General features: G+C 38.8%; 3 protein-coding genes across 4 annotated transcripts; 1 reads left to right on the top strand and 2 right to left on the bottom strand.

The window, feature by feature from the left end:
* Positions 1–9,578: 9,578 nt before the first annotated feature.
* LOC126595814 (uncharacterized) lies at positions 9,579–11,216 on the top strand. The gene is given in 3 exon segments (XM_050262116.1): positions 9,579–9,925; positions 9,927–10,025; positions 10,360–11,216. Coding segments are annotated over 3 exon segments (876 nt in total). The 5' UTR covers positions 9,579–9,784; the 3' UTR covers positions 10,996–11,216.
* A 22,850-nt stretch (positions 11,217–34,066) lies between these two features.
* On the bottom strand, positions 34,067–35,960 carry LOC126595565 (peroxidase 16-like). The gene is made up of 4 exons (XM_050261843.1): positions 35,712–35,960; positions 35,432–35,629; positions 35,039–35,204; positions 34,067–34,806 (listed from the first exon to the last, which is right to left on the bottom strand). The coding sequence occupies exons 1-4, from the start codon at positions 35,919–35,921 to the stop codon at positions 34,400–34,402; spliced, it is 981 nt and encodes a 326-aa protein (XP_050117800.1). The 5' UTR covers positions 35,922–35,960; the 3' UTR covers positions 34,067–34,399.
* A 5,861-nt stretch (positions 35,961–41,821) lies between these two features.
* LOC126596005 (phosphoribulokinase, chloroplastic-like) lies at positions 41,822–55,879 on the bottom strand. Of its 2 annotated transcripts, XM_050262429.1 has the most exons (5): positions 55,737–55,879; positions 55,558–55,642; positions 54,783–55,055; positions 54,027–54,079; positions 41,822–41,972 (listed from the first exon to the last, which is right to left on the bottom strand). In XM_050262429.1, exons 2-4 carry the CDS (start codon positions 55,623–55,625, stop codon positions 54,067–54,069), a joined length of 354 nt encoding a protein of 117 aa, XP_050118386.1. In that variant the 5' UTR covers positions 55,626–55,642; positions 55,737–55,879; the 3' UTR covers positions 41,822–41,972; positions 54,027–54,066. The 2 variants fall into 2 exon arrangements, with proteins under 2 accessions (XP_050118386.1, XP_050118385.1); XM_050262428.1 differs by lacking the exons at positions 41,822–41,972; positions 54,027–54,079 and adding an exon at positions 54,258–54,448.
* Between the last annotated feature and the right edge of the window lie 16,210 nt (positions 55,880–72,089).

Here is a 72,089-nt window from a genome sequence, read left to right as displayed (position 1 = left end):
TTTTTGCAATTAACTTTGTTATAACAACCCATAAATCGACGAAATATGTAGACTGTCACACCTTTGTGCGAAGAGGATTTATACATGAAAGTTCATGCGAAAGGAATTGGATTCTCAATATAGACATATTATATTAAATTGATTAGTAAATCTCTAAAGCTACCAAAACAAACAAATGAAATCACAAATATTTGATAGCTTGGAATTCAGGAAATGGCAGTATCCTCTCCAAGAAAAATGGAAAATACAATATCTCCTCTCTCTCTGGTCTTAGATATTTATTCGTATTTTAAGTGGCGATGAGATTATTTGTCATGTGGATGGTTCACGTGGCCAACCCAAAACCGCCCATGCAATGCATGAAGCCGTCCAAGTTGGATGGTTTTAAATTAATAGATTATTTTATGGTTTAAGTATTTCATAAATTATGCAGTTATTTTATTGATTGTGTCGCAAGCTTTGTAGGACTACGGACCAAGCAGAAAATCAAATTCTCAGTCAGCTCATTGTTCTCCATTTCAATTGCCAGCTTACAGTTCAAACATTAGATACAATGGTGGTACATTAAGCATTAAACTAAATAAGCATTTAAAAATACATAAATCTTCTTTAGTGGGGGCTTACTTTACACCATCCAATAAAGCATGAGATATTCTCCATCAAAGTTTTTATATTCTTAACAAAAGTTTTGTTGTTTACTTTGTAGGTAACACTATGTTATCAAAGTGTATAACAACAATGCATGTGGTCTAATATCCTAATAGATAGGGTATTGAGTTTCCACTCATACGTCATAAATTCGAAACTCCCTCTTATCATGAAATATTGAAATAATTTCCAACTCTTCCCTTTAATAATAATAAACTTATAAAAAATGAAAAAAAAGTGTATAACAACAATGTTATATAACATTTTAATTGAATTATCTTCAGTTTGGATTTTAATTGAAAGTTAAATAATATACCATTAAGTCTTTCTATGACCAATATTGCCCCATAAAAGTGGCATTTCCCGGTTTTTTTTATTTATTTTTATCAAATTTCCTGGTTATTTTATGGAAAAAAAAATGGAAACGAATCTTCCATTTCACATGCTTAAAAGAAAAAAAAGACATGAAGCCACTTAGTACTAAGGTCGTGGTATTTCTTTTCACTGGTAATTGAGATGTCTTAAGTTTAATTCTCGCTAAAGGTGAATTTGAACCACATTATTACTAGCTCATTGTGAGGCTTAACTCACTCCCCCACCCCCTTAATGTACATAATATCATTTTTATTAAAAGACGAAAATTTATTCACATGAATTTCTTTTTGTGTACCAAACATGGCCTTCGGGTTTTTTATAGTCTTTTTTTTATTTTTTTATTTTCATTTTTTATTTTTAAATAAATCATATTATCTATATTAAGAAGGTGAAAAATGGGCTAAGCTTCACACTAAACTAGTCGTAATAAATGATTCGAATTCGCTTAGTGTAATTTCAGTCCCAACTAAAAAAATGTTTTTATTCCCACCCTTCCATTATTTTCTCACCCAACCCTCTATATCTACCCCTCACGAATTTTTTTAATTTTTTTTAGCAATACCCCTCACTAAATTTTATAAAAGATCAATATCTCTTCCTACCCATCATTTATCCCTAAACTATCCTAACCTGTATCTGAGTCTCACGCAATTTGAAGTGACAGTTAAAATCTCGATTGGACCAAAATTGGTAACTCACTATACCGAGATACGATTGATAACTTTTTAACCATATATATAGAGATCAAAATCAAGCAACTTTATGGTCACAAAGATGACCTAGAATTGTAGACTTGAGTTTAGCTAAGTTGGCAGGTGTGTTATCCCTTTTGCACTTGAATTTGAATTCTCTTCGTTGGTAGTTTAGATAAATATAATGTAGAATATCACTTGTATAATTCGGCCTCTGTTGTATGCCAATTTTCACAATCACATTCCTAACTTAATTAGGACTGCAATACTTCCCCTCGAGTGTGTAAATAATCAAACAAAATGTCATATTAGGTCTTCAACGATAAAGTAAGCTCAGTTGATGAATTCGTCAGCACAATAGGCAAATGCGAGTTTAAATTAATGAAACTATGCAAACTCACAAAATCTTGCCATGACAAAACCCGATATGGGAGAAAAACTCATAGACTAAGGAGAAACGTGAGAAGTATGCATAATGTCAAAACTAAACATCATACAAGATGAAAGTAGGAAATCTCATCAGGGTATGACTAGCTTAGGATGGATGCCTTATTAAAACCTAGTTAGGTAGCAAAAACCTAGTAGGACAAATTCTCCTAATCGTAGGGAAAAAGCGTACAATAAGATAGAGTGAGTATACTTCTAGATACTCCCCCTAAGTTTGACAAAACTTCCGAAAATGAGAAGTATAAGCAATTCAAATCATATAATTTACGCTTTTTGATTCCTTGGATGAGCTTATGAAAAGTAGACTTTGGCAATGACTTGTGAAGAGATCGGCCAGGTTGTCCTGGGAACAGCGTTGCTTGACTTCAATATTCTGATGCTTTTATTGCTAATATGAAAAGAATAATTTTAGCGCAATGTGCTTGATGTTGTCTTCTTTGATATATCCCTTCTTAATCTGGTCGATACATGTTGCGTTGTATTCATAAATTCTTGTAGGGGTGTCAACAACGGAAGAGAGAGCACAAGTACTTCAAATATGTTCCATTACTACTCTCAGCCAGAAGCATTCACAAGACAATAGCTAGTCCAGGGATGTTATTGGTTTTGTTCTGATACTATTGTTCCATTAGGGCGTAGAGAATATCAAATTGTGTTTTAGGAGAGCTTGATTGGTAGAAAACAAAATTGAGCCTTTGAAAATGTAGAAGAACCTCCTTCACGAACCTTTAGGTCCTTAGCGTCATGCAAGAATGTGCTAATAACGTGTTCTAGGCTCATTTATCTAAAGAATTATAGAGCGGGAGAGAGAATGGTGCGGCAGCAAAGAGAGAGAGATAGAGTTTGTGCTATTGAAAAACCCCAAATTCAATTGCAGATCATTTGTGCTCTAAGTTTGATTTATTTTTGTTCTCTCTTACTGTTTTAGCATTTTATTTGTCCCATATTTCTTCTTCTTCGTATTTGAGATTTCTCTCTCTACTATAACTTTGCTTATCTATCTCTATAATTTTTTCATATTTATGAAAATGATCCCTGCTACCAAAAGATACCAGTTTGCATGACCCCTCTATTTGTTGTTTCATTAACATCGACTGAGATTTAAGGGTCGAGGGATCTACAATTGAGGCATGTGGAGGTGCTGCGGCTGACTTTGGGGAGGGTAAGGTGAGGGACCTACAATTGGGGGTTGTGGGTTGGGTGGGTTGTTTGGTGGTTTGAGGTTGAGAGATTCGAGGTGAGAGAGAAAGAGAAGAGTTGAGGGGACGAGGGGAAGGAGGAGATTTTGGCCGTTGGATTTGTATCAATTGATGAGATCATTCAGTCCGGAGGATCCCCACAAAAGTGATCCAAAGAGGATCTAAATCCCTATTTATAATAGCTTAAAGCTCATATGACATTCATAGAAAGAGAAAGAGAGATAAGGATAGAAGAGTCAAATTCTAACTATTTATAATGACTTAAAACCTATGTGGTCACAATCCTACATCTCTCCCACTATTCTCCTTTCACTTCTATATCCTTCCATTTTTTTTAAGGAAAATTAATGAAAATGACTTTATAACTTTGAATTTTAATCAAAATTATCTAATAACTTTATTTAATCACAAGGACAAAAGAAAAAAAAAGGAAAAAAAAAAAATCCGACCAAAAGCATGTGCTAGGTGCACACCAACCCGTGTTCAGTTTCAGAAATAGTCAGTGTTTAGTTTAAGAAATAGTGATATTACCAATGTTCAGTTTAAGAAATTGTAGTACATGTGTTTAGTTTAAGAAACCGTCAATGTTTATTTTAAGAAATAATAACAGTACTAGTGTTCAGTTTAAGAAATAGTGATTTATCGGTGTTCAGTTTTCAGAAATAGTCCCTATTCAGTTTAAGAAATAAGGATAGTACCCGTGTTCAGTTTTTGGAAATAGTCGGTGTTTAGTTTCAAAAATAGTTAGTGTTCAGTTTAAGAAATAGTGAGGGAGAGGAGTAAAAGTGTGTGATTGACGCGCAGGGTCCTGCACATCAGTTTTTTATTATAATAAATTTTTGTCATTTTCATTAAAATTTAAGTTATTTTCATTCAAATTTAAGCCATTTTTATTAAATAAAGTTATAGGATAATTTTTTGTTAAAATTAAAAGAAACATGGTCCAAACACTTTTCATTAAAACTCTCATTTTTTTATTATCTCACACATAAACACTAAAATATAAAAAAAAATGAAATAGTTATAGAAAAACCCTAGTTATCCAAACTAGCAAACTGCATATGTAGAAGGGATAGTGCTATTCACACACCCCATTTTACTTATCACGCACACTTACTAATTTTTGTCAATTGATCTTCTTCAATTCACACAATTTGACGGCTGAAAATTAAGAGAAGTGTGTGAGAGGTAAAAATAGGTGTTTGGATAGCATCACCCATGTAAAAGTACGCATTCGTGTGGAATTAGCGCATGTTCAAGCGCACTCATGAAACTATGAAATTGCGTCCAATAAGGGGAGTACAACCAATACAGACGATGACCGAAGCTCATGATACCATAAGAATCAGATAATGAGAAGCCACACAAGTACAAGACAAGAGAAGGGATGAATTTTCTATATTTGCACATCAAAGGTACAAATATAAGTTACATTTTTAAGCAAGAGTCATTAAATTCTCTTAGGTTAAATGATCTAACAAATTTTATTTTTTTGAAAAGGTACAATATTCATTAATAAGAAATGGATACGTACATCAATGAGGATAGGGTGCTAACATAGGGCATCGATAAAAACCTTGACGGGGTTTTCAACCCGATCTAGGGGAAAAAGAGTATCCTGCACCAACATAAATAATTAGGAATTACTATCCTCAAAGAGAAGATCAAGAATTACATCAGGGGGTTCCTCAAACTAAGTCACAGCGTTTCCATAACTCAAGCTCATACGCGCTAGCCTGTGTGCCACCTTGTTCGTCTCCCTTCCACTTTGGCAATGAATGGACAATTGAATACATGTCATTTAGAATGTTTCCAAAATGTGAGGTGTCATCACTTCCTTCAATTTTTAGTTCTGCCATCACAAGCAAAGCCTCACCTTCAAGAACCAAAGCTGGGAATTGCCACTCCTTGACAAACATAGCCGCGTCCCTTGCTGCCATCATCTCAGCCAGCTGCGGGGAACAAATAGCAGTGTGTTGTGTCGCCTTTGTTGCTATAAACTCCCCCTTCTCATTTCGAATCACCACCCCAACACCACTTACCTCATGTTGTTCATCCCAGGCCGCATCAAAGTTACATTTTACCCAGCCCAATTCCAGTTTCTTCTATTTCTTTGGTTTGTTGCTGCTGCATGTTTGATTCTTCCCATGCCAACACTGGAATTCCTGTAACCAACTTTGTCCTCTGGATACCAACTCCAACGGTTCAAGAGCCTTTCCTTGCCATAAAAACGAGTTATGTTCCTTCAAAATGCTCCAAATAATCACAAGTAACAAATCAAAGCTTTCTCTTGATAAATCACTAGCCAGTCTTGTGAACCAATCCACCAAATGTCCCCTGGTGTCTATTCTACTCCATAGACCCAACGGGGCTTATTAACCAAATCGAAGTCATTCTAGGACAATCCCTCATCAAATGCACCAAGCTTTCTTCTTCACCGTTACAGAACATACATGCAGCATCCGTAGTGATTTTCTTTATTTTTAGATTGTCCCGTGTTGGTAACACATTCATACAACATCGCCACACGCAAATCTTTACTTTCTCAGGTACCCGAGCTCTCCACAAACCCTTCCACAAAAATTTCACCTCATGTGTAATCGAAGAACTGCTATTCTCTTGTCCATTGACTTCTCCACCAATCCAAGCTAAAAAATAGGCACTTTTCGTTGTAACCTTCCCATTCGACTTTGTGGACAAGATTAAAACATCCAGTGTCTGAGAGATACTAAGTGGTAACTTAAATCTACACTAGAAAAAGTCTTAGAGAAGAGAAGGCAAAGGCAAAGGCATGCCCACTTCCAAATCCAAATCCACGTTCACATATTTTTTCTCATATATATCAACGTCATATGTAGTTGAAGCTACCGTGGGATTTTTATTTAATCGCTTGGAACAGCTATGTTTTTGGCCCTTTTATGTTTTTGATGAAAGTGATGTGTGCCAAGTTTCCCCTTCCCTCATCTCTAATCTCTATGGTTTATAATTGTTTTGCATCAATCTTTTGGAGAAGTAAAATTCCAAACATTTAAACTACACTATCTATTGGTTACTTCTTAAGGATTGAATTAGACTTGATTATTTCAAATTTCGGTTTTTTTTTTTTAAATTTTTTTTTAAGTTTTTAATTTTTTTAATTTTTAATTTTTTAAATATTGATAAGCTCACAACAAGCAGATAATTGTTGATTTTCACACTATCATTTTATCTTATGCCTCGATCGACCATATTATTTTTTGGGATAATACTTTCATTCTCCCTTTTAAGGAATGAACTAATTTCCCACATGCAAATAATGTATATTCACCGTACAAATTTCATAATCAGAACAGTTCAATTTCTTAATCTTCATTTAAAGATCACCCCTATAAAAATCATTTGAATCAGAAATCATTTAGTCATGGAAATGTATATAACAAATAACCGGTGTATGTATCAAGTAATATATTCTTGATGAACCATTCATTTATTTTATACGCTTGAATGATTAAACGATTTTTTATTCAAATGTTTTTTTTGTAAGAGTGATCTTCATATAATGAAATTCAATGGTTCCGATCGTTGAATTTATATGTTCAAGACACGTTATTTGCATATGAAGAGATATGTGCACCCCGTTATAGGACGATGCAAGTTTTTATTTTTGTGAAATACATAGAAGATTAAAGTAAAAATGGTTGAAAATCGTTGCCCCTAAGAACAGATGCCAATGATTAATTACTGAATCTGCATGTTTAGTTTACACATAAGCAACAAACGTTATGGATTTGGTTTCTTAATCTTTCATGTTTATAATTGAAAATTACCCTTTAGACAAGGCATGGATAAGGCTTTCTGGATTTGATTAAGACACATATTAGATTCTTTTCTCTATCATTTCCTAAATACTTCGGGAACCCATATTGATAAATTTGGAACTATGGTAGGTGGTTTAATCTAGTTTATGACCCCATATACTATGCATTAATTCAGATGCAACCTTAACCCAAGATCGAATCATGGCTAGCTGTCAAAAAACTCAAAACCTGAATAATTAATAGAATTGGTCTCCAAATTATTAAAAAAAAAATTAAAAACTTTCCTTCCTCTTTTTATGGAAAAATATTTATGTGGTATCTTATTCAGATATTGTTACTAGCCTCGAAAAACTTTCAGATGTTAAGCAATAAGTCAACAATGTATATCAAATTTACCGATATAAAATAACTCTCAGAGAAGATGATTTACTTGCTTATGCAAGGGGATTTAAAATACAATTATGGAACTCCAACATCTGCATTTTGTACTATCATAAAAACTCGAATAACAACCTGGATTAGATATTGTTTCATGGTACGGAGATATAATCAAATATGGATCGTTTTATTTGTATACTGGGGAAAATATAAGATTTATAATAAGATTGGTGTTGTTCTGGGAAAGAAGCACCAGGTTTCCATCAATATTATTTCATACAAATCTTTGATGTTTTGTAAGACTTTGTCTGGAATATCTTGTCCAGCCCACCTCGGCGCATGTATTAGGATTGTCATTTGGTTTCCATCATATATGACGCTTCTGTGGACCCCACAAATTTGATCTTCTCCATGTTACAAATCAAATATATATAAAATTAAAATACAGCATCAAACAATACTATGTATGAATAATATTTAACAAAATTTTAATTATCTCGTTCTCTCTCTCTCTCTCTCTCTCTCTCTCAGTATATATGAATATTGTGCACACCAAGACATAGGTATATTTTACCATTTTTTTGCCATGCCTCCTAACTTCACAGCCTGTCAATCCTGAATTATTAACATGACCGAGAACATGATTAAGAATTGTTTAATTAGTGAGAGGAGTAAGGGAGGATGGGGTTTGTTGCTTTGTTGTTTCTCTAATTAAATTCAGTGGGGAGCTTGGAAAAATTAATGTTGGCCTGCCTTGCCCTCCCAAAGAGATTTGCTGGTGTAGAGGTGTCCAAGAATCTTCTCCCAATTAATACCCGTAGGAGGAGGAGGCTCAAATTATTTGCTAGCTGCACTGCTTAGATTGCTCCGTCCACTCCACTCCGATTAGTACGGAAGATCAAATGACTGATGATATTGATGGATGCTTATCTTAATTCTCTACTTATTGGGTTGTTTTGGTTCACCAATGTCATAGTATTATTGGTATGAAGAAGCAAACCTTTCAATGAGCCTCACACTAGACAATCTCCACTTATGCTGCTCTTTCTATTTCAGGTGATACTAAAAATATACCTCAACTGTATGTAACAAAAGTTTCCATGATTCAGTAAGCCTAGATGTTGATGTTCTTGCTTTTCTTTTCCTTCCTGTTCTCATATATTTTGAGCCATTTTTGGAAGTTCTGGTCGTCTGGGAAATCATAATTCTTGAATATTAATAGTTGGTTTCTGTGTATGGATAGAGATATATCTATATATGCCAAAACAGTTAAAGGTGAAAGAGATCCTTTTTTTTTTTTTTTTTTTTTTTCATAGATAATCAACCGTGCTTAATTGTGAATTGCAGCAGATCCTTTTTATTTTCTATTTCATGCAATGTAGATTCAGCATATGTATATAAAGTCTTCAGCTTCAATAGAAACAGGAAGAGGTGGGCACTTGTGGAGAGCAATTTGATAAAAATGAAGGCTACTGTGATTACACCAGCAGCAATATTGTACTAACAAAGGAAAAATAGAGTAGACCACCCACATTCCATATCTGGTCTCACTATTTGCCCACATCCCATTTTTCCTTTTTCCTCCTTTTTGTGTCTGGTAACTTTCGGATTACGCACTTTCGGAGCTGCCGTGACACAATTCTGGGCCATTCTTTTTTGTTCATCCTTCATCCAACACCTTAAAAAAAGTCCCTTTATTTGACATATTCGGTCATGTAGTGAACAAGAGTCCTATTCCGAAATGCTGCTTGAATTTGTACACCGAAAAGGGAACAAATAAAATCTTGGAGCACGAATGTAGTATATAAAAGCCAACTGTCAGTGAATTTTGAGAGATAGATTTCCACTACCCTGATGGGTTAGATTTGTTCACTTGCATTTGGGATTCAAGATAATTCAAAAATGGTCACACCAATTCAATTATTCCTTGGTGTTTAGACGCGGTAGGATAAGTAGTAGACCTGGTGTCCAACTAGACTGTGTTTCCACCTTCATTTAGTGGGTTTATATATCATACCTACTCCACTCAAATCAGTAAAAGTTCTTTTTTTCTAAATTTTAATTTTCTTCTGTTCATTGCTTTGTAAATGATATCTTGTACACAAAGTTTAATCTTATAACAATTGTTTGGAAAAAAGAGTTACTGTGGCAGATCTCATAATACAATAATAACAGTTCGGTGTGTTTCCTCAAATTATATGTTTCCCTGTAGTTACCAACATTTTTTAACTGTTATATTACTCCAGGAATGGGAATGAAAATTGAGTATGCCATCAATATTTTAGGAAGGTCACAAAATAGCTGCAGCTTAACCGTGCATCAGGTGGATGACTGGGACTATTTTCAGAAAACTGGGCTGAAGGAGAAGTATCAGAAGGCTAGAGTTGAGGGGCACACTTCGGAACTCGATGGACAGGACGCTGGACAAGCACAACATGGATACCATAAAAAGTACGATGCAGATGCATGAAGATACGTTTAAACACCAGGTATGATCAACTTTAATGCATGTATCAGCTCGAATTGTATGCTGATCATGTTCCACAAAGCATGAGTTCTTTTGGTTTTCATGGAAATGCAAATATTAAGCTTTGGGAAGTTGATTTTATAGCCATTCAGTCACCGACATCTAAATTTCTCATCCAACCATACCTTTCTGGATAAGCAAACCAGTCAAATTACTCCAAGACACAATTTGATTACACCTTTTTTGCTTATTAGATCCTAAGTCTTATACTTGTCAGATCAGATTGTTTTTGTCTCATAGATTTAGTATTTTTGAAACTGATGACAGCAGTCCTAACCAAAAACCAAATATTGCAGATTCGAGAGCTACACCGTCTGTACAGTGTACAAAAGATGCTAATGGATGAACTGAAGAAAAAGATTAAACAAAATAGACTTTGCGGCCCAATAACCAGTAGTGCAGATCACATTAACCAATCTCAGTGGATTAACTGGCAGCATTCAATAACTCAAACTTCTTCTGGATATAATTTCCATTTTCAGAGATTGAGGGATGATCCGAACTCTAGAGAGCGTAGTGGAAGTTGCTCGGGAGACACTCTGAGAATGTCAAGGGGATTTGACCTTGAAAGGCCTGCCGAGGAAGACATCTCAACCAGATTCAGTACAATTGACCAAGAACAAGCAGGGCCAAGCTCTCACATGTCCCTCAAAAGTAAGAGTGTAACTGGCTGTGATGAAGATAGTGAAGTGGAGCTTTCATTAAGCATCGGAAGTAGCAAGAACAGGAAGAGATCGAAATCTTACCAGCCTCAGTCGGGATGTTCAGAACTGATCCATAAAGCAAAAGAACTCGATTCGCCTGCCTCATTCAAATCAGATAGAGGAGGAGATAGCAGTGATCCCACAACTCCCATGAGCAGCTCTAGTGCGACATGTGACCAAGAAAGAAAGCAGCCACATTGGCTTTTCCATGGTTTAAAGCTCAAGTAGGACTAATAGTTCAACTTTCGTGCGTGTTTCTTCAAAAATCTTCACTCTGTTCATTATTGAAATTCTAATTAAGTTGTCACTTTAATAAATAGACAATCGAGATACTGTTCTCATCACGCATTACATTGGTGTATATAGGAAATTTTCAAACGTTGGTTGCTCCATATTTGAGTGCACTGGTTCATTATCTTCTTAGGCAATTGATTGAAATTTAAAAAGTACGTGATGATTATGACTAACTCATGCAAGAACTATTGGAAATTTATTGTACTTACTTTCGAAGGAGATGCATCACAGATAAGCCAACAAGAAAATTATAAATTACAATGGTAAGACAAATAAAGAGTATGTTAAACTCAAATTTGTCGCCAGGTGTTTGTCGATTGCTAATGCATATAATTTGTTGTTGATCTTAATTCCTTATGCATCGTAATATTCATAACCTCCACATCCATCAAAAGATCAAGACAGGGAAGAAACTATATAAAAGCATAGCAGTACCGTATGGACTTGGAATTTTATCTCTCAAATCATGCTCTTATTTTAATTCCTTGTCTTAAACAGGCTCCTTGGCCCCATTAACCATTCTGCTAATGAGAAGCACAGGAGCGTAGTTGCCTATACTATTTCTTTGGAACCATTCGATACTAGTATTCTAAACCAGGCCATCAATAACATGAAACATGTGTAGCACATGTTTTGGTTGTTATTTTCTTCATTTATAAAAATAAATAGAGGGCATGCTTGGCCAAAGTTAGCAGATGGTTGCAGGTTCATAATTCCTCTGTGAGAAACTCTTTTGAAACAAATATATTGTACACCATCCGTCCATTAGATAGTGAGAATATCTCATGTTGATCACTGATTGTGTCCATTTTTTCCTGATATGGCTGCATTTTTAGGAAGCATAGAAATTTCACTCTATCATTTCCATCACCAATCACCAAAAAAACACTACCACAAAAATGAAATTCTTCGATATATGGTATGACTGAATTGCAATAAGTTCACAGAGTCTCAATCTTTCGCACTGCAATCCTAATCGGTCTTTCGGTCTTCAGCTTCAAGCCAGTCAGTCACCATTTAATTATTAGGGTGCCGCAGGCCTAGGTGTTTTTGCATTGTTGTGCTTCCTCCCATCCGTCTTGTCACCCAACAAAAAGAACAAGAAGATTAATGTTTGTTAGTAAATGCCAATGCAAGCTAGCAAGTGTGCTTCCAACTACATAATTCCAATCTAGTCATTTTCCCAAAATATTGAAATCTGCACAACCTCGTATACTTTTCTAACAATTCCAAAAATATGTTATTTCCTTGGTCACATCTCTCTCTCAGGCCTCTTCTATCAATACATTGGGCACAGTTAATATTTGGATGAGCAGTTAAATGAAACATGCTTGAAATACTTATTCAATCTCTTTGGGCTTACCACTTGCTGCAAAGATGCAAAGTGCATGCTAATACAAAGCCCATGAGCAACAATATATCAATATGTTTGTATTCGAGCTGAACTCTACATCAGATAAGAGAAAACCAGGATTAGAAGTTGGGAAGGGTGCTAATACTGCTGTTTGAATTACTTAATTGTTCTTGCTCACATTAATAATAGTAAACAGGTTCATTACTAGTCTATGAAAAGATTTGTTTTAGAATGGGTGGGTGGGGGCAGCAAAAGAGAATACAAAGCAGGTATTTGTCCCAGCTACTTTCTAAACCATGAAAGACCAGATCGAACCCATTGTTTGTTGGAAAGTTTTATGAATATACTAGTTACTCGTTGAACAAACCGGTCAATTCAATTAGAGTCCTGAGGTTTTCAGATTTTATGCTGACCAGTCAACCAGAAGTGACAGATGAACGACAATGTGTATTAAGCTCAAAAATTCAAAGTGTTTCGAACCTAAACAAGGTGACTTATGAGATCCAGTGCATCTAATATTTGCGTACATATACACAGTAGTCATGTATCCTGTTAGATTTACTAAAACAACAATAAGATGTTTGAACCAAGATAGGCATCTCTGTTTGAATGCTTACTTGACTAATCTAGAAACTCACCTATTCGTCTCTACATGGAGAATATTTCTGCAGGATAAAATAAGCCAAGAACATTATTCTTCCTTCCTCCATTCTCTTTAAGTGCTAAATGTTCTATAAACTAATTTCCGCAAATTTAATTTAAAAGAGGGTAGAGCAAGAGTTTCTGGGTGTAATACTCTTCTCTCGTTTTGAGAGTGTAGATGCCTTGCTTGTAACTATTATTAAATAGCTAATCTTGCATAATTCCATTCTCCAATCTATTTAATAATAATAATAATAATAAAATAATATTTGTAGTTTTAGTTAAAATTGAGGGTTTATGATAACATCTCTAACAATCTCACAAACTCAAATAATGTTGTAGCCTATTTTCTCTCAGTGGTGCGAGAGAGGAGAGAGAGAGAGAGAACTGAGGAATTTATTGAATGTGTATTTCTCTTTGCCTATGCCTTTATTTATAGTAAACCATGAGGAGAAAAAACTTGCTCTCCAAGTAATACAAATCCCAATAGGAAAGAATCGCTAACAGAAAGAGTAAACCAAATGTACCAAGGATTCACACAATCACACATGTGTCAGAATTAATGTCACAACACTGCCCCCCTTTAGTATGAAAATGCTCAAGTACAGGGTGCATTAGATCTTCATGGATGGTATAGAAGCAGTTGATGAAGTCGTCTCGTCTAGTCAACACAATAAGCGAACGTGAGTCTCAAAACATTGAAAGAATGCATAGGTAGTAAAATTCACAAAACCTCGCTAAGGTAAAACCCAATGTAGGATAAAAATCATAATCTAAGGAGAAAAATGAGAAGTTGTATTAAGTCAAAACTAAACTCCTTCATGACGCAAGTAGGACACACACAATGGTATTTGTGGATGCAAATTTTTGCCATCTTCTCCTTTGACGAAAATGCACTTGCAAAATAATAACACCTAAGATTAAGGCCAAAAGCCTCACGCTCCCACGATGAATGGGGGGCTTTGGCCGAGGAATCTCCGATGCCAAAGTTAGAATTCTAAAAAAGAATGTGTTTAGGAGTTTGTGGGTAGCAAATGACTTAATTTTTTAGTAGGATAATAGGGCTATTTATAGGGGAGTGGCCGGCCCTATTTGGAGAATAGTGGCCGGCCATATATGGTGTATTTGGAGAATAATTGCAAGATATTATGTGAAATAATATCTTGCAATTAACGTGGTAATTAATCCCAAATTAAAAAGGAAGTTTTGGGAGTTACCTTTTGAATAAGGATTTTATGAGGAGTGATAAGGGGGATTTGAATAAATCTCATTTTGATCACCTTTGACTCTTCCTTGATTAAGCCGTTATTGTCCGTTGCATGCGCATGGGAATCTCAGTGTGCCTCAAGGGTAATTTTGTCCATTTCACCCAAAAGTCCACGTGTCACCTCCATAATTTTCTCGATTATTTTTGGCTCCACAGTATTGACCAGCCTAGGATGGGTGCCTCGTTAAAACCTTATCAGGTAGCAAAAACTCAATGGGCAAAATGCTCCTAACAGTAGGAAAAAAGATACATTAAGGTCAAGTGAGTATACCTCTGGATACATCCCTTGAGTTTGACAAACTTCCAAATGAGAACTACAAGCATTGGAAATTAGACAATTTACACATGCCAATTCCTTGAACAAGCTTCTGGAAGGTAAACTTCAACATTGACTTTGTGAAGAGGTCGGCTAAGTTGTCTTTGGAGCGAATTTGGTTGACTTCAATGTTTTGATGCTTTATTGATGTGATGAGACCGCATTATACTTGGTATTGACTTTGTTGATGTACCATATCTTGGGGTAGTCGATACATGTTGCATTGTCTTCATGGGTCGTCTTTGGGACTCAACGATGGATGAAAAACCGCAAATACTTAAAAAATGCTCAATAAGAGCTCTCAACTATATTTCCCATGTATAGTGTAGTGAGGTGCGATGAGACTTGGAACAATTAGAAGATTTAGCAACTAAGATCTATTTCGTGCAACTCCAGGATATTGTGGTATCCTTAATAGTAAAGGCATAATGATTTGGGAACGTTTCTTCTGGGAGTTTGATAAGTAATCACATCAGCATAATGAATAAGACAAGCATCATTATGAGGATCAAGGGGTTGGACTTGCTCGGGATGCCTAGGATAAGCCCAAATCCATAGAAAGAAAAAATGTCTTTAATACCAATTTAGTAGCGCCATGTAGGCTCAGTGCTTTATCTTTACCAACAGATGAACAACGAAAGAGATGTCTTGTATAATGTAATGTGCTAAGTAGAACAAAGTGAAAAGTTGAGCTTAGATATGGAATTTTGGGTTCCACAACCTCTTCATGGATCTCATTTGCACTTTGCTTATGTACGATCGTGGGTGTACTCAAAAGCAACACTTTCTGAGCGTAGTTCGACTAGTGAGAATACCATCTGAACTATGCTCAACCATTAGGTTAAGACATAATCAAGTTTTCACAAGATCCTTCATCTCAAATTATGTCTTCAGGTGTGAGACAGTTTTCTTGAGCTCTTCTAGAGTCTTAGTGGGATTCATGTCATGAACATAAACTGTAGCTCTAGCAATTCAAAATACTTCATGGTTAACACGTAAGGGCATAATTTATTCATATCCTAGACTAATCAAATAATCACTTAAACGGGTATACCAAATTCGTTCGAATTGTTTTAGTCCGTAAGTAAATGCCTAATTTGAATTGAGAGGGTGTTCTGTGGTGTATAACTATTTGAACTAGTTCATGTAATTCTTCGGGATCTTACATGTAAATCTCCATAGCAATACCCCAATGGAGAAAGCGCTAACCATATTTATAATGCTACAATCATTCACAACGTGTTTGAGAGAAACCTTGTGCCATAAGGCATGCGTCACATTATTTTATCCATCTCATTACGCTCTTTTTGCACTTGTAATACAACATGATTGCATTTGGAAGTGTAGGAATGACATGTCCAAACATTCTTTGGTAAGGAATCTAATTCAACCTGGATTGTAATTTGAGTAGGCCAATCAATTCTACTTTGTCACTAATTGACAGAACAAGGTTCAATATTATCACTTTTCATTTGTCGGTATCTACCATATAATTGAAACATCATCCATGATAATCTCATTCTAACACCATATCTCACCTAAACTAGTATGCTACAAAACATTGATAGATGACATTCAAATAAGCAGCTTACTCTCTTTTGCTACTGTGTTGCGGTGGTGAAGTCGGGTGAAATAGCGGCGATAAGGTTGATGATGATGGGTGGAGAGTCTAGTTCTCTTCCCTTTTAGGTTGAATCTAATGCGTTCGATATCCGTGCATTAAAGCGTGTTTATGGTCTTGCTGCTGAAGTGGCTAAGAGCTTGGCCGGGCTAGTTTTGGACCCAAAGATAAGCTTCAATGATTAGCTTTTGCAATCCAATCGGCATGGGGTCCATTTCTGTGACTGAGATTGATGACGATGTAGGTTAACTAATGCGGATTGCACTGTTTCTCGTGGTGAAAAGAGGCCTAAGTTCATGTTCTCAGATAATGCGATGGAGAAGCTATGTCACCCTTGGAGTAATGCACTAATCATCAAGTTGTTGAGAAAGTCACATACCTATAATTTCCTATTGAATGGGCTAAAGTAGAAGTGGCAATTGAAAGAAGGTATGCAACTTATAGATTTGGATCATGATTTCTATATTGCTAAATTTGATTTGGAAAAGGATAGGGAGTTTGTACTTACTGGTGGCCCATGGATTATTGCTCGACAATATTTGACAATACAGAAATGGAGGGCAGGTTTTCTCCCTGTTACTGAAGTAAATACTCGTATGGTAGTGGATTAGATCACTTTTGCCTGATTTAATTAGCCCGAATGAAGCTATTTTTGTCCTTGGAAGGCATATTACTGACAACATTCTTGTGGCTTAGGAGATCCTTTATAAATTTGGGAACTCCAAAAGCAAAAAAATGGTTCTTGGCATGAAAAATTGACCTTTCAAAGTCTTATGACCGCCTAAATTGGGATTTATTGAATATGTTCTTGTGGAGGTTGGTTTGCCCATAAGCCTCATTCAACTTATAATGGAGTGTGCTTCTACTGTCCATTACCAAATTTGTCTTAATGGTTGACAGAGGTGTTTGTGCTTAAAAATGGAATCAGACAAAGGGATCCATTATCACCTTATATGTTTGTTTTATGTATTGACAAAATGTCACATATCATTACTAATGATGTTACCAAGGGGAGGTGGAAACCAGTAAAGGCTTCTCAATCTCGGCTTGGTGTCTCACATCTATTTTTTTGCAGATGATCTTATACTTTTTTTTATGCAACTCCCAAGCAAGCTAGATTGATCAAGAGCTGCCTTGAAAAGTTTTGTATTGCTTCAGGGCAAGCTGTGAATTTTGAAAAATCAGTTTTACATTGCTCTCCTAATACTCCCAAAGATGTGATTAATGGCATCAATGCTATTTATGGCTATCCTGTGTTTGACAATCTCGATGATTACTTAAGAATGCCTCTAATTCAAATGAGAGTTACAAAGTCTACCTACGCAAGCATTGTGGATAAAGTGCATAAGAAATTAACTTCGTGGAAGAGCAAGGTTCTTTTTATGGCTGAAAGGACTACTTTAATACAAGTTGTTACATCTGTCATTCCCAACTATGCTATGCAAACTACTAAATTACCTACAAGCATATGTGTTGATCTTGACAAGCTGAACATGAATTTTTTTATGGGGTGACACTGATAAAAATAAATGTGTCCATCTCTATCAATGAAGCATTGTTTGCAGGCCAAAATGCAAGGGTGGATTGGGCCTCAAGAGGACTTCTAAGATGAATCAAGCACTTTTGGCAAAAATTGGTTGAAGAATCCATGCTAAAGATCAAGGCGTTTGGGCTCGAATTTATCAATCGAAGTATCTTAAAGGCCTTTTTATTTTAGACCCAATGATCCATAAGAGATCTGACTTCTCTTATACGTGGAAAGGAATTGTACATAATACGGATTTTTCGAGGAAAAGGATGAAGTGGAGAATTGGAATGGTTAATCAATTAGTTTTTGGAACGACTCTTAAGTCCTAGGTTACCCCTTGAGTGATGCTACTGATAGAGATACTATTATAAATTCCAATTGCATAATTTTTGAATTTTTTCAAGATGGTTGGTGGGATTTATCAAACTTAGAAGTGTGCTTTCGGAGGATTTGGTGTAGAAAATCCTTAGTTGGCCTAGTGGTAGCCTTGGTGTGGGACGAGATAAACTTATCTAGAGTGACACTGTGAATGATATTTTTTCCGTCAAGTCCATTTATGGTCTCATAGATAAATGTGAGTCTAGGCATGAGAATATCTAGGATTTCATTTAGAAGATTAAGGTACCCCTTAAGTTGAATACTTTCCTATGGCTGATTAGTAGAGGTAAATTGCTTTTTAATGAACAATGGGCTAGGAGGGGTTTAACCTCTGATTCATCATGCAATTCTTGTTCTATTCTTGTTGAGGTTATTATCCATATCTCAGGGACTGTCAGATGGCCAAATGTACTTGGGATTTCCTTGGTGTGCCTTATCAAATGCAAAACTCCTCTGACTTGAATATTCAAACTTGGTTACTTGTTAATCTTAAAGTGCATACTAAGGTAGTCAATTTAATTCCTTGGTGCATTCTATTCCTCTTTACTTGTTGGCATATTTGGAAATAGAGAAATCAACATGTCTTTGATAATAATTTTAGTATGCCAAGGACCCTATAACCCTTATTGTTAGGGCGGCTTCCGAATGGGTGAGGTCGTCCTGCAAAGAATATGTGAAACCAAACAAAGTTTAGATCTTTCTTGCTTGGGAGCCTCCTGATATTGGGTGGTGTAAACTCAATGTTGATTGCTCAAGAACAATGACCTCTGGACAAATCGAGGCTAGTGGCATTATTAGAGATCATTGTGGTGATTGGCTAGGGGGATTCTCTACTAATTTGGGGCAGGGACATTTTATGGAGGCGGAGATTTGGAGCTTATTTTTTTGTCTTAAACTTGGCTTGGACAAAGGTGTCTCTAGACTTATTATTGAAATGGATTTAGTGGGTGCTATCAACTTTATTAAGCAAACTAGTCACATGTCACACACATGAGGCTGAATTAAGGGGCAAATATGGAAAATCAAATGAACAAAAAATTGTAGCAATGGTCCTTCAATTTTAACCCAATTGGAGCAATGGTCCCTTAACTTTAACCCAATTGTAGTAATGGTCATTCCAATATGAGTCATTTTGATGAAATTTTGATGGAGTTAACGAAAAAGACCATATCTATATGTTTTGATGAGTTAAGAGACCAATGGTCATGGATTTTTAGTTGAGGAACCGTTGCTCCAATTGAGTTAAAGTTGAGGCACCAATGCTACAATTTTCTCGTATAAAAATATACCAAAAGTGATCTACTCACAAATGGGTACATTTTACAAAGAAAAACAATGCACCTATAATGATACGTAGGCATATGCGTACATAAGATGTAGCAACGAAATGAAATTGTACCTATATTATTATGTGGAACATATACTAAAACAACCCAAAAGCATTGTACCATAGAAATATGTATAATGAAATTTAACCAATACAAGAACAATGCAACAAAAGAAATATATGTATAGTGAATTGTATCCGTGATATATGAGTATAGACAACCACATATTAAACAACAAATGTTAATATTGGTTAAAAAAAAACTAATAAGAAGAAAAAAAATTGATGACTGAAATAGGTGGAGGTGTTGCTGCATATGGGAGTCAGAACATGGAGAACACAAGGAAACAAGAATAGACGATGATGATTCAAAAGAACGTGAGAAATAGAATGTAACATTTAAGAATATAATATAAATTAAGAATGATAAAAAAATATTTGAAAAGGGGACCAGCTAGTGGCTTCGCCATGGCAATCCACCATTCCGGGGGTCGGAAAGACTCACAGATGCATTTTAGTCTCCCCTTGGCCACCATCGTACTATTCACCAAGCATGAATCGTACCCATGACGTGCTAGAAACACTCAATTTTAGGTCGTTTTATTTATTAAAATGTTAAGGTGGCAAGTTATATATATTTTTTTTAATCAAGAAGAATAAATTAAAGGGAAAGCCCAGGTGTACAACCTTTCCATACAAAATCAAACTGAAGAGCATGAAGAGCAAATGAAGGAGTACAATGATCACAAATGATCACAAAGTTAGCCTCTCTATAAATATGTTTCCAGTCAATGCAATCAAAATTAGTCGCCGTCCACTTGATATCTTCAATAATAGGAACCAAATTCCATGGTTTCGCACCCCGGTCCAACATTGACTGAATGACCAACTTAGAGTCACCTTTAATCATAATCTTTGTATAGCCCTTTGTCTGGGAAAAAAGAAGACCCTCTTTGAGAGCCCTAGCCTCCACTTTTGAAATAGTGGCACCATCCATATTTAAAGCTCCACCTCCAATAATCTGCCCATTATGATTCCTTAAGACAAATCCTGCCGCCGCCTTGTCCCCAGCCACCGAGCTGTCAAAATTTAATTTAATAAAACTCTTATCCGGCGGATGCCATTTAACAATTATGGAAGTATCATTAGTATTTCTTCTCCAACCTTTACCATTGGCTTTAAGATATCGCTCACCCATAGATATAGCCAATAACTTAGATCTTGTTGGGATGGACACAACATTTTTGAACACCATATTATTACGGTCATTCCAAATTTGCCAACAAAGGAGCAAACACAAGCTCAAATCACTAGGAACCTCCTTATCAACATGCTTTAAAGAATTTAGCCAATCTACTGTCGAGTCAAAGTTAGCATTAGTGAAATTGCCCGCCTTAATTGAATAAAGGTCCCACATCAATTTAGTGACACCATAGTTACAAAATAAATGCATTTGGCCCTCGTCTACGAAATTACAAAAAGGGCACATCTTATCACTATTAATAACAAAATGACTTAATCTTTTTCTTGTTTGAAGTCCATCACGAATGAACAACCACACAAACATCGTAACTTCAGGAGGAATATTGAGTTTCCACATCTTTTTAACTTATGCTTTGCAGATTGAGTCAACGTCCCTTTCTAGATCCAAGTAGCTGATTTATCAGAGAACTTACCATTTGCATTTGGACCCCAAACTAGCACATCTTTGAAATTCTGCAAGGGTATTGTAATATTACAAATTTTCCTTACAATTTCATTATTAACCACTATTGGCAAGTTATATGGTGATGTGGACAAAGGACTTGATAAAATTTTGAAAACTAATAAGGTTCAATCAAAGAACATTGTGAACCATTATGGAGTGGCCTAATGGTTGGGGATGAATTACAAGTCCATATTCCACACAACACGTCGTGGGTTTGATTCTTGGTGCTGGTGAGTTGCACAATAATGGAGGTTAAAATGCTTTAGCTAGTCCTCTCAGCCCTTAGAACTAGTTGGTTCCCTTTTAAAAAAAGAAAAAAAAATCAAGGAACATTGTGGAGAAGAGCTCAGATACTTATTTTTTCCTTATTAAGTTTGTCATATCAAGACATTCTCCAAATAATATATATATATATATATATATTAGGGATTGTGGAGCAAAAAATAATCAAGAAAAATATAGAGGCGACATGTGGATTCTTGGGTTAAAAAGACAAAATCACCCTCGAGGCACACCAGAACTCCCACGCACAAGAAGTAGACAATAATGGCTGAATCAAAGATGAACAAAATAGGTATTTATTCAAAACCTATTTCATCAATCCTCATCACATCCTCCCCACAACGTAACCCTTATTTATCTTTTTCAAATTAGGATTAATTACCAAAATGAATTAATTAATTTTCTAACTAATTGATTAATTTTCTAATTAATTTCCTAATCGATTGCAAGATATTATTTTGACATAATATCTTGCAATTAGAGCCAAAACCCATCATAAGTGGCCGGACCCCTTTTCTCCAAATAGAGGTCGACCACACCCTTATAAATAGTTCTCATTTCTCCCAAAAACCTAGGTCCAATTCTCTTCTAAAATTCTCCAAATTTCTTTAAACACTTTTCCCTCAAATTCATCGTGGGCGCATGAGGCTCTTGGCCTTGACCTAAGGTGTTAATTGTTTTGCAGGTGCATTTTCGTCCAAGAAGAAGAAGGCGGAAATTTGCATCCACAAATTGGTGCTTTCATTGAAAGTCTTGATTTACACGCTTGTAGAAGACTCTCACATTGAAGGTTTCTAATCTTTTGTCCATTCGTAGATTTTTCGTACGTTCTCATTTCTAGAATTTTTTTTTATACAAAAATTCTTTAAATAAACGTAAAAGAAAAGTATGATGGCAAGAGATTCGGAAACCACGACGAACGAAAATTCCAACGTTCAAGAATTAGGACCATGATGATCCACGAGGCTTAATGCAACGACAAGTGGAGTGGCGCCACTCCCACAGGGCACCACTGTGGCAACCACCATGGCAACCACCACGGCAGCCACCATCGTGGCAACATTTGGCAAGTCCTTAGTCCACGGTGAGCAGTAGGCCCAGGCGCCAAAGGCAGCCCAAGCTCAGCGCATGACCTAAAACATGTAGGCCCAAGTTGCATTGAATCCAGCCTAGTGCTATCACATCCCGGCCCGGGCCCACACCATATCCCGGGCCATCTCCACCACCTAGCACGATATTGTCCACTTTGGGCCCCGACCACGCCCTCACGGTTTTGTTTCTGGGAACTCACACGAGAACTTCCTAGTGGGTCACCCATCATGGGAGTGCTCTCGTTCGCTACTCGCTTAACTTCGGAGTTCCGATGGAACCCGAAGCCAGTAAGCTCCCAAAAAGCCTGGTGCCACGAGAACTTCCTAGTGGGTCACCCATCATGGGAGTGCTCTCGTTCGCTACTCGCTTAACTTCGGAGTTCCGATGGAACCCGAAGCCAGTAAGCTCCCAAAAAGCCTCGTGCTAGGTAGGGATGGGAATATACGTTTAAGGATCACACCCCTGGACAATGTGGGATGTTACAATCCACCCCCTTAGGAGCCTAACGTCTTAGTCGACACACTTCCAACCAGGGATAGGCTCTGATACCAATTGTCACATCCCGGCTCGGGGCAGATCACTTCCCCGGCCCGCTCCACCACCGTAGCACGATATTGTCCGCTTTGGGCCCCGACCACGCCCTCACTATTTTGTTTCTGGGAACTCACGAGCAACTTCCCAGTGGGTCACCCATCATGGGAGTGCTCTGGCCACCTTCTCGCTTAACTTCGGAGTTTCGACGGAACTCGAAGCCAGTGAGCTCCCAAAAGTCTTCGTGCTAGGTAGGGATGGGACTACATTTAAGGATCCCTTCCCTGGGCGATATAGGATGTTACAATCCACCCCCCTTAAGGGGCCCGGCGTCCTCGTCGACACACTACCGGCCAGGGATTGGCACTAATACCAAATTGTCACATCTTGGTCCGAGCCCCTACCACATTCTGAGCTTGACTCCACTGTAGCACGATATTGTCCGTTTTGGGCCCCGACCACACCCTCACGGTTTTGTTTTGAGAACTCACACGAGAACTTCCCAGTGGGTCACCTATCATGGGAGTGCTCTCGCACGCTACTTGCTTAACTTCGGAGTTCTGATGGAACCCGAAGCCAGTAAGCTCCCAAAATGCCTCGTGCTAGGTAGGGATGGGAATATACGTTTAATGATCACTCTCCTGGACGATGTGGGATGTTACAATCCACCCCCCTTAAGAGCCCGACGTCTTCGTCAGCATACTTCCGACCAAGGATAGGCTCTGATACCATTTGTCACATCCCGGCCCGGGGCGGATCACTTCCCGGGCCCACTCCACCACCGTAGCACGATATTGTCCGCTTTAGGCCCCGACCATGCCCTCACGGTTTTGTTTCTAGGAACTCACAAGCAACTTCCCAGTGGGTCATCCATCATATGAGTGTTCTGGCCATCTTCTTGCTTAACTTTGGAGTTTCGACGGAACTTGAAGCCAGTGAGCTCTCAAAAGTCCTCGTGCTAGGTAGGGATGGGAATCTACATTTAGGATCACTCCTTTGGGCGATGTGGGATGTTACAAGTGCCATTTTAACCTGCACAGGCCCAAGCCTAGGAGGAACCGGCCCGATCCACAACTCAACGCAAGCCTAGTGTGCTCCCGAGCCAAGCCCAAGCCTCGCACCCACGTGCGTCATATGCCATCCAACCCATACTCGTGGTGTCCCAAACAGCCTAAATCAGTCCAAGGTTGTTTCAACTGTCTCGACTCTAAATTTTTGGGCCGACGATTGAACCAGGGGCGTTTTCACCCCATTTCTTCGTGGATTTGACATTTCCCAACTCAAATCTCACGCTCAGAGTCTACCATGCTTCCACTCCTCAAGGAGACGCATTCTCTCCAAGCTCTTTCAACCCAAATGGGGAGCAACATTTGTCTCAACAAGTCATAGAGTTGACGAGTGCCCTCGTATAGTAGACGACCTTGGTGAATCAGCTTTTGCAAAGCACCGAGATGCAACGTGCCCCAGATAAGGTGTCCTAAAGTAGGACAAGCAGCCACTCGACCAACCTCGAACCAAGCGTTTCAACAGTGTACACTCCCAACTAGGACCCCAAGATAGTGTATACTCCAGTCTTAGTGCGCAGAAGAGCATGCACTCTCGAATAGGCCCACGAATGAGCATACACTCATGGTTGGGACCATATTCTGACAATCAACATGAGCAACCTTCGAGGTGAAGTGTTCGATCGCTGTTAAACCCGCAAGGAGCATCATTCACCTTACATCGGAGTAGGCAGCATTACGGACGGAGATAAGCAATCACTAAATCCAGCTTAAGTTCAACCGGTAGCCTACAGGGAAATCGCTCGCCTACCAGGAACATGCCACATGCATCGCAGCCATAGCACAGACGAGTCGAACACATAGAAAACAACCTAGATCAGCAAGTCAAAACCATGGGCAGCTGGGAGCTCCGCTGTCCCAGCAGAGGTAAATTCAGAATGAAGTAGAGATGCTCTTAAATGAACAGTTGTGTGATTTCCAACGCAACGAAGTCACCGACAAAGTGTTATGATGGGACATGACCAACAAGAGCAGGTCACCCTTCATGGACCAGATTGAGCAGGCAGAGCCTCCAAGCAAGTTTAGCATGTCACATTTCACATCTTTCAAGGGGATGGAGATTCGGAAAGGTATTTGAAGCACTACCGAAGCACGATGATCCTTTATCGAAACAACGATGCTCTTATGTGCAAAATATTCACCACCACTTGCAATGCAAAGCGCAAGATGCCGTCATGATCCATCCGGAGTTTTGATGATCTTTCCTTGGTTTTCACCAAAGAATACTTATCATCCAGCTCGATCAAGAAAAAAATCTGACCATTTGTTCAATGTGAAGAACCCAAAAGAGTCGCTCATCGACTATGTGAAAAGGTTCAAGGCTAAGAAGGAAAAGATAGTTAGATGTGACTGCTCGATAGCAAGTGTAGCCTTCCAAAAAGGACTCAGAGTAAATTATCCGTTGTTTAGGGAGTTAATCATGAAAGAAGATCTAACTCTGGCAGACTTTTTCGCTCTAACAAAGAAGTATGCTTTCTGGGATGAGGTTCGACTAGCAGACAAGGAGCCCGAGCAACCACGGAAAGAGTTGGCAATGGCTCAAAAGAAGGAGGACGAGAAGTAGTACAACAAAAACAGGCAGGAGGCCAAGCGTAAGGATCGACCCATGACTAAAGAAGGCTTAGCATCCAAGAATTACTCTAAGTTCTCGATCCCGATCCACCAAATCCTTTATGACATTAAGAGTGAACCATGGTTCAAGCTACCAAAGCAATCAAAGAGAGATACTTCCAAGTTTGACCATAACAAGTATTACGCGTTCCATCGAGGTCCCAATCACACAACCGATGACTACTACACTTGGAAGAATTATCTAGAGAAGCTTGTGAAGAAAGGCAAGGTTGATAGATACTTGGACAAGCCAGCTGCGTAGCCTAGAAGGAATGTGAATGCCGACAAAAAACCACCTAAGAAAACGATTCGGATTAACGGTATCTTTGCTGAATTTGAGCACTTGGGGGCCACCAACAATTCAAAGAAGAAGAATATCCAGTAGGCTCTACTAGTCTCGCAAGTCTAAGCAGTTGACACCCAACCTAGACCCATCATTGGCTTCATCGAGCAGGATGCTGATCGCGTCGATTTCCCACACGACGATGCACTGGTGGTATCTGTCTAACTAGCTCATGCCATAGTCGACAAAATGATGGTTGACAACAGAAGTGCAGTCAACCTATTTCAACTCTCAGTAATTCAGAAGATGGGCCTAGAAAACATGATCATACGTCGAGCGGAAGTACTCACCAAATTCAACGGACACACCTTGACTGCTATCAGCCACATCACATTTCATGTGGAAACACCGCCAGTTGTCTTAAAGCAGACATTCATAATAGAAAATGACCCATCTCCTTACAATGGTATTCTAGGGAGACCTTGGCTAATAAAGCTGGATATACACTGTGCAAGTACTGAAGAAATCAAAGAAGAAGACCGTTACCCCTGCAGTGGCTACCGAGGTCCAAAGGGACGATGAAGCTACTAAATAGTAATTATAGTAGACGGATCAAGAAGATGGTGCCCAAATCAATGCACCAGCAGACGAGACGGGATGGGAACCCGAAGAGTACACCAAGCATATCATGTATGATCCCCAGCAACTGGAAAAGACTACTAGTAATTGCTCACGTCTGAGCCCGAAGGAAAATGAATAACTCATAATTTTCCTTAGGGAAAATTGCGACATCTTCGCATGGTCACCTTCCGACATGCCCAGGATCAACCCCGAGATAGCTTGCCACAAGTTGCAAGTCAACCTCGCTGCTAAACCGATGATCCAAAAAAGAAGGCATTTTGCACATGAACGAGTGACGATCATCGAAGCAGAAATTGACAAGCTACTAGAGGCTGGATTCATATAAGAGATAGCACACTTAACATAGCTTACCAACGTCGTGCTAGTAAAGAAGAAAGAGAAGGGCAAATGAAGGGTTTACGTATACTACATCGACCTCAACAAAGCATGCCCAAAGGATCCTTATCCACTTCCCCAAATCAATCTATTAGTAGATTCAACTTCTGGGAACCAGCTGCTCAGTTGCTTGGATGCATACTCCAGCTAGAACCAAATTGCCATGTATGAGCCCGACAAGGAGAAAACTACATTCGTTATTGAGCGAGGCACTTACTACTCCAAGGTAATGCCTTTTGGCCTCAAGAATGCATGAGCCACTTACCAAAGGTTAGTAAACATGATGTTCAAGATGCAAATTGGAGCAAACATGGAGGTCTATGTCGACGACATCATGGTGAAGGGTAAGCAGCGATCAGACCACATCGGCAACTCGGCGTAAACTCTCAATATTCTTAGAAAGTTCAAGATGAAGCTTAATCCCACCAAGTGCACATTTAGAGTATCTTCAGGCAGATTCCTAGGGTACCTAGTAACCCAACGAGAAATCGAAGCACATCCCAAGAAAATCCGAGCGATCCTAGAGATGAAGTCTCTAACTACCTTAAAGGAGATTCAAAGCTTGACTGGACTAGCAGCCGCCCTCAATCATTTTCCCTCGTGATCTACTAATCATTGCAAAGCCTTTTTCAAGGCCATCAAGAGGGCACAATGAGACAAATGGGATGATGAGTGCAAAAGAGCTTTCCAAGACCTGAAGAAGTATCTTACATCACCTCTTTACTATCCAAATCGGAAGCAATGAAGGACTTACATGATCTACTTGGCAGTTTTAGAAATAGTAGTGAGCTCTGCCCTCATACGAGAATAGTTGGGGGCCCAAATGCCGATATTTTACACTTCTAAAGCTCTTCTCAATGCGGAAACTAGATACCCGAAGATAGAAAAATTAATTTTGGCACTAGCACACCTTAGCCGCCTCTGCTCTACCCGATAGAGACTTCTGGCATTTGCACGTTGATGGCGCATCCAACTACAAAGGATCAGGAGCAAGCGTGGTCCTTGTTACCCCAAATGGTTTAATGCTCGAGCAGGCAATCACTCTAGGCTTCAAAACATCTAACAATGAAGTGGAGTACGAGGCCCTACTAGCAGGCCTCTGAATAGCAAGAGACTTGGCTGTGAAAAAACTCATAATTCATTCTGATTCCCAACTAATCACCAACCAAACTACTGGGCAATACACGACAAAACATCTAAGGATGGCGCAATACGTAGAGAAGGTACGCAAGCAACTTAAGGCATTTCAGACTTACACTCTCACTTAAGTTCCGCAGGCCAACAATGCCCACAAAAACGCGCTAACCGATCTAGGCTTCGCCCTAGACCATCAACTCAAATGCTCTATTCTGGTGGAGTATCTGGGCAAGCCAAGCAAAGAGGCGGAGCTGACAGCCGAAGTGTCACAGGTTAGTACAACTCCCAATTGGCAAAGTTCTATTATAGACTACATGGTCAATGACACACACCCCACAGAAAGATTGGAGTCTAGAAAACTCCAAATAAAGATGGCTCGCTACTACATGTGGAACGACATTCTCGTTTGAAGATCCTACACCGGACCACGTCTCCATTACCTAATGCCTCCCGATGACCTAAAGGTTCTAAACTCAATCCACGAAGGTGTTTGTGGAAATCACTCCGGAGGTTTATCCTTAGCGCAGGCTACTATGGCCTACTATGCATTAAGACGCTAAGGAGTTAACACAAAAGTGCCACCACTGCCAACGCTACAAGCCAGTACCAGCATTGCCTACCAGCGAGCTACACCCGTATATGAGTCATTGGCCGCATCACAGCTTACTAGCACCAACTCATCTCCAACTACAACAAGAGGGCCAAGATCTGGCGGTTCTAGCCCAGAGATCTAGTCTTGAGAAAAGCCTTCATCACTACCTGCAGAGAAGGCTCCAAAAAGATAGATCATATCTGAGAAGGTCTGTACAAGATTAGCAAAGTAGGCGGCAATGGTAGTTACACCCTCGCCACCATAAACGACAAAGAGATTGAAAAACAGTGGAACGCCTACAATATAAGGAAGTATCATGTGTGACCTCCCATTACATCAAAGCCTGAAAAACTCATGCAGCTCAACAGGCACCACCTCGCAAGCCGAGGATTATCCAGTTATTATGCAGTCTCTACTTTACTGCTAAGTTTTCGTTTGTTTCACTCATTTTTCAATGAGGAATTCAAAAGTAATTTACAACTTGGCTCAACTACATGTTTACAACAACTAATCACTCTTGAACTTCAAAAGAAGACTGCGTCCTTCTTAGGGACTCATAACCAACCATGCTATCCAGTGCGAGAGGGTAAACCAATTCCCTAACACCCACTTGAGTCTGCTCTCTAAAGCGGGAGGATAAACTCTACACTCCGAAATCCAAACGTGATTGAGCTAGGCTGCCTTAGTATAACTAGATACACAATGGCTTACGTCGAGATTTCTAGAAGTAGCCACAATGGTCTTTTTAAAGACTTAGCTAACTGAAGGATTTTGGGTCTCTTGGCCTAATTCACGGGGAACCGGGCCCCAGAGATGGAAGGGGCACATTATGCAATATGCCCGATGGACGGCTGCCCTGGAACCCTAAAGTTATTACCGAGTGCACTAAGGTAGTCTACGGTTTCCAGAAGACTGCCTACGGCTTGCTCTTTGAGCAATAACCCGCGCTAAACTTATACAACCGCACATTTCTATGAAAGGTTAAACAAGTTGGTGCGCATATACAAAGCTTCGTCCACTGCCGATATATTACGCAATCGATGGGCTTCATTTTTACGCAGAAGGACCTACACCAAGTCCTAAAGTGTTGTGATACTTACTATACAACCTACGGAATTGGAGAAAGCCAATGTTAATAGCCCAGTGGCCACGCTGACTTGTTTGCTTTTAAGTAAGGTGTCCGGCTGACGACCCTATGTCTAACAACTTTGGAAAGTTCTACACCAACACCTACAACTGCATAGGCTACACATGCTTGTCTGCTTATAGAAAAGTAGCACGCCTACCACTGGTTTATAAAGTCTAAGGTTAGGGCACAGACTAAATAAGCAAAGATGGAGAAAAAAGAAAGAAACAAGTTTATTAAGCTTTCTAGCAAAATTGATAAACAACTAGCAAAAACTGAAGGAGTTCAAGCAAAACAAAAAAGCAACAAGGAAAACAAAGAAAATCCTAAAGACTACCTAGAAGACTACTCTTCAGCAGTTAGGACATTCCACGGCTACTTGGTCGCCACACCTTTAGCAGTAGTGGCACCTTCAGCAGTGACACTATCCGGCACTTCACCCCTGACTGCTCCAGCTTAGGCATCAGCATCTCTAACTACTTCACCAATGGAAGCCTCGAAAATGAAGGCAAGCAAGTTTTCCGGAGAAATAGATAAGGTCTCGAAGACTTTACCAACAAACTAAAGTCATATGGCCTCCCAAAGAGATGGTCTACATAACCTAGCTTGTAGACATTAGCTTGACTTTGAGTAAGCAAAGCCTCGAACCCAGCTTCATACCCTTCAACTACTCATTCACCTCGAGCAGACCAGCACGAACCCGCTGCAACTCTTCCATTTCCTTCTTCAAATTGTCGTTGATCTTCAAAGCACCTTAGAGTTCCAACACTTGAGGTTCGAGCCTATCAACGACCTTCTTGAAGTGGATCACTTGGTTGTAAACAGCGATCAACTCTTCATCCTTTGCGTAAGCAACAGAATGAAACTCAAAGATAGCATGCTCAAGTCTTGAATCTGAGGTATGTAACACCCGATCTCCTTCTCTGCATTTTCATACTTAACTTGGATCATGTCAAGCCTAGTCTTCAAATCCATGATCTCCCGATGAGCGGTCTCAAGCTGCAGAGAAGTAGGGGCAGAGATATTTGACCCATTCAAAGCGGCATGCTCAGATTCCAACCTCTTGACTTTCTCGGCTGAGGAGTACGCTTCGACTGCCACCTCCTTGGTGTCTTCTGATCAAGAAGCATAGACTCAACTGCTAGAATCGCCATTTTTTGCATCATAGCCAGCAGAGCAGTCCTCTTATACTTGGTTGTATGGTTCATAAAGGAATTTAGGCCAACAACCCGTTTGACACCATCAACAAACTTGGCACACACATCCATGTCCTTGAGCAGATCTGGTCTAAAAAACGCACAAATCTCAGTAGGTTCCCCAGAAACAGGCTTATGGATTATTCACGACTGCCCACACGAGCAGTCTCCTTCTTCTCAGTAGACGAATCAGTCTGCGCAGCCTGGGGAGTGGGTTTTGGTGCCACTTTAGTAGTAGAGTCCACTTTATCGCTCTTCATAGTAGCAAGTCTCTCCAAAAGTGAACCAAACTTAGCCCCCAACGAATGCTTGGGCATAAATTTTGGTACTGGGGGCATGGCGGAACTTCTACACTGAGCAATCCTGTCAGCAATCAAACTAGCCACCTTCGGAGCGGCAAGCACCACTGGCATAGATCTAGTAGCCTCCTCTTTCTCTCCCTTAGGGGAAGTCAAGTCAATCACGAGCTCAGGAGCAACTGGCGAACCTTCACGAGCAGTGGAAGAAGTCTTTGGTTTTTTCTTAACCGACATCTCCTAAGTAGGCGGGGGAGATCTCTTCTTCCCACCTTCATGTGCAACATGCTCAACTATAGTGACTAGACAAGCCAACACCTCAACCTTGATTCGTTTTATCTCTTCTCGCGGAGGTAGCCTACCTTTCTTCCAACAAATAGGACTAAGCAGCCAACGCCACTTACGGTACTAAAAAAGGATACCAAGGGCAATATGTACCTTTTTCATATTTGGAGTCGAATTTCAAATTTGTGAAAATGGAGAAAGACGATTAGTAAATCAAAAAGCAACCTATTAAAAGTGCAAAGCAATCGAATGACTAAGCAGTCTACTTACCAAAGATGAAAACCGTCACAACACGCAGCTCAGGAGAAGAATCAAATTCCCATTCTCCATTTATTTCCAAAGTCTCCATGGCCCATTCATGGTCTCCCTTGCTCGAGTGGTCAAAGAGCCTATGGCGAGATCCTAGCTGCCCAACTCCTCCAATTTGGCTAATGTCAAAGAAATACCAAAATTCGTTGACAGTCAAATCCAAGTCAAAGAATAGGCTTAGATTGTGCAATCCCACCATCACGCGAATCGCATTAGAAGAACATTGCGCAGGGGCGCACTTCATGGAGCAGAACACCTCTTGGAAGAAACGCGGAATGGGAAAAGTAAATCCCAACACAAAGTAATAAGGAAAGAACTTGATGGCTTTTTAATCCTCACCACATGGCTCACGACTGCTACCTTCCTTGACACGCTTCACACGCACCCCCGGCAAAATGGCATGCCTATACGCCTCAAGAAAGTCTCTAAATGAATCATCAGAGCTAATTTTGAAGTTAGCAGCCTTGAAGTAGCCCACATTACTCAAAAACTAGCCTTGACGATACAACGGTGAAACACCATCATCACCCTTGTGGCTTGAAGAAGACATGCTTGAAGAACTTCTACAAAGGCGCAAGAAAATTTCATTGGACGGCTACTCAAAAAATTATATATATATATATAATTTTTTTTTTTTGAAGATCCAAGCTACAGGAACCCAGCAGTTGCGCCAAGCCTCATGACCCAATACCACAGAGGGGGGATTGGCGCCTTTGTGCCTCCTGTTTCCACTTTTCTTGTGGGCCGAAGCCCAGTCATCCAACCCAGGAAGGAGGCCCGCGCCTCCCTTCCTCCCATTCCAACACAAGCCCGAGCCTCATCGACCCAGCGCCCATCAACTCAGCCCAAGTCGAGCCACTCTTGCCCAACCAGCCACCATCGTGTTAAGCAGTCCCATGGTAGCAACCATGTCGTGGCCCACTCCAACCAGTTTTTCACACATCCTCGACCCCCGTCGAGCCAAATTTCAACTCCTAAGGCTCCCAAGGAAAAATTAATCTTTTTTTTCACCTTGATGCGGCGTGAAGACGAAGAAAGCAACGAAAGACGTTCCTTTGCACGGGCAAGTGTAAAAGATTGTTAGGGGAGGGGGAATAAATATCCTCTAGCTCTCTCTCTCTTGTAGGGTAGAATAAATTGCTCTCTAAAGTTGATTTAATAATCTACTTAAGGTAGACTTAAATAGACTTTAGAAGTAATTTATTTCCCTTTCCTAGAAGGATCCAATTTCCAATTAAAGAAGGAATCTACATCAAAATAGGAACCAATCCTATGTTTCCTAAAGTAAGAAGATCTCTACACATGCTTCCCTTTTCTGCGAGCAGCCCAACAGGTGTGGAGCAAAAAATAATCAAGAAAAATATGGAGGCGACACGTGGATTCTTGGGTGAAAAAGACAAAATTACCCTCGAGGCACACCGGAACTCCCGCGTGCAAGAAGTGGACAATAACGGCTCAATCAAGGTCAAAGATGAACAAAATAGGTATTTATTCAAAACCTATTTCATCAATCCTCATCAAATCCTCCCCATAACCCCTATTTGTTCCTTTCAAATTAGGATTAATTCCCAAAATTAATTAATTAATTGGTTAATTTTCTAATTAATTTCCTAATTGATTGCAAGATATTATTTTGACATAATATATTGCAATTAGAGCCAAAAACCACCATAAGTGGCCGGACCCCTTTTCTCCAAATAGGGGCCCACCACACCCCTATAAATAGCTCTCATTTCTCCTAAAAATCTAAGTCAAATTCTCTTCTAAAATTCTCCAAATTTTTCTAAACATTTTTCCCTTAAATTCTAACTTTGGCATTGGAGATTCTTGGGCCAAAGCCACCCCCCTTCCATTCATCGTGGGCGCGTGAAGCTCTTGGCTTAAGGTGTTGATTATTTTGCAAGTGCATTTTCGTCCAAGAAGAAGAAGGCGGAAATTTGCATCTACTTATTTATATAATCATCCAATTGATTCTTTCTGAATTTGAATGACAGTAAAAGAGACCTGTCCAGTAGCTAACAAACAATATATTCTATGACCATGTGGCACCAAATAAAGTTATTTTTTTTATTTCCATCTTCAAGTATTTCATTTAAATTAACTGCTAAAAATGCATTATTCCAGCAACTTGAAGATTCCTTGCACAGCTAATCAAGCAGAGCTTTTCTACGAAATAAAAACAGTGATACATTTCCCTCTGCCAACTAACTGCTAATTGTATCCTGAAGCTGATGAGTTACTCTCACACTCAAACATTGTGACTATGCATAACGAAGTTTTACACTCCCATAATAACCAAAAAAAAAAAACATTCAATCAATATAAAAATAGTTTTTCGAGAGATTATCCAGTTGAATCTATCCAGTTTAATCCATTCTAGTTTGGGCGAGTGCAGTCTCGCCGAATCTCGCCTTGATTGCCCGTCAGAACCCCAATTCTGCCTAACTTAGTCATGGCTTGTATAAAAGCTTGATTAAAAGCTGCATTACTTGATGCAAATTGGTTGACGGTTGCCCTTGTTCTTGTATCTGTAAACAGTATCTGATCAGAGGTGAACAGACCCTTTCCTTGCTGAAGATTCTGGAAGTAAACATTGTCAAATGCTCGAGGTGTGGTTGGGTCCATGTTAATGGCAATTCTGGGATCCACTCGAGTTGGACACATCTGTCGAAGCTGCAATGCATAAGCTGGATCGAGTGTCGGATCAATACGGGTTTTGCTGCTGAAGCTGTAGATTCTCTTGGAAAACCGGCTGCAATGAGAGAAACCAAGTGTGTGCGCACCTAACAAAAGCATGCGAGTTAGAAAAAACATTAACTTTTCGTTACCAGCATGTTTTCTTGCAAGATTGTCAATCTAAATCTTTGATCAGAAGTGTTGTTTTAGCATGCGGTGGTAGATTCACAGTCTAACAACATATATAGGCCAAGATAACATTACGACAAATTAGAGAGACAAAAATAATGGTAACCCTAAAAAGACCTTAGGAATCACTGGCAAATAAAAGAAGACTACCTGATAATGCAACCATGTCAGTCTGGGAGAGACCATGAGAGGTAAACATGGTGTTAAGCTGGTCTAGATTGAAAGTAGGGGAAGGAAGGCGTCTCTGAACACTAGCCATAGTAGATACCCTTCCATCTCGCCTACCCAGTTCAACTGTATAAGATGGTCCCCCAGCCTGCTTGAAATATGTGCATTAGACAAAACGTAGGATAAGATTATTCAAATAAGATAACGATTAATCATTAACTTATTACATAATGGTAGTAGTTAGACTAATATTCTCAATCGTTAGGTTAAATTTAAAAAGCTTATTTGGCTTCTGTCCTACTATGATGACAGCAGATACTAAATAAATTTAAAGAAAAACTAATCAAATTAATAACGGTAAGGAGAATATTATACCAGCTGTACAACATCTCTAGTAGCCAGAGCAAGAATATCTGCACATGAAACCTTGTTTTTGCAGTTAGGATCGCTATCAACCGCTGCCTTGGCTTTGATCACAGTGTCAAATCCATCTCCAGCAAGCGAAAGGTTATCGGGGTGATCCTTCTCCCCCTGATTAGTTGGTGACTGAATCAACACTGAAGCATCACAACCCTGTACCAATGAAGGCAACACATTAAACACATGGAAACTTGGCAAACCGAAAGTTGGAATTTGAAAGGACCTAGCTACTAACCCGAACAAAGCAGTCGTGGAAGAAGAGCCTCAAAGTGGCTGGAGCAGTTACAAAAGTCTGCTGGAACTTGGTTTTGACAGCAGAAGAGACTATGGACTCAAGATTTGGACACGTGCCTTTGTAGAAGTCTGTCCTAAGTTGAGCACAAGCTGTTCCAAGAAGGAAAGGGATGAGAAAAGCAGATAGGAGAATGCAACTACGAGTTTCCATGTCTTAATATCTTTAATTTGATGTTAGTGTTTGTGCTATGGGGATTCGAGACCTACTTATACAATGACATTAGGGACATACAAGATTGACATGATTTTAAAACTTAAAAACTAAAAGCATATTGCTGTTAAAAATAAACAACTGTGGTCCTTGGACCTTTGTTGGGACATACACTCTGGCATGATTATATTATCTATTAGCCAGTTTGTTTTGAGTTTCAAATGGAAAATATTGGACTTTTGGAGTTGAGGAGTCATTTTTCTTTCAAACTAATTACAGTGTGATATGTTGAAAAATATTTTTTTTTTGTGATCTTTCTGTTACTTTTATGTATCAAATTGTGATTTATAGGTAAGTAAAAATTGTCCGTTATATATAAGGAGTCAAACAATGTTCTTTAAAAATAGAGAAACAACTTTTATGACCTTATGGCACCCTACGCAATATAAGTTGCTCTTGTTAAATAGAGCTGAGTTGTTATTTTGCACCATGTTCTAGCACATGGAAAGTAGTTACATAAACCTTGTTTTTTATTTTATTCAAACACAAAGGTCGGCTAATACGGGTTTGACAAATGATTTGTCTCTTGGCTGAAAACTGGATATATAGTTGTTTTATCTGTGTGTGGGGTTTGTAGGATCATGACAGGCGAAAAATACGTAGGCAAATAGGCGTCTAGGGGCGAAGAGGGTCTAGACAACTAAAAGGACAACCAATTCATTTTATAAAAATTATGCAAAAAATTGGAGCAATGATGAGTTTTGATTCATGAACTAAAAAAATCAGTGAATATTGATTCCTAAATTTGCTATAATACTAAACAATAGTTATCTTGACAAACTTCGTTAGAACTTTTATCCAAAATAAAGAGTTTAAGGAAGCGAAAAATGGATAGAATTTTTAACAGAATTAGCCGAAATGGCCATCACTTTACATTATAACAAGTTTAAGGACCAATATTCACTCATTTTTAGTTCAAAAACCAAAGCTCCAATTGAGTTAAAGTCAGGAGCCATTGCTCTAATTATCTCTAAATTAAATTATGGAACCATTTGGATTTTTAGATAGTTAGCAATGTGACCACAAATTTATGCCAACTCAAATGCAATTTAATTCCCAACCACCATCAATTGTTCATCATTCATCCTCCGCAGGCCATGACAAAATATACATGAAATGAAGAAAAAAAAAATAATGATCATCAACTCGAGCATGGACATGTACCACTGTTTATAAATGTATTAGGATAAGAATTTATTAATTTTCGTTTTTATTTTTCATAAGTTTAAGCTGTTCAATGTGGACATTTTATGTGGTTTATTAGCATTTACATAATTGTTTCCATAATATACATATTGTTCTTAATTGCTTTGCCTAAAAGAGTTACTAATTTATAAAACCTCTTGAATGATTAATAGTTACACAGGCTCCAAACGGTGATTACGCTAAATTAATCTCTATTGCAATAAGCCAAGAGAAGTCTTGAATTCATCATTACCCTTGAAAGTTCTTTGTCACCACTACTCGATCAAAATTCAACTGATGACATTTAAATTCAATTCAAATTCATATAAAGTACTTTCATTTTGAAATCAATAGAAACTATATTGTATGTTGATCCAATGGTGGATAACCACGAAATTTCATGATGTATATATAATAATTAAAGATTTGAAGATCCTAATAAGGGTTTGTTTTGTATTCTTCTTGAATTTGATATTTTTATTTTAAAAAAGTAATAATGGTAGCTAAACTACTCAATACTCATTAGTTTCAAAGACTAAATATAATAAGGATACCGAACGTGCCCTCATTTACTTTAGACCTTTCCAAAATTGCATTTTATAATTTTCAGAAATGAACCCGGAATGCAACATATATACTTGACAACCCATCTCATCAGAAGGTTGGCGAAAAGAAAATAATATTAAAGGAATGGATATCCTAATAGAATGCCGATTCCCCCAAATGATAGACTACAATTTATTCGTGTTTGGATTTCTATTCCCAGGTGTGATTGCCTTTGATTCCAAACTATATTCAAGCAACGAATGCAATTAAACACAAGAGACATGAAAGAGCAACCCCACACCCACCCACAAAGCAAGTTTTAGTAATAAAATTAGTAGGACTGAAATTGGAGCAAAGACAAATATAGGAGGATATTGTAAACTTACCTAACATTACAAATGTAAACTTAATTAGTAGCTAGAGTTTCATGAGAAAGATAGGATAAAATTAAAATAAATGATTAAAATATGTAAAATAGCAGAGTTGCCGCCATTAATTTTAACACTAAAAGGAACTCCCGAATCTTAACAGATCAGTAGAGAGCTCCACGACCGGTTCAAGGGAAGGGACTAAATAAAACCTCAACCTAACATAAAAAGTTGTGTTCCTAAAAACATAATGCCCAATTCAATAAAAAAAAATTGAGAGAGAATTTTTAATTCCATAATCCAGATATATCAATGCAACCACTCTGAATTAATGTTTCATTTTTGGCTAGTTTAGGAGAGTTTGTTCATAGAGAACGTGGAAACAAAAACAATAGAATTCTAGTATATAATTACAAAGAAATAGAATTAATTTAAGAAAATAATTATATTCCAAGGGAATATTATTTAGTTTTAGTAAAGCCAAGTTGCCGACGTTCCATATATATTAGTAAAGTCAATCATATGCTACTGGATGTGCTGCAGTCGGATCACAAAATAATACATGATTTTCTCCAATCCAATCAATTGTTCAGAAAAGGAGGCATAAAATTTTGTTTTTATAAAATCATAAAAATATTTTTGACAAAATCCTTAGTTATTTTGACAAGCAATTCTTCCTATTTATAATTAATTAAATAGCTGAAGCCAATCTACAGACGTGAGTTTACCACAAGTTGATAATAAACGTGTATTGCCATACATTCCATCCATGGCAATGCCTGGCAACGGTATAATTAAATATTTTGTAGAAATTAAAAAAAAAACAATTCAATTAAAATACATAATCACATTCATTTGATATTGTCTATAATAACGTTGTATGTATGAGCCTTGAAGTCACCCCGGTTTGCTGCACTTATGTCAACTGTCATTTAACAACGCAAAAGGCCATTGGACTAAGAGTTGCGTCCCTTAAATCAAATTGGCGTATTGAAATTTTATTTGAACCTAAATATTTTTTCTCTATATTCCTATTAAAATATCTCTGCTAAAATTTCTAAGTTTACCCTTACGTAAATGAAAAAAATAATGAAAGAAAACCTAAGAACCCAAAACCCACCCAAGCACTCGCGACACCTTCCCTTGACATCATCAACGACCACGATCCCCTCCAATTTTTTACTTCTTTCATTCTTCTACCCCGCTTATGTTTACCATTGAGATAAAATCACAATGCTCCGCGGTCGTCTTTTCGACAACGGCACCGCTCTGTCAACTCCCCTCCTCATCAGCATCTTTCTCTTCCCCAATCAGTTTAAACTGTAGTTTCCACTTTCATGCATCATTCTTCCAAGTGTCATCCCGATCTTCCAAAATTTTATGTTACCACTTGTTTGTAATAAAAGCAAAAACACTAATTCAAATCGAAGAGTAATACCAATTAATGACCAGGAATACTTATTGTGAAAAAAATCAAAAAAAAAAAAAAAAGCTTTAATGAAAAGGATTTCGGCTAACTTTAATTTAATAAAAAAAATCATCCAAAACTATTATTTAACCAAAATGACTTACAATTTAATCATAAGGAAACTATTCATACACTAGACCTTACAAACATAAAAACTCACAAACTGAATTAAAAGCCCAATCAACAGTAAATGTTTTTTCCAAAACTGCCCCTGACAGAACCCAACCAGTCCCGTTAGCCTTCTAGTTCCCTTGCCACCGTTTCTCTTTTTCCTTCTTATCCCGTTAGCCTCTTTTTTATGTGTTTTTATTGGGATTGATCGCCTCCTGTACAGTTTTTCTTTTCCTTTTTTCTTTTTCTTGTTAAAGTGCTTTTAAGGTTATAATTCTTAATTATTGGTTTGAATTAAGTAACACTCTTTAATTTTTCAACAAGTATCACAATAATAAATATGGTAATTGGGTTTGGTTTCGCCAAGAAATTTGTGTTATTGGTCCAAATCAAACGTTTGTTTTATACCTTTTTTTATGATTTTGCGGTGGTCCTGCAATTCATTTTGGGCCAACGTGGATCCCAGGTAACAGTGGCAGCAGTATTTGAATGTTCGTTGACAAGACAACTATCTCTCTTCTCATATCTTCTCATATCTTCTCATCTCCTCTACTCTCCTCTCCTTCTTTGAAAGGAGATCGCCGTCGTGTCATGAAGAAACAGGGGAGAGAGCATAGCAAAGATTAAACGATCAAATGCTTGTTGTTAATGTTAAAATTGGAAAGTCATAATAAAGAAATAGTTCAATTCTAGAAATAATGTGTTTTTGCACTATCTATATAAAAAATTGGTTCATTAACTACGTGTTTTCTTTCATTTTTAAAAATAGTATGAGTTATTTTGGTTCAATTTCATAAATAGTGTAGATTATTTTGGTTCAGTCTCAAAATCGAAACCGATAGAGAAAAGTGTGTGGCGTATAGCAGAGGTTTGTCAAGTATTTTTTAGCACGGCACAAATTGCTTCCTTTTGTATCTCCTCCCTTTAAGGTCCGTTTTTGGTTTGAATCCATGTTATGTGAGAAGTTCTTCCTTCCTTCCCATCCTATATGCTATCTTCTAGTAATTAAATTTAGAACCCACTCAACATATTCCTCATTTGTTTCCCATAGCCATATACTCTTTTACTTGCAGAACATTAATCATATATATATATATATATATATATATATATATATATATATATATATATATTTTAATATATATATATATATATATATATATATATATATATATATTAACAAACAATATTTTTACACTAAAGGGGTGGGAAAGTAGGCTAAACTTCACAATGGGCTAGCAATAATGTGGTTCAAATTCGCATTTGATGAGAATTAAACCTAAGACCTGTCACTTACAAGTGAAGAGAAATATTACTAGACCATAATACCAAGTGACAATCATATATAATTAAAATTAAATTGATTAAATCTCGATAGGGAAATTGGGCCAAGTTATGTCTTTTTATTTTTGGGTGATGGAGCTTAGGAGCTTCAACTACATTTATGGTGTGCATAAAAATTTGTAAATGAAATTAAAGGAAGTAAAATGAGAAAGAATAATTGCTTATTTACTAACTTATAAACTAGTAAACAAATTAGAGAAATTGAATTGAGAAGGATTTAGATTGAGGAAGATTCAAAAACAAAATCATGTTGAAATGCTTATTGAAATATTTATAGAATCAAAGTAAGATTAATATAAATTTCACATATAAATTATTTATAAACTAAACACTGACTATTTCTTAAATATACACACACCCTCTCTCCTACCCTCATTATTTTTTTAAACTAACTATTTCTGAAATTGAACACGGGTACCATACTATTTCTGAAACTAAACACTGACTATTTCTGAAATTGAACACGGGTACTATCACTATTTCTTAAAATAAGCATTGGTATTATCACTATGTCTTAAACTAAACATAACTATTTCTCGAATTGAACACATGTACTATCACTATTTCTCAAGCTGAACGCTGGTGCTATCACTATTTCTAAAACTAAACACAGGTACTAAACTATTTCTGGAACTAACTATTTATGAAACTCAACACGAGTACACTATTTCTGAAACTGATTATTTATAAAACTCAACACAGGTACGCTATTTATAAAACTGACTATTTATGAAACTCAACACATGTATACTATTTATGAAATTGAAAACGAGTATGCTATTTTTGAAACTGAAAATGGATAAATTTTTTCTAAAACTGACTATTGATTTTCTGAACTTGGATGCACCACATCTGTAATTTTGTTTGAAGGCTAAACCTTAGCAGTCCAAGTTGCAATTTTATTTGCATATGTTATTATATATATATACATGCTTCTCATCCTTTTGAAAAAGGCACCTGCTTGATACGTGATAGGAGCATATTTATGCGCCTTAGTTAGCTTGTTCTTGTGCATTTACGTTGTTTTTCCTTAGTTAAAGTACTCTTTTAAGCTAGTTTTATGTATTTTCAGGTTATAAGGGCAAAGTATGTGAAAGGATGCATTTTGGAGCCTTTTGGAGCAAATTAGAGCTTGGAATGGACATCATATGCTTGGAGCCAAGAGGATGGACGAAATTGAAGAGTCGAAGATGATGTTTCCTACTTGAACAAGGTTTCCTAGTCGAAGTAGGAAAGCGCCTAATTAAAGATGAAATCCTAATCAACAAAGGATTCCTAATCAACGAGGGATTCCTAGTTGATGGTGGATTCCTAGAAGAATGAAGATTCCTACTCGAATAAGGTTTCCTACTCAAAGTAGGAAAGTTAAATCCAAATGGCCTCAAGTTTCAGCAACAAAGAAGATTTCCAAGTCCGAGAAGGAAAGGTTTCCAAGATGAAGTAGGAGAAGAATTCCAAGTCAAGAGAGGATTGAGACATGTTTTCCTAATGCTAGAAGGACTCCTAAGTGTTGTAGGACACAAATGAGAAGTTTCTAGAAGAATTCCCCTCCTTGCCGTGAGTTTCTACAATTCCTATCAGTTTTGGGGCTTTCTAGAAGCCCTATCCCTAATCCCTACATTGGTGCCGCACCCTAGCTTCTAGATGCCCTAGTTCCTTGCCTTGCAAGGCATTCTAGAAGCCCTATCCTTTATCCTACAAACCTGCCGCACCTAGGACCCCTTTTCCCTTGCAAAATCTGATTGTTTAACCTCTTTCCTGATGGATTTGACTTTCTAGAAGGCCTAATCTGATTCACCTAGGGTTTTAGGGCCCTATAAATAGGTGTGCCGCACCCCTTCGCATTCACCACTCACCACAATTCACAATTCACTCCAGAAATTCACAAGAACCCTTTGCCGCACCAATTCACTCCCATTCACCATACAATCTGACCTTGCCGCACCCCCCACCCTTCCTAAACACTTCTACCTTAGTCCATACTCATCCACCCATACATATAAGTCCCAACATGTCCCTAAAGTCCTTTGCCGCAGCAAGGAGGAGGAGAAGGAGCCTTGGAAGTTCATGCCGTGCAAGTTCAAGTGGCTGGAAGTTTTAGGTGTTTCCTTCCCTTTGATTTCAATGTTTAAACTTATTACTCTTTGTTTTATGCTTATGAGGAACTAAACCCCCCCTTGGCTAGGGAGGATTCGAAATACATGTTTATGCTTGCGATATGATTTGATTACTTCTAATTGCGTTTCATAAGTTGTGAATTCAATTTACTTATCTATGTGAATTACATTGATTTGTGTGTGTTGGTTGAGAGTGCACGCTTAATTATCATGCATAAATTGAATGCTAGGATATAAGGAAATTTCACCTAATCGTTATGGACTTATATTCACAAGTGGTAAAGGTTGATGATCTCAATCGCGTTAAGTAAATTCTTGGCATAAGTTTCATGCAATCATAGTAACAAGTGCTTCGTCAATGCTTATGGTTTTCATAGAACTTAATGATTCTTGCTTGTATCTCTATTATGCAATCATGTAGGGGACTTGTGGGGAATGTTTTGAGTTGTCGTATGCAATCATCCAATTCAATAACGTTAGGAAAATCTGAAGGTTAATTTAAGCGGACCTAATTAACTTGGGGCATTGAGAATTCATGGTTTATTGAAAAGCAATTGGAAATCGTTTTGAATGCAAGTATAACATGTGTGGAGATGAACCCCTTAGCTAGCCTTCCATTCATCCATTTAAACCAAATTCGTTTTCAAAACTGTTTTGTTTTACAAAGTTTATGTCTTGTTTTAAATTCGTCCAAACCAATTCCCCCTTTGTTTTAAAGTGTCAAATTAGTTAGTAAGTGTTTTACTCTGTGTTTTTAAGTGTTTTGATTCAAGTTAAAACCCAAATTCGTCCAATTTGGTGCTTAGTGTCCAAAACTGCCCAGAAAGTGGTTTTTAGGCTGTTTTGAGTCTTTTTGTTTGTTTTGGTATTTTAAAGTTTAGTTTTGCATTCTTTGAGTTTAGTTTAGTGTTTTAAACTTGTTTTTACGTATTTGAGTCAGTTTTCAAGTGATTTTGCAATCCCTCATAATCCCCGGCCTAGAACGATCCCTACTTACATACTTACTACAATTGATAAAAAGAGGGTTAATTTGAGTGCTAGTTAATATCATATCAAATTTTGGCGCCGTTGCCGGGGATTAGCAACTTTGCTAATCCCTTGGATTGTTATTTTCGTTTTTCTTATTAGATCAGATTCTTATGTTATTTTGTTTCTTGTTTTAGGTACTTGTTTATGACTCGGAGTTCTAATCCGGTTCACGAACATATTTTAGACTTTGACGACGATTTTGAGCGTGAGTTGAGACGAAAGAGGAAGAACCCGGAACGTAGTGAATCAAGTGCAAGATCCGAGTCCGTTTCTGAATTTGAAGAGGAAGTGGAAGACATGGCAGTGGACAACCGAACGATCAAGGAGCTTTCCGCTTCGGGATTGGATAATGCCGCACCTCTATGTATTCAATACCCTAGGGCGGCTCCAGACAAAACTGCCGAGTTCGAATTGAAGTCAAGCTTGTTACATCACATTCCAAAGTACCATGGGCTGTCCATGGAAGATCCGAACAAGCACTTGAAGGAGTTTGAAGTCGTTTGCTCAAGCATGACTCCGGTGAACGTGGATGAGAGCATCTTGAAGATGAAGGCCTTTCCCTTTTCTCTCCTAGAGAAGGCGAAAGATTGGTTGTACGAATTGGCTCCCGGAACTGTCACATCATGGGAGAGCATGAAACGAGCTTTCTTGGAGAAGTTTTTCCCAACTTCTCGAGTCATCCTCCTACGCAAAAGGATAAGTGGCATTCAACAAGATGAAGGTGAATCATTTCCTACTTATTATGAACGTTTTAAATCTCTTGTTGCTTCATGTCCACAGCATCAAATGAAGGATGAACTACTTCTACAATACTTCTACGAGGGACTTCTACCAATTGAACGTCAAATGCTAGATGCCTTAGCGGGAGGAGCATTGGTGGACAAGACCCCTATGGCTGCAAAGATGTTGATTGCTAATCGAGCGTTGAACGCTCAACAATACGAAGGTGTTGGACAAAGGAGCATGTCACGACAACATCAAGTCAATGAGGTAAGTGCCATAACCGAACTTCAAAATCAAATGGCTAACCTTACTACGTTGCTTTCTCAGGTGGTGGAATGTCCAAAAGTCAAAACCGTAGCCTCTTGTGGTGTATGCTCCATGCAAGGACACCCTACGGACAAGTGCCCACAATTGATCGAGAATGGAGGGTGGGAGACACTCAATGCCGTGGGATATGGCAACCAATACCAATCACGTGGTGATCCATTTTCCAATACTTACAATCCCGGTTGGCGTGATCATCCGAATTTCAAATGGCGAGACCCCCAACAAGGCCAACAACAAAGCGGATTTAGGCAACAACCCCTGGGTTTCTATCAAAAGCCGTTGGCACCACCACAAGCCCAAGCACAACCTGCCCAAAGCAATGTAGGTAATTCAAGTGATAATGATAAAAAATTTCAATTACTTACTACTTTGACGCAGGAAGTCCAAACTCAAAACAAAGAGAGGCAAATCCAAGACAAGAAGGTGGACAACTTGGAGAAGCAAGTGGGACAAATTGCCGAGTTCATGGGGCAATTTCGTGAGCAAGGAAGGTTGCCTAGCTCAACGGTGGTCAATCCGAAAGGTGGATTCGAATCTGCAAAAGCTATGCATTTGCGAAGTGGAAAGCAAGTTGGATCTGACCTCAAACCATCCAAGTCACGTTCCAACGAGGAGGACGAGTTGAGAATTGAAGAGGAGGAGCAAAGGCCACTCACGGCCAAGGTGGAACCAACCTTGCCGCAAGTTCCAAGTGACCCCAATTCGTCCAATTCGTCCAATAAAGGTAAAAACGTGTCAAGTTCAGTTCCTACTAATGATTTTCCTGCGAATGTTCCTTTTCCTAGTAGGTTTAAGCAAACAAAGAAAGAAGAAGCGGAAAAGGACATTTTGGAGACGTTTCGGAAAGTTCAAGTCAATATCCCCCTTTTGGACGCAATCAAGCAAGTCCCGAGGTACGCCAAGTTCTTGAAGGAACTTTGCACCAATAGGAGGAGGATTTCGACCAAGGAAGTGGTCAAAGTAGGTGAAAACGTCTCAGCCATCTTACAACGCAAGCTGCCCCCGAAATGCAAAGATCCGGGTAGTTTTACAATTCCGTGTGTTATTGGTAATTCTAGGTTTGAATCTGCCATGTTAGACCTAGGTGCATCTATAAATGTCATGCCATATTCAATTTATGCATCTATGAACCTAGAAGCGTTGAAAAACGATGGTGTGATCATACAATTAGCCGATAGATCTAATGCCTATCCAAAGGGAGTTTTGGAAGATGTGTTAGTGCAGGTTAATCATTTAATCTTCCCGGCGGACTTCTACGAACTTGAGATGGATGAATCGGACCATGCCCCTTCATTGCCCATCCTCCTTGGAAGGCCATTCATGAAAACTGCTCGGACAAAGATTGACGTCTATAATGGCACGTTGACGATGGAATTTGATGGGGAAGTTATTAATTTTAATCTTTCTGATTCTATGAAGTACCCTAGTGAGAATCATTCATGTTTTGCTATTGATGTAATTGACTCTTTGTCGCAGGACCATTTTGACAAATTGTACGACGATGCACTTGAATTGGTCATTGCGCAAGGCATGAACAAGCAAAACATTGAAACCACAACCATGGGAACCCACATCATGCATGGTCATTCTTTTGCCGTGCCCCCTAATGATGAGGTCATTGAGATGGTGGCTGCCCTCGAGTCATTACCATCACAATCGGGTAAGTATTCGGACCCTATTTTAAGTTCAGTTTCGGCTAATAAAATGCTTCCCTCAGTTGTGCAGCCACCTACACTTGAACTTAAGTCGTTGCCTAGTCATTTGAAGTACGTTTTCTTGGGCGAGGATGACACGTTGCCCGTCATTATTTCATCCTCACTCACGGCACAAGAAGAGAGCAAATTGGTGCGAGTGCTTAAGGAGTACAAAACGGCAATTGGATGGACATTGGCCGACATCAAGGGAATTAGCCCTACTACATGCATGCATCGCATACTTCTAGAGGAGGGGTCCAAAACATCCCGAGAGGCTCAACGCCGTCTCAACCCTCTGATGATGGAAGTGGTGAAAAAGGAGGTAATCAAGCTTTTGGATTGTGGAGTAATCTATCCCATCTCGGATAGCAAGTGGGTCTCACCCGTTCAATGCGTTCTGAAGAAATCTGTAGTGACTGTGGTTGCAAATGCCGAGAATGAACTTGTTCCTCAACGCATTCAAACCGGTTGGAGGGTGTGCATCGATTATAGGAAGCTAAACGCCGCAACAAGGAAGGATCACTTCCCATTGCCGTTCATCGACCAAATGCTTGAAAGGTTAGCCGGTTATGCTTTCTATTGTTTTCTTGATGGTTATTCTGGTTATAATCAAATTGTCATAACACCCGAAGATCAAGAAAAAACCACTTTTACATGCCCCTTTGGTACTTTTGCATATCGTCGCATGCCTTTTGGTTTATGTAATGCACCTGCTACATTTCAAAGATGCATGATGAGCATATTTTCTGATTATGTTGAGAAAATCATTGAAGTGTTTATGGATGATTTTAGCGTGTTTGGTGATTCTTTTGATGGTTGCTTGCATAATCTTAGTTTAATCTTAAAACGTTGCGTTGAAACTAACCTTGTTCTTAATTGGGAAAAATGCCATTTCATGGTTAAACAAGGCATAGTTTTAGGTCATATAGTCTCTGAAAACGGTATTGAGGTTGATAAGTCGAAAATAGATCTTGTACGTCACTTACCCTCTCCAACTTCGGTTAGAGAGGTTTGTTCTTTCCTTGGCCATGCAGGTTTCTATCGTAGGTTTATCAAGGATTTCTCAAAGGTTGCACAACCTCTTTGCCGTCTCCTACAAAAAGACGTGACGTTTGAATTCGCCAAGGAGTGCACGGCATCATTCAACCAACTTAAGGAGTTGTTGACCACGGCACCCATCATTGTTCCACCGGATTGGAGTTTACCTTTCGAGCTCATGTGTGATGCGTTCGACTATGCTTTAGGAGCTGTTTTAGGACAAAGAAAGGACAAGAGGCCGCATGTCATCTACTACGCCTCACGGACGTTGAATGATGCACAATTGAACTACTCCACTACGGAAAAAGAACTTCTTGCCGTTGTCTTTGCTTTAGATAAATTTCGATCATATCTAATTGGTACTAAAGTAATTGTTTTCACTGATCATGCATCTCTGAAGTACTTGCTCACCAAAAAGGAGGCTAAGCCACGACTAATTCGATGGATGTTGCTACTTCAAGAGTTCGACATAGAGATTCGGGACAAGAAGGGAAGTGAAAACGTGGTGGCTGACCACCTAAGCCGAATGGTGCACAATGAAGAGGCCCTACCCATTGCCGAGACATTCCCCGATGAACAATTGTTGTCCAGGTTAGTGCACCTTGGTATGCCGATATTGTTAATTTTTTGGTGTCAAAACGTATTCCAAGTGAGTTCACTAGGCACCAACGTGATAAACTTAGGCATGATGCACGGTTTTATGTGTGGGATGATCCGTACTTATGGAAATTTTGCCCCGATCAGATTATACGTCGTTGTGTGCACGATTCTGAATGTCATTCAATTTTGAGTTTTTGTCACACATATGCATGTGGAGGACACTTTGGCACACAACGCACAGCCCTCAAGGTGTTACAAAGTGGATTCTATTGGCCTAGTATTTTTAAAAATGCGAAAACTTTTTGCTTAACATGTGATAAATGCCAACGAATGGGTGGAATTAGTGCAAGGGACCAAATGCCGCAGGTTTCTATCCTAAATGTTGAAATTTTTTATGTTTGGGGTATTGATTTTATGGGTCCCTTCCCTTCATCGTATGGTTTCATGTATATTTTGCTTGCGGTTGATTATGTGTCGAAATTGGTGGAAGTCAAGGCCACCCGGACTAATGATTCTAAAGTGGTTGCAGATTTTATTAGAACTAACATTTTTGCAAGGTTCGGAATGCCACGAGTGATCATTAGTGATGGAGGGTCACACTTTTGCAATCGGACCATTGAAGCGTTATTGAGAAAATACAGTGTCACCCATAAGGTTTCTACACCTTACCATCCTCAAATGAATGGCCAAGCCGAGGTTTCCAACCGAGAGATCAAGCAAATACTTGAGAAGACCGTTGGGCCAACAAGGAAGGATTGGAGCTTACGGTTAGATGATGCACTTTGGGCATATCGTATGGCGTACAAAACCCCCATTGGGATGTCTCCCTTTCGACTTGTCTATGGCAAGGCGTGCCATCTTCCCGTTGAATTGGAGCACAAAGCACTTTAGGCCATCAAGAAGTTTAACATGAACCTCGATGAAGCGGAAAATCAAAGGAGATTGCAATTGAATGAGCTTGATGAGATACGGCATGAGGCGTACGATAATGCAAGCATTTACAAGCAAAAGACCAAAGCTTTCCATGACAACATGATCCGTGGGAAATCATTCTCAATTGGACAGAAAGTGCTATTGTTCAATTCCCGTTTACGTTTGTTTCCCGGTAAGTTACGTTCTAAGTGGATTGGACCGTTTGTTATTACTAATGTTTTTGTTCATGGTGCAGTCAAAATCCAAAGCTTGAAAACGGGACAAGAATTCAAGGTGAACGGGCATCGTTTGAAGCCCTATTATGACACCTTTGTGGAGCATGCCGTGGATGACATACCCTTGGATGCCGTGAGCCCTAGTAAGGAGTGAATGAGGTCTTCGTCTGGCTGTACGACGTTAAAGCAAGCGCTACTTGGGAGGCAACCCATGCATTCAACAAAGGAAGACATAGAGAGCACTCGAATTCTATATTTGCGTTCCTAAACTCTTCTCTTTGTCTTTTATTTCGTTTCTGCCATGATTAGTGTGTTAGTTGCTGTTTATTTGTTCGTTTGTTAATTGTGTTAGTTTATGCTTGAAACATTGAGGACAATGTTTGATTTAAGTGTGGGGGGGTAACCAAAGTGTTTTCTTGCAAATTCGTAGGGTTTTCTCACTCATGATTTCTAATGTTGTTTCTTGCTGTTTTTAAGCCTTTTTAAGCTATTTTGGTGTGTTTTAGTGTATTTTGAGTCAAAAATTCGAAAATCCCATAAAAAAATTTGAAAAATTTGTTTTAAAAACCCAAAAAGAGTCATTTTTGTGTGTTTGTTTGTGTCTTAGGGTACCTTCCAACACAATGATGAGGATTCGGTTTGTAATTGCATGACTGTTAAAGAGAGTTATACACATGGATGAAAGTTTGATTTACTCTTTGTGTATGCTTGGTTGTGGTTATAACTTATGAATTCACATGTAATCATAAAGGTAAAATCTGTTTTTGTAACATGCTTGAAGGAAGGAACTCAACTAACGCTACAACCTTGTGAGACTTGAGCCTAAACGTTTATTTGGAGAGTTAAAATCTGTGCATTCTTTGTTTTCTAAAGTCGTTGCATGATCTCATTATTCTTTGCTTGGTTGCTACTTAGAAGGCGTTTCATCACTTAGAACCAAACACTAGAACTCATGCCCATTTCATTCAAAACATGTCATTGATTTGCATAACACATATTCAAGATTAAGTTGTGTAGTGTCCACCATGGCCAAAAAGCCTTCATCCCCATGTTCATTTGTTTTGTAGGTTTTTAACCCCGTTGAGCCTTGTTTAGCCTATGTTTTCTTCGTTAACCCACATTATCCTCACCTAGCCTAGATTAGGACCATCCATACCTTTGTTCTTGAAGCATAGTAATAAATGACTCAAAATTAATTCCTTTTGGTCATTGTTGGCAGAAAACAAGTGTGGGGGAAGTGAGTTTTGTTGTGGGTGTGCCAAAGTCTTGAATGAGGCACGAAAAGGAAAAGAAAAAGAAAAATTTCGTGGAAAATAAAAAGGAAAATAAAAATGTTGTGAAAAGAATGCAAAGGAGTTGAAAAGATGTGAAAAAGAGTTCTAAAGTATTGATTGTTGAAGAAAGGGTCCAAAAAGTTGAATTCGGCCCTAATTGTTGTTGAATCTTCCCTTTGTGTTTAAAAGTTAATTTCTGCATGCTAATGGGAATTCTGAGTACGATTTCATTGTTTTGCTTACTATTGCTATAAGAACGTTTGTTTTCCCTATCCTTTCGTTGTTAGCCAACTCCCCTAGCCCCGTTACAACCCTTGACTTTAATCTTGAGTGTTGTGTGTTTCAATTTGTGGAGTTTGAGTTTGGTATGTGCATATGGTGTCACTGGTTCTCGCATCTAAGTAGTAGCATTCCATTCATGAGATCATATTGATAAACATGTTTATTAACTCCGAAAAGTGCTTTCTTTGTTATACATATATGTGAGCGTTCGTTTTCATATTTACATCAATCTTCTCACATATAGCTAGTATAGGGTGTGTAGTCAGAAAATCTGTGTGAAAATTGAGTGCATATCTAGTAAGGAATTGAGGAAATTCTCTAAGGCATGTTACTACATTCAAAACATTGTTTTAATTGGTTAAATGAGAACTAGTAAGTAGTGACTATGATTAAGTATGTGCTTAAGCGTAAAGATGGCTAAAATCTGTGGGAATGATGATTTTTAACATGTCATGTGCATTGGAAATCCCTGAGGCGATTGTTGGAAGGTTTAGGTTGTGTTTTACTTGTTTTATTTCGTTTTGTTTACTTTGTTTCATTTTGTTTTGCTCGAGGATTAGCAAAAGCTAAGTGTGGAGGAATTTGATAGGAGCATATTTATGTGCCTTAGTTAGCTTGTTCTTGTGCATTTACGTTGTTTTTCCTTAGTTAAAGTACTCTTTTAAGCTAGTTTTATGTATTTTCAGGTTCTAAGGGCAAAGTATGCGAAATGATGCATTTTGGAGCCTTTTGGAGCAAATTAGAGCTTGGAATGGACATCATATGCTTGGAGCCAAGAGGATGGACGAAATTGAAGAGTCGAAGATGATGTTTCCTACTTGAACAAGGTTTCCTAGTCGAAGTAGGAAAGCGCCTAATTAAAGATGAAATCCTAATCAACAAAGGATTCCTAATCAACGAGGGATTCCTAGTTGAAGGTGGATTCCTAGAAGAATGAAGATTCCTACTCGAATAAGGTTTCCTACTCAAAGTAGGAAAGTTAAATCCAAATGGCCTCAAGTTTCAGCAACAAAGAAGATTTCCAAGTCCGAGAAGGAAAGGTTTCCAAGATGAAGTAGGAGAAGAATTCCAAGTCAAGAGAGGATTGAGACATGTTTTCCTAATGCTAGAAGGACTCCTAAGTGTTGTAGGACACAAATGAAAAGTTTCTAGAAGAATTCCCCTCCTTGCCGTGAGTTTCTACAATTCCTATCAGTTTTGGGGCTTTCTAGAAGCCCTATCCCTAATCCCTACATTGGTGCCGCACCCTAGCTTCTAGATGCCCTAGTTCCTTGCCTTGCAAGGCATTCTAGAAGCCCTATCCTTTATCCTACAAACCTGCCGCACCTAGGACCCATTTTCCCTTGCAAAATCTGATTGTTTAACCTCTTTCCTGATGGATTTGACTTTCTAGAAGGCCTAATCTGATTCACCTAGGGTTTTAGGGCCCTATAAATAGGTGTGCCACACCCCTTCACATTCACCACTCACCATAATTCACAATTCACTCCATAAATTCACAAGAACCCTTTGCCGCACCAATTCACTCCCATTCACCATACAATCTGACCTTGCCGCACCCCCCACCCTTCCTAAACACTTCTACCTTAGTCCATACTCATCCACCCATACATATAAGTCCCAACCTGTCCCTAAAGTCCTTTGCCGCAGCAAGGAGGAGGAGAAAGAGCCTTGGAAGTTCATGCCGTGCAAGTTCAAGTGGCTGGAAGTTTTAGGTGTTTCCTTCCCTTTGATTTCAATGTTTAAACTTATTACTCTTTGTTTTATGCTTATGAGGAACTAAACCCCCCCTTGGCTAGGGGGGATTCGAAATTCATGTTTATGCTTGCGATATGATTTGATTACTTCTAATTGCGTTTCATAAGTTGTGAATTCAATTTACTTATCTATGTGAATTACATTGATTTGTGTGTGTTGGTTGAGAGTGCACGCTTAATTATCATGCATAAATTGAATGCTAGGATATAAGGAAATTTCACCTAATCGTTATGGACTTATATTCACAAGTGGTAAAGGTTGATGATCTCAATCGCGTTAAGTAAATTCTTGGCATAAGTTTCATGCAATCATAGTAACAAGTGCTTCGTCAATGCTTATGGTTTTCATAGAACTTAATGATTCTTGCTTGTATCTCTATTATGCAATCATGTAGGGGACTTGTGGGGAATGTTTTGAGTTGTCGTATGCAATCATCCAATTCAATAACGTTAGGAAAATCTGAAGGTTAATTTAAGCGGACCTAATTAACTTGGGGCATTGAGAATTCATGGTTTATTGAAAAGCAATTGGAAATCGTTTTGAATGCAAGTATAACATGTGTGGAGATGAACCCCTTAGCTAGCCTTCCATTCATCCATTTAAACCAAATTCGTTTTCAAAACTGTTTTGTTTTACAAAGTTTATGTCTTGTTTTAAATTCGTCCAAACCAATTCCCCCTTTGTTTTAAAGTGTTAAATTAGTTAGTAAGTGTTTTACTCTGTGTTTTTAAGTGTTTTGATTCAAGTTAAAACCCAAATTCGTCCAATTTGGTGCTTAGTGTCCAAAACTGCCCAGAAAGTGGTTTTTAGGCTGTTTTGAGTCTTTTGGTTTGTTTTGGTATTTTAAAGTTTAGTTTTGCATTCTTTGAGTTTAGTTTAGTGTTTTAAACTTGTTTTTACGTATTTGAGTCAGTTTTCAAGTGATTTTGCAATCCCTCCTAATCCTCGGCCTAGAACGATCCCTACTTACATACTTACTACAATTGATAAAAAGAGGGTTAATTTGAGTGCTAGTTAATATCATATCAATACGCGGAATAACCTCCTCTCTCTTGGCAACTTCTTCTTTGCTCTCATAACACCCAACTGCAATGAAAAACTTCAAATACCCATAAACAAAAATTTTCACATCCAGAACATTAAGAAACTATCAATTTAGCCTAGTATACCTATGATTACGAACAACATAGTGAATATAAACTTACACACATGGAATTGATTACAAAGTCTTAATCAAACTCAGAACCCAAGAGACACTAAGAAGTCAATAAAGAGACACCAAAACATGGTTTACATCCAATTGATTTCGGTTTAGTAAATAAATGTACGTACTACATCTTTAAAAGGATTATATGCAACGCAAGTGGCCAACTAGAGTTATAATCTTCATCATTTTTTGGTCAATGAGTTATCATTCTAGATCTTGGTATCCAGTTCAATGATTGCAGCATGCAGCTGATACATAAAAACAATTAAGAATTGAACAAAGAACACTGGGTTAGCATATGTGGATTTATCAATTAATGAGTACCTCATCCAAAATATAAAAGAAGATTTGTTTTACTCTCGCTAAATTACGTGGATACTCTCATCTAAAAAATAATATTAAGTGCAATTTTACGAAATCGGTTTAGATGAATTAAGGGTAAAAATATCGCTTTAGAAGAAAGATTCTAATTAAGAACAAGTCCAGGATTTCATGAATGTGTAGTGAGGAAAAATAATAAAGTAGTGATTAATTAGTTAATGCAAGTGATTAAGATGAGTAATTAAGTAGACATGCACTTACATTGCACGTAAACCTTCAATGACAAGAATCTTGGGGGAACTTGATGAGCTCAGGAGGATCCAAGCGACCAGAAACATTGTGTAAATAGGCTTCTCAACAGCCTTCCCTTCCTTGATTGCCTTCATCTGCTTATACATAAGATCGAAGTCGGTAGCTCTTGGGTCTAGCATCGTCACTTCTTTCTCCTTCCTCCATGTCATGTCTAGGGAATGGTAATCATCCAAGCATATCACCGCCGTGGTGTTGCTGATGAGCATGTTGGAGTCAAACAGCCTGAAATATGCATTTGACAACTTCGCAATCAATTTCAACTTCAATGGACTGAAATTTGAGATAAAAACTAACATCTCACTGAAATTTGTAAAAAAGAAATCATAGAGAGTATTGTAATTTTTATTTATTGTTTTCGAAAATCATCGCTCAAGTTTTGATTGGATTTGGTAGACCCATCAAGTCATCACACCATAAAAAATAATCGTAAGAAGAAAAGAGAAATCATACACTCCCAATTCATAAAAAAAAAATTAAAAAAAAAAAAAAATACAATCCCCCCATATATCCAAAAAATAAATAAAAATACATGGATGCACAAATACATAGAGACCACAAACAGATTCATTATAAGCATGGATGAATTTACATCATGGAAGCATTGATAATTTTTGCATTTATTCTCTCAGCCACAAACATCGCAGAGATTACATGACAAAGTCAAAAGTGAATATGAAGCTACAGCACCGACAAAAGAAAGAAGGGATGGAATTTTTCTTTTTACCTTATCATTCTTGAATCCGCAAACCTCGAGATCTCCGCCGTTTGTTTGTTCATCCAATCTGAAGCCATGGCCTAAAATCAAAGTCCTACATAGCGAAATCATGCATAAGTAATATATTGAGCTTTTCATTCCAATTCTTTGAACAATAAAATCAGAGATGAAGGATGGCAAATGGTTACCTTTGTGATATCGGCATCTTGGTGGCTTTGGGTGGTTGAAGGATGATTGAGGTAGGGTTTGGTATTTGGACGGAGAAGAAGATATTGTTCCGCCATTTTCAGAGTTTGATGGAGAAGAAGATATAAAGGAAACAGACTAAATAAACGGGCCAAGACTTGGACGTTAGGGGTAAATTCGGAAGCTTGATAATTGTTTTTACTTGGGCCAGCTTTATTGGGCTAGTTTGGTATTGGGTTTTGTCATAACCATTAAATAAAATTATTACATTGCTTTTGGTTAAAATTTAAAGTTTTAAAGCCCTTTTCATTAGTTTTACCAAGAATACTTTCCTTCCCAGACCTATTTACAAATTGTACCATAACGATAGAGGGAGATATCTAGTACATAGAACAAATTAATATATAGATAAAAGTCAAACTCAAGAACAAGAAAGAGAGAAGGAGAGTAGCAATGGTTACATGCGTTAGGGTTTGGATCGCCAGAAAAGAAAGAAAAGAAAAGAAAAACGATGAGGGTGTAGAGAGATAAAAACGTGTTGTTGCTCATAGGTGGGTTGTGGGTAATGTTGGGCACTTTTAGGCTCACCCAATGGCATAGGCCCAAGAAAAGACCAAAGAGCCCAAGGCCTAAAGGGGTTAAAGAGAGCCATCCCGAGCACTTAAGTCGACTGAGATGAAAGAGGAGTTGCCTGAATGCATGGAACGTGGGCAAAGTGACAACTTTACAACTTGAGTCTCCATGGAAAGAACTATTCAGGTGCCATTTTAATTATGTGGCGACTGGCATTCAACAACAGATGTCTAGGGTAAGACGTAAAGGTAGTTGAGAAGGTGCTCGGTGAGACGAGTAAGAGTAACCAATGTCCTATTAGATGTTTAATTCACCTAGATCTAAACGCGCGTGCCACCCCGGCTGCAAGAACGTCACTTCATTGACGAGAGCTTGGCCGAGTAGGTGGACATGTGTCAATAAGCTAGTGCAAGTTGTTGGCACATTAAATGCCTATTTGAGAAGCCTTAAGAGGGAGAGGCCCGTATAAAGGAGTAAAGATCTCCAATATGGGGGTCGGGCGAATCGAAAAGAAGAGAGAGTGAATGTATGAGCCGAACGCTATTTAGTCTTGAAATCAATATATTATGAGCAACACAGTGGATGTAGCCCAGTTTTGAGGGGTAAACCACTTACATCTTTGAGTCCATTTAATTCTAGCTCATTTCCTAAGCCCACCTAGAGTGATTTAATTAAGCTCGCTAACCTTACAATTTTGAGCGTTAACATTAGCATTAGTTTTTCTTTTCATTTATGTTAAGGGAAAATTTGAAAGTTTGGGAGATTTTATTAGTCCAGTGTAGAGAGACAATAATTAAGTTCAAATAAAAAAAAATTATTGACAAATGAAAGCGACAATAACATTTTTCAATGGGTAATGCTAGGGAAACTAACTGTTTAGACCAAATTTTGTAAACCATATAACGTGTTTGTTGATAATTGAATTATTAATTAAATATTAATTAACGTACTTACTTCTTGTTGGTGGCACATCACGAAGTTTACAAATCTACCTATCATTACTATTTCACAATAGGCCTTTTCTTTTGTAGACTAGATGGCCTTTTTGTGGGAGTAGGATTCTCTCCCCTTCCCTCCCCTCTTATTTTTGTGTAAACTTTTGGCGACTTTTGAGTGTTTTTATGTATGAACATTTATTCTGCCTCATTTCCTAAATATTTTCATTTGTCTTCTATTAACTTGGGTGCTTAATTTTTTATGAGCGCTCAATAAGATACATTGATACTTTGAAAAGGTTGTGTGAGAGTAACTTTTGTAAATGGGCCAAACCAAAAAAATTTGGACAAATGTGCTAGAAAACTAGGGTCGGCCAATCAATACCATACTTGCCATGTCACATCACTCAACCAAATTTTTAGTGAACAAATCAAATGAGGAAAAGTAGGACACAAAGTTAACTTTTAAGGGATTAAGTGATACGTTTTGAGTTATAAAGGTTTAAGTGGACTAAAGATTGAGTTTATGAGGATGTTTGCTGTAAATAAGCCTAGAAAATATTTGAGCTTTAAGTGTTAAATTTGGGTGACAGATGATAAATTCTCCAAAGACCTTTTAAAGAATAATTTGTGCCCTATTCCCATCCAATTTTAACTGGCAACTTAACTTTGAAAACACCACTGGATTTTAAAATGGATAATGTAATAAAGTAGGCAAATTTCATTATTTTTATTACAAACGATATCTGCATAAAATGAGAGGGCTAAAATGGCGATACCAAGATTTACATTTTTTCTTAGATCAAGTACGATATTCATTCATAAGAAATTTCGAATTCGTACAAATAGGGAGGATAGGGTGCAAATTAATAGGCCTCGATAAAAACCTTGCTAGGGATTTCAACCTAGTCGAAGGGAAAAAGAGCATCCCATACCATAGTTACAAAGATAAGCTATCCTTCATAATGAGGTCTAAAATTACATTTGGAGGTTCTTCAAACCACACTCTCCTTTGATCTAAGTTAAGTCCCAAAAGCACCAGTCTGTGAGCCACTCTATTTGCTTCCCTTCGAGTACGGATCAATTTTGTTTGAGGTATGGAACGCAAATAGTGGCGCATGTTATTTACCAAATTGCCCATCGAAGAAGTATCACCAGCTTCATGGCTATTAAGAGTCACGGGAACCATCGTAGCATCCCCTTGAATTCCACTGCTTCTGCAATGATTTCTCGTACCAACAGAACCCCCACACGCACTACCTCTAGTTCTTCTTGCAACAACGAGGAAATGTCGTTCAACTTCATCGCCATAGCCGCCACGAATTGGCTTGCCTCATCTAGCAGCACCACACCTACACCCCCCCCCCACAACAACTTCAATGAGACTTCGATAAAATTATACTTAGAAAAGCACTTCAAACTCAATAATTTAAACACGAAAAATTTAATTAATTTTGTATTGAAAGAAGGAAACCAAAAAATCTCAAGCTTACAAGTAGATAGATGATGAGTTTTGTTTCCCATCTATCTGAACTTTTAAAGTGTTTTTATATAACTTGTAAGGTGTTTTTCTTATTAACCTTGTCAATGTGAAACTAAACAAATAATTATATTTTCGGGTCTTTAATTGATATATATAGGCAATGGATGAGACATGCATTCATTAATTTCTTGAAGGCTTATGCTAGGATACCAAATTTTTAAACCAAATTTGTAAAATGTATGATGTGATTGTTGATGATTGGATTATTCCGTAAGTATTGATTGACGTGCTTATTTCTTATTGGTGACATGTATTTTGATTTGCAAATTTGGTCTAAAAATTTTGTCCATACATTCCTCTTTGTTAAAGGTTGGACTTGAATTGGAATGAATGTCTAAAAACTGCAACCTACATAACTACGAACTAATAATTAAAAAGAAATTAACAACCAAACAGAAATTGGTAAAAATTGGAAAGAATAAAACAAAAAGCACATAGCATTTCAAACTCAAGACCTTTCATTAATTTTCTACAACAAAAACCATTGCTTGTGATTAAACTTTTTGATCATTTAACCAAATTTTAAAAATTTATACTCTTACATTAAAAATTGGGTAAAAGACTGTTTACTACCCCAATGTTTCATGGTTTTCAACATTTAGTACATCAAGTTTTTTTTGTCTTAGAGTCATACCTAAAGTGTAAATTTTGGGACAGTCTCATACATCCGTTAGTCAAACTGTTAAATTTGCCGTTAATTGTGACGTGGCGCCCATGTGGACAATGACTGGACGCCACGTGTCAGCCACGTTTTTTTTTTCTTTTTTTTTTCTTTTTTCTTTCTTCTTTCTTCTTTCTTCTTCTTCTTCTTCTTCCTCCTCTTCTTCTTCTTCTTCCGACTGCAACTTTTTTTTTTCTTCCTCCTCATTCTCCCTTTCCCCTTCTTCTCCTTCTTCCTTCTTCTTCCTTCTCCCTTCTCCTTTCTCCTTCTCCTTCTTCCTCCGAATCTGGGGAAGTTTTTTTTTTTTTTTTCTTCTTCTTCCTTCTTCCTTCTTCCTTCTTCTTCCTCCGAATCTGCCCAGATTCGGTTTGTTTTTTTTTTTCTTCTTCTTTCTTCTTCTTCCTCCTTCTTCCTTCCCCTTCTCCTTCTTCTTCTTCTTCTTCCTCCAAATCTGGGGAAGTTTTTTTTTTCTCCTTCTTCTTTCTCATTCCTCCTTCTTCCTTCCTCTTCTTCTTCTTCTTCTTCTTCTTCTTCCGAATCTGCCCAGATTCGGCTTTTTTTTTCTTTCTTCTTTCTTCTTCTTCCTCCTTCTTCTTCCTTCTTTTTTTCCTTCTTCCTTCTTCCTTCTTCCTTTCCCTTCTTCTCCTTCTTCCTTCTTCCTTCTTCTTCATCTTCCTCAAAAAAAAAAAAAAAAAACCTTCATCTTCCTCAGATTCGGAGGAAGAAGAAGGAAGAAGAAGGAAGAAGGAGAAGAAGGGGAAGGAAGAAGGAAGAAGGAAGAAGGAGGAAGGAGGAAGGAGGAAGGAAGAAGAAGAAGAAGAAGGAAGAAGAAAAAAATAAAATATAAAAAATCGAATATGGGCAGATTCGGAGGAAGAAGAAGAAGAAGAGGAAGGAAGAAGGAAGAAGGAGGAAGGAGAAGGAAGAAGGAAGGAGGAAGGAGGAAGGAGGAGGAAGAAGGAAAAAAAAAAAAAACTTCCCCAGATTCGGAGGAAGAAGAAGGAGAAGGAGAAGGGAGAAGGAAGAAGAATGAAGAAGGGGAAGAAGGGGAAGGAAGAAGGAGGAAGGAAGAAGGAGAAGGAGGAAGAAAAAAAAAGTTGCAGTCGGAGGAAGAAGAAGAAGAAGAAGAAAAAAGAAGAAAGAAGAAAGAAGAAAAAAGAAAAAGAAAAAAAAACATGGTTGACACGTGGCGCTCAGTCATTGTCCACATGGACGCCACGTCACAATTAACAGCACATTTAACAGTTTGACTAACGGATGTATGAGGCTGTCCCAAAATTTACACTTTAGGTATGACTCTGAGATGAAAAAAACTTGATGTACTAAATGTTGAAAACCACGAAACATGAGGGTAGTAAATAGTCTTTTACCCTTAAAAATTTATACTCTTACGAAAAGAAATTTGCAAAAACTGGAAAATAAAAAACACACATAATGCTTTAAACCCGAGACCTCTTTGTTAATTTTAAACATCATGAATTACAAAATTAGAAAGTAAATAAACACATGGCGATTTAAACCAGAGATAAACACATAACCACCTGAAAGTAAATAAACACATAACCACTAGTTCTAGTTAAACTTAGTCAATTAACCAAATTTTATAAATTTATACTCTTATGAAATTATATATGAATATACCATCTGAAATAATTTTGGTGCCCTCAATTTTTTTGGGCCGCGGAAGGTCGCCCAACTCGCACTGGGCCTGGGCAAGCCTTGCGTCGAAGTTAGACTTCAGCCATCCATTCTCTAGTTTATTCCATTTCACCACGGTAGCAGCATTGCTGCTGCATTTAGTCCTTCCATGCCATCTTTTATACTCCTGAAGCCAGGACTGATTTTTGCAATGAATCTCCATTGGGGACAGAGATGTTCCTTTCCATACAAATTATATTGTTCCTTCCAAATGCTCTATATCAACACAAGCACAAGATCAAAAGTTTCCCGCGCCAAAGAAGATGCTAGGTGTTCGGGCAAAGATTTCTCTGGAGAAGGGTCCTCGGACCTTAGCATAGCTCCCCAAGGGATTGGCACTTTGGATGTGTAGTCGGGCTCTTGCTTGTTGATGTGCTACAAGAAGAGGAAAAAGTTAGTTCTGAAAGATGCCTTCGTGGGGCCTTAGGTACAGGACTTGAGGCTCACAATCAAAACTAACTGAGTGCTAGGCATGCCACTGCTATCTCAGTATAGCAGATGTAGAACAAGAGTGTGTTTAGTCGATTACTTGCATCCCAAGTTACTCGGACTTCTTGTTATCAAGGGATTGTCATGGATGGGTTAAGTTCACTTTAAGTTCTTTTTCTTGCCTTGTAAACAAGGACTTTTAGTTCATAGTCTTGTATGTTTAAATGAAGGGAGTCCAGACCCTCTTAAGTCATTTGTTTAGTCCTAGATTGCTTTTAATGAAGACATATTTATTAAACTAACCAGATCCAGATGCAAACAAAAATCTTAAAGTAGGAAAGTAGATGGAAATAACTTGAATACATACTGGAGAATGCATTAAGTAATAGATCTACAAATTTAGAAAACAAACAAAAAGCGTCGGGCAAGATTTCACCTTGTCTGTCAAGGTTGAACCTCTTGCAATTACTTCTCTTTGAATTAAAAGGGGTTTATATGCTAAAAAGGGATGGATGGTAAACAAGTTTAGACAAGGGAATCGATACTACACCACTAAGGGAGATAGCAGAGCTTTTAACTAGAGAAAGATAGGTTTTCTAAGGAAATCTAGACAAGAGATAGCTTGTCGCTAAAAAGGACTGAATCTGGGTTGATTTCAACTTTTGGATGCAAATCTAGCTTGAGAGCAGAGTTTGTATGTTTGTTTGTTTGATTGGTTGAGTCCTTGTCTCTGGGGCTTCTTCCTCCTTTTATAGGCAGATTAGTTCGATTGCTACAACTTTGTTCTTGCCCGAAAGCATTTGGAGGGTAGTGAGTCATCAGCTTTTTACTTGGAATGCCACTAGAAAGTGTTTTTTGGCTGGTAGTAGGTTTGTCTCCATCGCTTATTACTTCGATAGTAAGCACATGGCTTGTATTTGGCTGAGAAGGCTTTTGGGTTTGGTGTTGGGCTTCAGGCAAGTCCCCTTTAATTTGGCACCCTTGGACTTTCCTTCATTTAACCCCAATTTTCAAATATTAACCCAAAACACTTAGCTTACTAGCCAATCTACCCACCATATATTTCTCACTGCTTGTTCTCGAAACCCTAATGGGCTAGAAAACCATATTATCATTGGCATTGAACATTCTCTTAAACGCACGTTCAACAATTTCAAATGCTTTGTTACAAAATACGCACGATACATCTTCAATAATTCTCATTTTTTTGTAAGTTTACCCTTGTTGGTGAAGCATTCAAACAACTCCTCCATACACAAATCTTCACTTTACCAGGTACAGAGGCTCTTCAAAGGGTTTTCCATAGGAACTTCACGTCATTTCCAATGGTTGAAACACTTGGGTCATTAGCATTCACCATCACACAGTTACGTGGAATATGGTATGCACTTTTTATAGTAAATTACTCATTCTTTTCCACATTCCACATTTGAACATCACATGGTTTTAGAAAGCTCAGTGGAATGCTTTTAATTAGGCGTTCCTTCTGTTAGAACTTATATGTGAGAAGTGAATCAAAACACCTAATAAAGACATGAAATAACATTACTATAAGGAGATATAATGTAATGAAACTTATACATGTTGATCAATGTATAATATAAGGTGAGAAAACTATAAGTTTTGTACAAAATGATGTATAGAACGGTTATGAGGAGTTGGAAAACTGAAAGTAACTACAACCATGATAGGAGGCAGTTACATCCTTATAACTAGGGTTTCGAACCCCTTTCTCGGGTGTGGCATGGTTCTCTTAATGCTACTGCTAGTCCTATTGACAGTAGAGACATCCAATACGTTTCCAAGAGAAGGGAAGGTCTTAATCACGTCTCGATCTTCATGGTATCATCCTCAAGTATGTTCCATGCATTCATTGTCTATCGACATAATGCATTATGCTCAAACTAGGGTTAACAATGCTGCATGCATTTACTGCAGTACGTAATTCATATGCGCTGTTGTGTTCGATCTTTATATGATTTAATAAGTATATATGTACATATGTAAGGTTTTCACCTCCTCCTCCCAAAACATTTCATTAATCATTTCCACATTCTAGGACGCACCATTCTTCGTGATCAAATTGTTCACCGTAAAGGATGTTGGAATTTAGGATTATTTTATTGTTTGAATTTGAGCTTAGCCCGTTAGTATTAGGGTTTCGTTTTCTTGCTTATTAGGGTTAGGTTAGTTCTCTGTATATATGGTGCTTTGTAGCTCGTAGAATAATAAGTTAGTCAGAATGTAGCCTCTAGGGTTTTGTAGCCGTTTCGGCATTCTCAGTTAATTTAATAATATTATTATTTTGTTAGTCTTGTTCGTTGCGCATTCTGATGTTCAACTTGGTATCAGAGCAGATTCAATTCTTCGGAATTTAATCTGTTCTAGATGGGTATCAATTTGTTCATCCGTTTGTCCGCTGCGTATCAGTTTGTCATGAAGTTGGTTCGGAAGTTCGCACTGGCTTTGGAATCTTGCACTTGCACCGCTTGGATTGCTTTCGCTCGCTCGCCTGTTCGCTTGCTTGCCTTTTCGTGTCCGCCTAACGAAGCTTGCATCCGCATCTTCTTGTTGCAAACTCTTGTTGTGTATCTCCATGAGTTTGACCGGGGGGGGGGGGTGTTGGAATTTAGGATTATTTTATTGTTTGAATTTGGGCTTAGCCCGTTAGTATTAGGGTTTCGTTTTCTTGCTTATTAGGGTTAGGTTAGTTCTCTATATATATGGTGCTTTGTAGCTCGTAGAATAATAAGTTAGTCACAATGTAGCCTCTAAGGTTTTGTAGCCGTTTCGGCATTCTCAGTTAGTTTAATAATATTATTATTTTGTTAGTCTTGTTCGTTGCGCACTCTGATATTCAACTAAGGATGCATCCAAGCCTAGTGGTATCGGGCTGATCACCTTCCTAAAATAATTTTGCAACCATCTCCCAAACCTTGATGTTTAACCCGTCACCCACCCGCCATCTTGCTCCCATCTGAATAATCCTACGAGCCTCTGCGATACTCCTCCAACCATAAGAAGCATTAGACTTTACTAGAGAACTTGCATATGGATGGTACTGAGCCTTGAAAAGTTAAGCGACAAGTGAATCTGGTTGTTGAATTAGGTGCCAACCCTGTTTGTCAAGCAACACCAAGTTGAATGCATACAAGTCTTTAAACCCCAATCCACCTTCGCTCTACGGTTTACAAAGTTTTCGCTAGCACGTTGCCCTTGGTTTCACCCCCGCCAAAATTGCACCACCATTTGAATCAACTCATCACACAAAGTTTTGGCAACAAGCAAGTTTGCATCGAATGTAGAGACACTGCTTGTGCAACTGTCTTTATCAATAACTCATTCCCTGCACTACTCAACATACTACCTCTCCACTCGTTCAATTTCATCTATACCCGATCCTTTAAATATGCACAGGTAACTTTATTTGCCTTCCCCACATAAACTGGTGAACCCAAATAATGATCATGAACCTTCTTCTTGCCATACCTAAGCAATCTGTGAGTAATTTTCCATCAAATTCCGTGAGATTTCCACTGAAAGCCACACAGCTTTTCTCAAAATTTATCGTTTGCCTAGATGCTCATTCACATGTTTTTAACAAATTCTTCACGTGAAGACATTCTTGGATTGTACTTTGAGCAAAAACAAAGCTATCATCAGCGAAGAATATATGATTTACATTCGGCGCCCTTTTGCAAATAGTTATGCCTTTGATTCAGATTTGAGTTTCCCACTTATTCTATAAAGAATACAATCCCTCCGCACAAATAACGAATAAGAACGGTGAGAGTGGATCCCCTTGCCTTATACCTCTCTTTGGATAAACATACCCCACCGGATCACCGTTAAGCTTGAAAGATGACCATAGTAACACACATCATCACTAAACCAATCCACTACTCGGCAAAGCCCAAATTCCTTATGATTTGTTCTAAAAACCTCTATATGCTTTCCTAATATTTAGCTTTATGGCCATAACTTCATTCCATCCACATTTTTTCTTGTGCATATAATGAGCAAGTTATGAAGCAACCAAGCTATTGTTCGATATTAACCGTCTGAGAAAGAGTGCATTTGAAAAGGGTATGTTTTATTTCCTCGTCTGAGAAAGGCATCAACAGTTTCGCATTTATTTCCGCTCCCACCCTCGGGGAGCTGTTTTCCAAGACCTCCATCATTTTCAGCTGTCCCTTGAAAGTCAGAGCGTCGTGAAATAATTCACAATAACCCATTCCATTCCCAGTTTATCATTGTGCCAATCACCGTTCTCATCAAATAACCCATTCAGACTAGTTCAACGTTGCCTCCAGTTTGCTTTCTGATGAAAGTATTTTGTGTTTTGATCCCCCAATCATAGCCAATTCTCTGGAGATTCTATCTCCAAAACACTTCTTCTAGAGCAAGCAAGGAATAAAGTTTTCAATAGAGCTCCTTACACTATGCAATAGTAGTATCGTTAAAGGGTTGCCTAAACAAGCAATTAAGCTTGTCCTCCATCTCACCGATATCTCTTGGAAAAAGTTCGAAATGATCGATTTGCCCAATTGAAATGTAATTATGTAACTAATATTCTTAAATGATTCTTTAACATCGTCTCTACATGTTAGGCTCCCTAAATAAAAAATAAAAAATATATAAAAAAGCAAATTGGCACTTTCATTAGTAGGAGTGTGCACCGTTCGGTTCAGTCCGATTTACTCCTTAAACCAAAATTGAAATTGAAGTCCAGTTTTTTCAATATTTATAACCACACGGTTTGGTTTAATGCAATTCCGGTTTGGTTTGACCGTACATAACATTGTTTCCAATCCTCCTGCAAACACCAAACCTAAACATTGTGACCACAAAATTTAACGAGATGCGAGACCAAGATGTCGATCAAGACGAGCAAGAAGAGACTAGCAGAAAAGAAGAAGAAGCTTGTTTGTACCATACTTGACCAATCCCGAAACTACTGAGCACCGGTCAACGTTATACCTTTAAGGACCCAGAAGAGTTTCCCTCCAACCAAGAGGCCAATCACAGCGCGACACGTGTCGACATCAGAAGTCAATCATAGCGCGACACGTGTCAACATCAGAAGCCAATCACAACACGACACGTGTCAATGTCAGAATGAAACTAGAAACTCTCTTCTATAAATAGAGATCATTCTCTCACAATATTGCCTAATGTCATTTGTACTAAATCATTCACTTGTACTCACTAAAGGAGAGCTTGAACCTATGTACTTGTGTAAACCTTTCACAATTAATGAGAACTCCTCTACTCCGTGGACATAGCCAATCTGGGTGAACCACGTACATCTTGTGTTTGCTTCCCTATCTCTATCCATTTACATACTTATCCATACTAGTGACCGGAGCAATCTAGCGAAGGTCACAAACTTAACACTTTTTGTTATATACCAAAGTCCTCAATGATTTTGTGCATCAACATTTGGCGCCGTCTGTGGGAACGACACTTATTCGCACTATTTTCAGCTTTGTCAAGCTGGTTTCCACCATTCATACACTCTCTTTTGACCAAGCATCCCTCTCCAACATGGGGAGCGAAGGAAGCCACAACACACAGAATGACACCCTTCTTGCACCTAGTGCGAAGCAACGAAAGAAGGAAGGAAAGAGGGTTGCTTTTCAAGCTAAAGTCGATGAGCTAGAAGCTCAAAACAACAAGATAGCAATGAAGAATGAGGTCCTCCAGGAGCAGTATAAGAAGCTTTTTGAGACGCTTCATGAAACTATGCGTACTCAAACACGCGAGCTTGTTGCCCCTGTAGACATCAACCATCATCTGGGTGCCTTCCAACACGGAGGGTCACCTTCCTTCGACATGGGTATCCCTGATGAGGAGCGAGCTAATCATCAAAACATTGATCAACATGAGACTTCTCTCAACCCAGCTGCTTCGACCTGAAGCAGAAGAAGTGGAGGAAGACACCTCTTTGCAGAAGGGTTGGAAGGATCGAAAACTGTTTATCGTGACTGCCGAGACTTCCTAAAGCAACGTCGAGAGAATCCTCTCCACATATGCTCGAAGATCAATGAGCCAAGGGTTTCTGAAAGACTTGGTCCCCTCCCACGACCCAGGCCAGCTGCCAATCTAGGGAAGGAACGACATGTCCTAGAGGAACATGAAGGTACATAAGACTCTAAGGTATTCCGACAGACTTGCCCTAGAAGTCAGTACGGCGAGTCCAAGGCAAAATCACATGCCTTTGCTTAAACTTTCCTACTTCCAAGAGGCGATGGAGACTTACGAAAGAAAATCCTAGTGGTACATGACTCCACTCAAGACCCTCTTGTCGTACAGCTCATTGAGGAAGTAAACAAGTTGAAGGCCGAACGTCAAGTCGAGATACCTGATTGGAACCAACCTAGGCCTGGCCTTCTCACAAGGAGGATCCTCGACACCCCCTTCAAGCGAAGACAAAACAAAAGCTTGGTTTACAACTCTATACTGGAAGGGAGGACCCAATTGAACACCTTAACCTCTTTGAGTCCACCATGGCATATCGGATGCACACCGACGAATAGCGATGTCTTCTCTTCCCCTCCACCCTCTCTGGCGGAGCTCTAAACTAGTATTGCCGTCTTCCACCTGAGACAGTAGACTCATTTGAGGAACTGAGGAAACTGTTTGTCTCTTAACACATCTTCCAGACCGATCGCTTGCATTCTGCAGATGACTTCTACACTATTCGCCAGAAGCCGGACGAGTCACTATGAGAGTATGCTGGTCGTTTCAGCCATAAGTATTATTCGCTGAGGTAGATGACAAAACTGCCCTCAAGGCCTTCATGGCAGGCCTACGTGATTGTTTCTTTAAGTACATGATCAATGCCAACACTTGGAAGACTTACTCTTAGAGGTGATGGCACAGGCTTACAACCATGCCTCCGCCGAGGCAAGGACATATCAAGGGAAACCCCTCACAACCACCCCTTATCAGCAAGTAGGGAGTGGAAACCAGATCCAACCGAATGAGAAGACCTCGACCTTCCTTCCAAACGGCAGCGGTGCCTCCCCCTGCCTTACTTAATACTTTGCCAAGTCAACAGTCATATCAATCTCAGGGCAAAAGGAAAGATTTCCATCCTCACCAGTCTCATTTTAGTAAAAGGAGTAAGGGACACTACCGCGATAACCAAGGGTATCGCCATGATAATCCCCGACCCCAGGCAGTCAACACAGTGGGTCAAACACGTGTCAGGACAGCCCCTACCCTGAGGTATGAGGCATACACACCTTTGAACGCCACATGCGTGGCCATTTACCCTAGCATAGCACACTTGATACCGAAGCCAAAGCCGAGGCACCTGGATTACAAGCCCACGAAGAACACGGGCACGTTTTGCTGCTACCACGAGCATAATGGCCATGACGGCGAGAAGTGTATCACCCTTCGTGATCATATTGAAGCTTTGGCACGTGAAGGAAAAATTGATCAATTCCTCCTTCACCCTCCAAGGGGTAACCGTAACCAACGCCAGGTAAATGTGATATATTCTAGAAGTGGTGGCACACCCATATCTAAATATTCTAACAGGGCCATGAAAAATAATGAACGAGTTTTAAGGTCTGGCCACCAAGTGTTTCACGTGGAAGACATCAGGGGAGTTAAGTATCAAAAGCTTAATTGGGATCCAATATGTTTCTACCCTGAGGAAGAAAGAGGTATCATCTACCCTCACAACGACCCACTGATCGTGGAAGCTCACATAGCCCACTTTGAAGTACGACGAATCCTGGTAGACACGGGAGCTTCGGTCAATATCATGTTTGCTGAAGCTTTCAGGGCACTTAATATAGTTGAACACTTGCTCGACCACTCGATTTCCCCTCTGATAAGCTTCTCCGGTGATATCGTGCGACCTTTGGGAAGCATACACTTACCTTTCACCATTGGTACAGGCCCTTACACAGCTACCATTACCACTAACTTCCTGGTGGTTGATTGCCCAACAGCATACAATGTCATCTTCGGACGCACAAGCATCAATGATCTCAAGGCCATGGTATCCACACATATGTTTTCGATGAAATTTCCAACCCCCTATGGCAATGGTTACATCAGAGGAGATCAACTTAGTGCACGATCATGTTACAACACTTCGGTCAAGCAACAGCATCTGCTTCTGCCCAAGGAAACCTTTTCTATACATGACCAAGTTATAAAGATCAGCCCAAACGAAGCCAACTTGGATCTTCATGGTGGCAACAGTTAACCCAACGATCCTCGAGATGACTCTTTCACCCAGCAAGCACAACCCGCTGAAGAGTTGGAGAAGGTCTCTATCTCAAAAGATTATCCGGATCGCATGGTGAAGATTGGTACCACCTTGTCACCACCCATTCGGTTGTCATTGATCTCTTTTTTACAAGAGAACACTGAGGTCTTCGCCTGGTCATACGAGGACATGCCAGGCATCTCTCCCGATATAATCTGTCATCGCGTAAGTATTGACCCTAAGACCAAGCCAGTGAGACAAAAGCGAAGATCTTATGACGCTGAACGGTACGAGGCAATGAAGGTAGAAGTTGAAAAACTCAAAGGCATAGGATTCGTTCGCGAAGTCAATTATCCAACGTGGGTAGCAAATGTTGTCCTTATTAAGAAGAATCCGACCAAGGAAAGTCTTCTGCTCCAAAAGATCTTGTGAAGAATGTGTGTCGATTACACCGACCTAAACAAAAGATGCCCGAAAGATAGCTTTCCTCTTCCTCTCATAGACAGACTTATAGACTCTACGGCAGGGTGTGAACTCTTGAGCTTCATGGATGCTTACTCAGGATACAACCAAATCCGTATGAACCCTCCGGACCAAGAACACACAGCCTTCACCACTAACAGTGGACTATATTGCTATAAAGTCATGCCTTTCGGCCTAAAGAATGCAGAAGCGACTTATCAGAGACTGGTCAATTCAATGTTCACTGAACAGATTGGGAATAGCATGGAAGTTTACGTTGATGATATGCTAGTCAAGAGCAAACATGCTGACCAACACATCACCAACCTATCTGAAACTTTCACCATTCTAAAGAGGTATCGAATGAGGTTGAACCCCAACAAATGTGCCTTAGGCGTAGGCTCTGACAAATTCTTAGGCTTCATGATAAGCCAACGAGGCATTGAGGCTAATCCCGAGAAGATCAAAGCAATCCTCGACATGAAGGAACCTGTAACTTCAAAAGACATCCAGAGCCTCACTGGCAAGGTGGTAACCTTAACTAGGTTCATCTCTAAAGCCACCGACAGATGTGCTCCTTTCTTCAAAGCACTTAAGGGAAGTAAGAAGTACATTACATGGACTGATGAATGTGCTGAGGCATTCAAAAACCTCAAAGATTACATGAGTAAAGCCCCTTTGCTCTCCAAACCTGAGGTTGGTGACATTCTCATTATCTATCTATCGATATCGGCTTCAACAGTAAGTTTCGTTCTTATTCGAAATGATGGTAATGTCGAACGGCCTGTCTACTATGCTAGCAAGGCCTTACAACATGCAGACACACGATACTCCAACATTGAGAAATTGGCTCTAGCATTGGTCATGTCTGCTCGAAAACTTCGCCCTTACTTCCAAGCAAACTCCATCATCGTGCTTACCAATCATCATCTTCGACAAATACTCCAAAGTCCTGACACTTCTGGGCGAATGATCAAATGGGCGATAACATTGCGTGAGTTTGACATCTCCTACCAACCAAAGCCAGCTAATAAGGGCCAAGCAGTAGCAGACTTCATCGCCGACTTCACATATCCTGTTGACATTGTTTCTACGCCTAAAGAAGTGATTTCATTACCCTCGGAAACTCAGAAAATAGAACCAATAGCCCCAGCATGGAGTCTATATGTTGATGGCTCGTCCAACCAACAGGGTTGTGGAACAGGACTAGTCCTTACGACCCTTGACAAAGTGGCGATGGAGTATGCTCTTCGTTTCAAATTCAAGGTGTCGAACAATGAGGCCGAATATGAAGCCCTCCTAGCAGGCTTACGTTTAGCCAAACACCTTGGGGTTAAACGAATTGATATCTTCAGTGACTCCCAATTAGTGGTTAACCAGGTCACCAACAACTTTGACGCTAAGGATAGCTCTATGGCAGCATATCTGGCACAAACAAAATTGTTGCTCAAGCACTTCCACTACCAGATCACCTAAATTCCTCGAGCGGCAAACAGTCATGCAGATGCTTTGGCTTGCCTTGCCTCAGCGGTGGAAGACAAGATTGGGAGAAAAATTCAGGTCGAATTGTTGGCAGCACCAAGCACCATGGCTGCAGAAGTGTGCAACTTACAACAAAGAGATTGTTGGATTACTCCGATTTATAGATTCCTTGCTCATGGCACCCTTCCAAATGACAAAGTCCAAGCTAAGCAGATTCGATACCAGGCTACCCGTTACTTGATCATTAATGACCAACTCTACAAGCGAGGTTTTAACCTACCATACCTAAGATGCCTTACGCCCGCAGAGGCGGAAACTGTCATTCGAGAAATACATGAA

This window comes from Malus sylvestris, chromosome 13 (assembly GCF_916048215.2).
Source record: "Malus sylvestris chromosome 13, drMalSylv7.2, whole genome shotgun sequence".
NCBI classification, from domain to species: Eukaryota; Viridiplantae; Streptophyta; class Magnoliopsida; order Rosales; family Rosaceae; genus Malus; species Malus sylvestris.
This window is presented reverse-complemented; position numbering and strand designations above follow the sequence as displayed.

Bases quoted from the DNA above. Each gene is read 5' to 3' on its own strand.
- LOC126596005 (XM_050262428.1), bottom strand. From the start codon at position 55,625: ATGGCTTCAGATTGGATGAACAAACAAACGGCGGAGATCTCGAGGTTT. The intron at 55,056-55,557 runs GTAAAAAGAAAA...TGCATATTTCAG, and splicing joins GCGGATTCAAGAATGATAAG to GCTGTTTGACTCCAACATGC. The intron at 54,449-54,782 runs GTAAGTGCATGT...TTTATGTATCAG, and splicing joins ATTGAAGGTTTACGTGCAAT to CTGCATGCTGCAATCATTGA.
- LOC126595565 (XM_050261843.1), bottom strand. From the start codon at position 35,921: ATGGAAACTCGTAGTTGCATTCTCCTATCTGCTTTTCTCATCCCTTTC. The intron at 35,630-35,711 runs GTTAGTAGCTAG...TCATTGGTACAG, and splicing joins TCCACGACTGCTTTGTTCGG to GGTTGTGATGCTTCAGTGTT. The intron at 34,807-35,038 runs GTAGTCTTCTTT...TGCTTTTGTTAG, and splicing joins TGACATGGTTGCATTATCAG to GTGCGCACACACTTGGTTTC.